The sequence below is a fragment of the Crassostrea angulata genome, chromosome 6 (genome assembly GCF_025612915.1).
Source record: "Crassostrea angulata isolate pt1a10 chromosome 6, ASM2561291v2, whole genome shotgun sequence".
Lineage (NCBI taxonomy): Eukaryota > Metazoa > Mollusca > Bivalvia > Ostreida > Ostreidae > Magallana > Magallana angulata.
In genome coordinates, this window is record NC_069116.1 from 1,645,056 (window position 1) to 1,717,144 (window position 72,089).

The 72,089-nt window shown below is 31.5% G+C and overlaps 6 protein-coding genes, 1 long non-coding RNA gene and 1 pseudogene across 8 annotated transcripts; 1 reads left to right on the forward strand and 7 right to left on the reverse strand.

The window, feature by feature from the left end:
* Positions 1-1,988: 1,988 nt before the first annotated feature.
* On the reverse strand, positions 1,989-2,633 carry LOC128190528 (uncharacterized). The gene is made up of 3 exons (XR_008244362.1): positions 2,507-2,633; positions 2,336-2,409; positions 1,989-2,197 (listed from the first exon to the last, which is right to left on the reverse strand). It is a non-coding gene; the product is annotated as an uncharacterized LOC128190528 (long non-coding RNA).
* A 4,411-nt stretch (positions 2,634-7,044) lies between these two features.
* On the reverse strand, positions 7,045-9,083 carry LOC128190521 (multiple epidermal growth factor-like domains protein 10). 2 transcript variants are annotated; one of them, XM_052862600.1, is made up of 7 exons: positions 8,947-9,083; positions 8,775-8,833; positions 8,199-8,333; positions 8,014-8,125; positions 7,826-7,893; positions 7,558-7,693; positions 7,045-7,310 (listed from the first exon to the last, which is right to left on the reverse strand). In XM_052862600.1, exons 1-7 carry the CDS (start codon positions 9,081-9,083, stop codon positions 7,298-7,300), a joined length of 660 nt encoding a protein of 219 aa, XP_052718560.1. In that variant the 3' UTR covers positions 7,045-7,297. The 2 variants fall into 2 exon arrangements, with proteins under 2 accessions (XP_052718560.1, XP_052718561.1); XM_052862601.1 differs by lacking the exon at positions 8,947-9,083 and having other exon boundaries at positions 7,826-7,887; positions 8,775-8,913.
* A 5,593-nt stretch (positions 9,084-14,676) lies between these two features.
* Positions 14,677-17,020, reverse strand: LOC128190523 (uncharacterized). Its single transcript, XM_052862603.1, has 6 exons — positions 16,920-17,020; positions 16,769-16,827; positions 16,521-16,655; positions 15,130-15,238; positions 14,912-14,973; positions 14,677-14,786 (listed from the first exon to the last, which is right to left on the reverse strand). Exons 1-6 carry the CDS (start codon positions 17,018-17,020, stop codon positions 14,677-14,679), a joined length of 576 nt encoding a protein of 191 aa, XP_052718563.1.
* Positions 17,021-17,968: 948 nt separating this feature from the next.
* LOC128190520 (uncharacterized) lies at positions 17,969-21,146 on the forward strand (annotated as a pseudogene).
* A 91-nt stretch (positions 21,147-21,237) lies between these two features.
* Positions 21,238-23,504, reverse strand: LOC128190522 (uncharacterized). Its single transcript, XM_052862602.1, has 7 exons — positions 23,419-23,504; positions 23,194-23,252; positions 22,910-23,044; positions 22,126-22,161; positions 21,732-21,843; positions 21,495-21,556; positions 21,238-21,370 (listed from the first exon to the last, which is right to left on the reverse strand). The coding sequence occupies exons 1-7, from the start codon at positions 23,502-23,504 to the stop codon at positions 21,258-21,260; spliced, it is 603 nt and encodes a 200-aa protein (XP_052718562.1). The 3' UTR covers positions 21,238-21,257.
* Positions 23,505-25,385: 1,881 nt separating this feature from the next.
* LOC128190527 (uncharacterized) lies at positions 25,386-28,496 on the reverse strand. The gene is made up of 3 exons (XM_052862608.1): positions 28,368-28,496; positions 27,007-27,059; positions 25,386-25,603 (listed from the first exon to the last, which is right to left on the reverse strand). The coding sequence occupies exons 1-3, from the start codon at positions 28,409-28,411 to the stop codon at positions 25,386-25,388; spliced, it is 315 nt and encodes a 104-aa protein (XP_052718568.1). The 5' UTR covers positions 28,412-28,496.
* A 287-nt stretch (positions 28,497-28,783) lies between these two features.
* On the reverse strand, positions 28,784-30,482 carry LOC128190524 (uncharacterized). Its single transcript, XM_052862604.1, has 5 exons — positions 30,382-30,482; positions 30,213-30,283; positions 29,964-30,083; positions 29,397-29,432; positions 28,784-28,893 (listed from the first exon to the last, which is right to left on the reverse strand). The coding sequence occupies exons 1-5, from the start codon at positions 30,474-30,476 to the stop codon at positions 28,784-28,786; spliced, it is 432 nt and encodes a 143-aa protein (XP_052718564.1). The 5' UTR covers positions 30,477-30,482.
* A 34,602-nt stretch (positions 30,483-65,084) lies between these two features.
* On the reverse strand, positions 65,085-65,640 carry LOC128190667 (cell death abnormality protein 1-like). The gene is made up of 3 exons (XM_052862796.1): positions 65,546-65,640; positions 65,374-65,447; positions 65,085-65,245 (listed from the first exon to the last, which is right to left on the reverse strand). Exons 1-3 carry the CDS (start codon positions 65,638-65,640, stop codon positions 65,085-65,087), a joined length of 330 nt encoding a protein of 109 aa, XP_052718756.1.
* Between the last annotated feature and the right edge of the window lie 6,449 nt (positions 65,641-72,089).

Here is a 72,089-nt window from a genome sequence, read left to right on the forward strand (position 1 = left end):
ATGAAAACCCGCTATCCTTCTGTTTTCAATAAAATAGAAGTGAGAAAACTAGATAGATTACACGATCAGTATGTACTGGTCTCTGTGAGACAAGGCATGTAACAACATTGTATTTGTTTGCAAGGCACATTATATTAATTGCGTTTTAAAATAACTGGGTTTCAATTCTACGTATGGTAATTTTACACTCATAACAGGAAATACTTCAAAATCATAAATCAGTTTTGGATATCTTTAATATTCCCATAAATAAAATGAATTTTATTTACTATATTTATACTGGATTCCAAACATGGAAAAGCCTGTGCAAGAAAAGCCATGGCCTACATCTCCACACACACACACACACACACACACACACACACACACACACACACACACACACACAGATATATATATATATATATATATATATATATATATATATATATATATATATATATATATATATATATATACTGATGATATTTTATTCATTACCAACTGTTACTTTCACTCTTATGTCATCTCAATATATACCAGTGAGCTTGAAATAAAAGATACCATAGATCCCAAACACCAGAATTCATGGAAAAGCCGTGGCTTACATCTCCACATACAGATATATCCTGATGATATTTTATTCATTACCAACTGTTACTTTCACTCTTATGTCATCTCAATATATAGCAGTGAGCTTGAAATAAAAAGTACCATAGATCCTAAACATTTGTTTCATATCGGGATGTTTTACTAGAAAAAGACGTTAATGGTAACCGAACAACAAAACTTTATTTATATAAACGTGATGATTTAAATTTTTTCACCGTCAACTTCCCTTACGTATGTAGCAATATACAATCATCACCTGTTTATTCGGTTAATGTCCAACAGTTTATTCGTTATGCAAGAGCATGTTGTGCATACAATCAGTTCATTAAACGAGTCATGCTTCTTACAAACGAGTTGTTGGAACAAGAATATCAAGAACCTCGATTAAAATCATCTTTACGCAAGTTCTATAGTCGATACATTGACCTTGTCAGCAAGTACAATGTTTCATTAGGACACATGCTGACTGCCGTTTTTCATACTTGTTCAACATTATTTATACACCGGACTGACTACGGTTTCTTCCGTTTTTCATTATCTTGACAATGAGAACACGTCGGGTGCGACCGGTCGGCAGAGGATGCTTACTCCTCCTAGGCACCTGATCCAACCTCTATCTTTTTAGAGGTCCGTGTTACTCTGCTTTAAATTCGTATTTCGCTTTCTGTTTTTTAGAAATGGTTAACAGTTCGTCATTTTTCACTTTGGATGCAGTTTAGAAAGTTTTTACAAAAATATGAGGAAAGCAATAACACGTTAAATTTGTTTACATGTAAAATGAATAAATGAACGAAGAAGGCGCTAAAAATATAGTAAAGCAAATGTAAGAGAATGTATTTTTTAAGAAAGATACTTTTGATAAAAATGTACCTGTGTTTTTTTCCTTTACGGATGTTGAAGTGTCCTCTGGAAAAGTGAATAAATTATGCAACATTTTTTTTAAACAAAGTATTCATCAAGAAGTATGATTATGTTGTTTGAACTGTTTCTAACATACTGTTGAAAAATGGGATTTTAAAATCAAAAAGTAATATTTTCAAAACACAAAACATTTGAAAATTAATATCTAGAATGGGCTAGACGTATCAACGTTTTGTGATGATAAAAAGTATTCCTTCACTTAATTCTGCAAGACGCTGTGCAATAATCCCAGTTTGATGTTGGTAAAGCTCAGTAAAACGAAAATGCGAAAATAAATAAACAACCAAACTGCCTCTCAAAAAATGATTTAGAAAAATGTTTGCCAAAATCAAAACCGTTTGTATGATGTTAACCGTACGAATAGAAATTATAAAAGAAATGAAAAATTTGATAAGAAAATACAAAACAAGAAACCTCGGAAAGCAGACCGTATATCAGAAATACATAAAAACAATGACTGTTTGCCAAATGTTCATTAGAATCGTACTTTTTAACCGATTGAAAGATATTGATGTTAATGCATGTCAATAAAATGATCATATCACAAATATTTTATACAATTGTTCACCAGCTGTTACACATCCTAACACATCGTGGCATAGCTCAGTACTACAAGTACATGTTTCATTACACTGATCTCCATAATATCCCCAGGAACACTTTCTACACGGAAGTCCAATACAGGCTACAACAAAAATACAATGAAAGGCACATTTAATTTAGCCAGAGATTTCTTGTTTCTCTAAGTAATACAAATCTGAATATTTGGACAATAAATTAATCAGTACAATATAATATATAGCTGATATGTATTCATACACACCTTTGCATATTTTTCTAATTGTATAATCATTATAATGGATGTTGACGTCATTGCTACAACACGTTGTGAGAAATCTATAAAAAAAAAAAAAGCCATTGATCACTTTTATAGTATGTATTCTTACATTTTAAAACGGTAAAAGAATTATATATCAGCTGGATCTGTACATACGTTCTATAGTTGCAACTTTTATTCCCTTGTTCGTTAGCAGTGACAAAGATCATTCCACAAAGGCATGTAAAAGCATAGATTGAAATTGTCTTCATCATGAAAATAAAAGGAATAGTTTAGTGATCTCTCTTTATATCAGTTTTATTGACTTATGGACTCTTAGAACTATACAATATTTTCAAAGCTGTATAGTTACGTCCTGTTTAATTAATCATTGTTCGATGATTAAATAATATCAAAGAACAAGTGCACTTAAGCTATAGAGAATGGGCCCTTTTTCAGTGCTGTTTTTATGTAGAAAATATCAACAAATTTTTTCGTAATAGTTAAGCCCTGATGAATATTTATGATTTATATGCACGCCTAAATTTACCGGAATTAGCATGCAGTTCACAAAATTCAAGATTTTTAAATGCTTGTAAATAATCTATTCCGAAAAAATCGAACCGAACCTACTTGAATTGTGTCTATTTAAATCAGTAGGAAGAGACATTTAAATCAGCATTATTCTCTTGGTGGATCAATTGGCGCGTTTGCTGAAATATTATAATTCTTTATGCATTATTTTACATCTGAACAAAACTCGAATAAAGTTTGAAGCTGCATATTACCATAGTGATCAAACAAACTTTCCTTACCATACAAAGTTGATTTAAAACGTGTCATTGTTTTACAGTGAGCACCTACCTGGATAGAACCAATGTGATTGTTTGAAATAATTTATTCCATGCGTGAGTTCAAACATTGGTCACACAGGAAATAGCTTTCCCTTGCTATAGGAAAAAACTTAAAATTTTAATACGTTTTCCATTTTTAGGTACCAACCTAATGTAGTACAAACTTCTTGTTTTCACAGTAGTTTTCTAAATGCATAATGCATATTTTGTCTTTTCAACAAGTTTGTACTCGTTTAGGCTGACAGTAAACAAAGGCTTTGAAATGAATGCCCGTCCTTTATTTACTATACAAAACCACGAATGACAGCTTACCCTTACTATGTTGTAAAGCTTCGTGCTTTTTATATACAGTACATTCAGCGCTAAAACTTGCTGATTCTTATGGATTATATATCAATAGGTGATGTTAGCTAAAAAACACTTGTGCTTAATTTGAATCTTTATTTTTTTTTTTTCAATTTTACCGAGGCCCATAACTGCACTCGTCCTTTTACAATATAAACGAATAATTTATCCAATTGTTGTCTTGAAATGTGTTGATACATTTGTTGACGACAATAAATGAGGGAAACCTTTACCTTAACAGATATTTGTTTTTATTTACCAAGCCTACTTAAAAATAAGCGTCCTGCACCTGTTCAGAAAATTTCTCAAGAGGAATAGCCTTAGCGGGTGAGGTAAGGCTGCATAGGGGCAATTTCCTGCAAATGACCTACTTCAAATGCATGAATGAAGTGTTTCATTCATACGGATGTATTTTGTGGAGTTTATCCTATGCACGTGTTCGATGATACATTTAAGTGCATATAGTCACTATGATGTCATATTATGACGTCATTGTTCTTTACAACTCCGAAAATAAAGGGCATACCCCATGACCCATAATATTCCAAACGTTGACGATATAAGTGCAACAATGTAAGCAACTCAATTGGTAAAAGTTTATTTTTAAATTTTGACAAGAAATGCAAGGAAAATGCAGAGGCTAGTATCTGATTGCGTTTTGTTTTTTGTTTTTTGTTGTTGTTTTTTTTTTTATCAAATGGATCCTTGTGTAGAAATTTTGTAGAAGTTATATAATAATCTATTTCGTGTTATATTCTATCCCAAGATATTCCTGCTGCACATTTTCGATAAAATTGACATATTTGAGAAAGTAAAGCAATTGAAATTGATAAAATGGAATTTTTTAAAGATATCTTCATTGACACATTATCATTTTTCACTCGAAAAAATTCATAGGAACGAACACAAATTTCTTATGGAGATTTACAATAGGGAATGTTCACATCTTTTCCCCATTCAAAAGTCATTTCAAATACCCTGCGTAATATTTCAACGTTATTATCCGGGTCTGCTGTATTACAAAATCCCGTTAGAAATCACATTTTTTAGCCATGTATCGAAATCTGACAAGATATACGGGTCGTTTCAACAAAAAATCTTGGAAATCGTTTATACTTTTTAATGTACATCATTAAATTATTGAGGTATACAAAGCTATCACGTAATTACGCAAACGGTAAAAAGAGGATATCATGGGACAGTGTATACATAATATCTAATTTGTTTGCGAATTTTTAATTGCATGACTCTGCGCCAAACCAATCAACTTTTACATTCATTGAATACTATGTCCTTGTGACGTCACCAGGTATGATTTTGTCTACATGGTTTAATAAAATACTTCTCATTAAATCATTTATTCAACTTAAACTCTAAATATCTGGCAGGGAAATTGAGAGAATATTGCTTGGCAATGCTGCACTGTCTACGAAATATTCACATTACAAATTCGTGTATTTTAGGGTTTGTTATGTTTCATATATTGAGACAATGAATCTTTCCGCACTTTTAAGATGCTAAATAGTATAGATATATGGATATGTACCTTCTTTTAATTTTATAATTGTATCATCATAAAGGGTACAACTAAGATTTTAATCAATGCAACCTTTTGAAATAATTCTGTGAAAAGGGCAAAATATAGTGATTACTATAAATGTTTAATTGTATTTGAAAATAATGAGCAGATTAGTTCAACTGTTGAAATTGTACATTCGCTCGATAGTTACAACCCCTCTCCCTCTGTGCGTCAGCGGTAACAAAGATATGATTCAACAAAACCCTTCAACCATATACGGTGCAATGTTCTTTATTTTTTGAAAAGAAGAGTTAAGTGAGCACGCTTTCTCTTATTATTATTGACCTTAATAATCTTCGAATTAGACATTATTTTAAAGGTGTCTTTATTCGTCTTGTTTAAGCACGTAGTAAGCGATGATGAAAAATTGAATATAAGAAAAAAACTAATCCTTATTTAGTTCAAATATTGTCTTAAATGTTTGTTGACGAGAATAACCTGTAAAAACATATACCCAAACACAGAAGACTTGCCTGTATCTACAATATTAAACATCATTAAAACTGACAATCGTTTATTTGTTAACGGTTTCACAAATGTATAACTTATTACATGTATAATACTTGATACAAACAAGTGTTATTATTGCTTATGTAAAATACCATATGCCGGTAATCGAACTTTGTAATTTCAAACATTTTGGATTTTGCTCCATTGTGTATTGCTTGGGTTTCAAGTCAAATCGAAATATTGATGTAAATATCAATCTGACATTCTTGTTGTACTTGCTGTTTATAAAGTTGATTTTGGACCACACGTTAAGTTACAGTTGTTATAGTTAAAAGTTCTTTCTGATGTTTCCAAATACAAAAAATAACGGTTTAAATCTAGTGTATTTCCGCATTATTGGGAGGTGATTTTTAATCAACTCTCCTATGCAGTCACTCGGACAAACCGAAAGTGAAACAGTGTTTGGACCTCAGCACAAATCATTTCTCCTGACAAGACTTAGTTCTTGAAAATAATTGATGAATTCCATGTAATGTATGCTAAAGCATTGTTTTTCAAGGAAACCTATTTACAAATACCTTAAAAATAGTCAGATTTTAAATGGTACGAACAATTTCAATATTTTTTGTAGTCGTATGTATTCCTACGCCAGAGTTCAATATAGTCTCGTTCAACTCGACGCTCGGCTGTCTCCGTAAACCCTTGTCGGAGATTTACGGTGTCAGCCGAGCGTTTGGTTGAACGAGACTATAGTTCAATATTGCTTGGATCCATACAATTTTCGAGAAATATTTCTACCACTGATACATACTTTGATTGAATTAATTTTATCTTTAAATATTATATAACATGATTCATATGGAGGTTTCTCGACATTCTAGTCAAAAAAAGTTCAAAAATTCATATTATAAAAATATGCGTAATTCAAATTAGAAACTACGTATACGTGTACTTGTCATGCAAAAAAACATATCAGTGATTTTCAAATAAATAAACATCGACAAAATCAACTCCCGTCAGTTCTTAAGTACTTTGTATGTTACATGTTAATAAATTGGGTTTAATCATTTAAAATTCCAGGCGTAAACATGTATAATGCTGTCTATTGCTATATACTGCAATATGCAGGACAGTTTAAGTTTGCATTAACGTTGATGTTGACGGCATTTCTCTATCGAATAAACAAACCCCGATAAATCCACTCTTTTCAGGTAATGATTTTAACATACGAAAACATAGAAGTTGAACTTCATATTTATATTATATATTCAATTGAGTACAAATGCACTTCTCCAGGATTACCTTTAATTATCATAATATATTTACAGCAAAACATAGTTGAAAATTTTAGAACCAACAGTGTTTAATTGCGGTTTCATTATATTTTGTTAGTCTTTAATTTCATACTACATGTAGTAGCTAAGTGTGGGAAAACATTTCTCTTTATATTAAACAATATATTTTTAAATAGAAAGTAAGAACATAAATTGGATGTAAATTATATTTCAATTAAATCAGTATAATACGTTTTTCAACATTCTAACTCACAATCATGAAACAAACATAATAATGACATTTTCATAATACCTTATTTCCACCAAAAAAATTATTTCTTTTTACGCACAACAGAACACATGTAATAAATTGAAGGCTAATCAAATTGTATGTTATGTTAAGCTTCATAGGTCCTACGGAACGTATGTTCAGTTTTAGTCATACACACAGGAAAAATCACCAGCTTCAATCCTGTCCTCTGCAAAAATTAACAATACAGCAATACAGGTCATTGTTCACGAACACCCAAATATCACAACTTAATAAATATGAAAGTATGAGAAAGACAAATGTCGTAATATTATTGACGTTAACAAATCTTACAAGATATTATTACAATCTTTATAATTTAGGGGGGGGGGATCTGAAGGTTAAACGTCTAGATTTCTAAAGTCATATAGAATGATTAACATGTTACAAACAGTCTTCAACGTTTTCACACTTACCTTTTGTTATTTAATTTTTGAAGCATCATCGTATTTACGTATATAACGTCATTTTGTTCTACAACTAGTTCCGGTGGCGTCATTGGGTGACCAACATCAGAGTATCTAACCAAGGAACTGGCCATCATGCCCTCATCTAAAATTATGTCAACGGCAAAATGGATAAAGCGTCTGAGTTGGACGTTATAATGAGAAACACACGCACAAACAAACACAGGCAGACAGACATAGAGATAGAAGTAAAAAGAGAAAGTTTGTTTTGTCGTACAATTCATTCCATTTCGTGTACTATTGCCATCACCAAATTTTATCCTGGTGTTTGATTGCAATCTGCAACTGACAATTAAAATATTAATGCAATATTAGAGGGTAAACCCACGGATGTACTTTTTTATTGTTCAGTTTAAATAAAGACATTTAAAATTTCATTTGAACGATTAAAAAGTTCATTCTTACCCGTAAATAACTCTCAAAATTATTATCATCAGCACAAATATGACGATTGCTATACCAGACAACGCAAGCTGTTGAAACAGTCCTAACGATGATCTCCCGTTTTCGTCCAAATCTATAAATTATTCATTTGATATCTTTTAAATACGTGTTGCTTTCAACCCGGCACCTAATTCATACCCACTTACCCGATGCAGCTTCCGAACATCCTAACACATTATCACACAGGGTGATATTACAGGAACAGGTTTGACTACACCGTCTTCCATAGTACCCCTGGGGACAACTTTGACTGCAATTTGTACCAAATCTTCCGACACAAGCTGGAATGAAAAAAATTGAGATTTTGGGTAAAATTTTATATGGCAGAAGAATACTAGTACTGGCCAAATGCAGCCACCTAGAGCAAATTTCCCATCAACATCCGCAGAGTATTAAGACGTCATTTCTTTTATCTATTCTCTATGTGATACTTTTGTAAAAGTTGAATTGCAATAATTTAATTCATTATTCAAGAAAAAAAGTCGGTAAGATGTATTTGTACATGGTTTTTAGTAAGGCTTATAGGGTTAATACGTGGTCAGTACTTCGATCTTCGATTTTGTCACATATCAAATTTAATAACCAAGTAAAAGCTATATATATGATATTTGCAAACCACTAACAAAATCTACACTGTTTGAACAGTAAAGATAGCACTGCGTTTATTTCTCACATTGACACTTTAAGGAAATTAAGAAAACAATGTATATGCATGTACTTACCAATGCACTGCATTAAAGTATCGTTGTAAACAAAACCTGTACAGCACTGTGGAATAATTCTAAAAAACATCATTGCTCATTTCACACGCAATCTAAATTTTTAGGAAATTCTAACAAAAGGAATGTGACCAATCTATTGTACAAAAAATGCAACAATTTTATTTTAACGCACGTGCTCCGATTGCAAATTCCTTCATCTACATATTCAGCTAAACTACAAATGTTTGTGAATAGGCCTGCAATCAGGAGCAGCCCAACATACATCAAAACCATTCTGGATAAAAGGAAGAACTTTCGAGGTCTAATCATTTTATATCATTATCTCGTTGAACTTTGTTTTATTTAACAAATTTCTACTTACCTTAATTGTCCGTTCCTTTTCTAGTAAGCCGGTACATGTCAGCTAACTAGATAATATTTTGCCGAATTTAAAACAGTCTGAGAAAATTTGAATTTTGCTGCTGCAAAAAAGAGGATTTTTTTAGAATTCTAAATGTAACTTATTTTTAAGCAAAAAAATGACGAAAACAAATGTGTTACATTTCTTTTATCAGAAAAATTACTTCCCCGTTGATAACAGATCAAGGCCGACAATTATGTAAATATCCTAATTTTGGATTTCCGTGAATACACGTTTCTCTTTAAAAATTTTAGTTTGTACACGAAACTCAAGAAAAATTTCAAAAAAGTATCTGTTTTACTCTTGTAATAAATATGTATGATAGAAGTCAAGTTTGTATAGTTTTTTGGAGAAAAATATGTTCTTGGGTGCTTTTTTTCCAGCCCATATGCGAATGTTACTATGAAAACACATTTTATTTCATACAGGATTTAGAAATCCATACAATGAAAAAATGACAATAACAAACCGTGAACCATCTCAAAATCGATAAAACGAAATACAAATTCAAACACAGGTAGGATCAGGTGCCTACGAGGAGTGAGCATCCTCTGCTGACCGATCACATCCGCCGTGTGCATTTTGTCATATGAGGTCAATGATCCAAATTTTTAGATATATTATCTTGCATCGTTTTAAGCGTTTTTCAACATTTTTGTACCGTGTGCAATACGAATATGTAAATAAAAAATGATATAAAACCAACAGAAAATATGCAAACTTATGTTGAATAACTTTACTATTTATCAGACGTTTGTTTTTATATTGAAAATAATTTACAAGTAGACAGATGCAGTATGAGCATTTACAAAACGGAATCGCAAGATGTTTTAAACAAATAAGATATAGTCCAATCTCATTTTCTGTATTAGCCGAACTTTGAATCACCTACTCAATACAAATCATTTTTAATTTCACTTTAAAAAGTATAGTTTCTAAATGCTTTAAAGTGTTACCAGAATGTTCATACAAACAAACTATCTTCCTGATAGTCATTCCAAGAGTTCACTAAATCAATGTGTTTGAAGAATATATATTACAAAACACTTTTCATACTGAAATTTGTTTTGCAAATTAAACAGATTTTCAAATATTTGAGTCTAAAACTCAATAGGATTATCAATTTTTTTTCATGAATCGGGACTGGTAATTAACTGAAATTTGCTGTATAATCTTGGTGGTATTTGATTTCAAGATATTTTTGCGTCATATTACACATTTTGGATTATAATTTTTTATTTTTTACGTAAAGTTATTTATCAAAACTTCATTTTATAAACATGCCTAACCGTTTATATTTATATCAGTTCCTGTGATTTATGTATACATTAACGTTCTATGACTTAAAGCTAGAACACCAAATAGGATATTAATGAAGCTATTGTAGATACTAGAAAAGAGAGAGAGAGAGAGAGAGAGAGAGAGAGAGAGAGAGAGAGAGAGCAAATGTTACTTGAAAAGACGTTGAACAAATAATCACCACCAACATGTGTCAGGGACATTCCGTTATACCTTCTATGAGGCTTATTTATAAATCATATGCATGTGTTTGCATGGTTCGCCATTCATTATTCATTCATGTCCAATACATATTTCTTTTTCGATATCGTCAACACCGCGATGTAAACACTATTGATACGATATCGATTTAACATTGTCAACATTGCCGATATATCTTTGCCGTTAACATCGTCGACATTGTCGACATCGCAACATCGACAAAGTTGAACAGATATCGAATTTACATCGTTAACATTGCTGATATTTCTTTGCCGTTTACATCGTCGACATCGCAACGTTGACGATGTTGAACCAATATCGAGTTTACATCGTTAACATTGCCAATATTTCTTTGCTGTTAACATCGTCGACATTATCGACATCGCAATGTCGACAATGATGAACCAATATTGAATTTACATTGTCTATATCGCAAGTAGAAATATACATTGTAAGACATATAGAATATCACCATGTTGGTTATCATTGCGATATTGACAATGTCGACGAGGTAAACAGGATATAAGAGGTACGATGTAAACACGATGTTGACTAGATGTCGATCAACATTGCGATGTTGTCGACGATGTAACAGGAAAGAAGACATACGATGTAGACGTCGATCAATATTGCTATGTCGACTCGATGTTGGTCATTATTGCGATATCGACAATGTCGACGATGTAAACAGGATATAAGAGGTACGATGTAGACACGATGTAAACTCAAAGTCGATCAACATTGCGATGTCGACTCGATGTTGGTTAACACTGCGATATCGACAATGTCGACAATGTAAACATAATGCAAACATAATATACATGTGTTAGAGGTATGATGTAGACACGATGTTGACTCGATGTCGATCAACATTGCGATGTCGACGATGTTAACTGGAAAGAAGGAACATGATGTAGACATGATGTCGACTCGATGTTGGTCAACTTTGCGATATCGACAATGTCGACGATGTTAACAGAATAAAGGAGGTACGATGTAGACACGTTGTCTACACGATGTCGATAAACATTGCGATGTCGACGATGTAAACAAGTAATAGGACGTATGATGTAGACACGAAGTCTACACGATGTTGATCAACACTGCAATGTCAACTGTGTAAACAGAATAGAAGGCACACGATGTATACACAATATCGACTCGATGTCGATCAACATTGCGATATTGACAAAGTAAACAGGATAGAAGAGGTACGATGTACCCACGATGTCGACCTGATATCGATCAACATTGCGATGTCAACGATGTAAACAGGAAACAAGACACACGATGTGGACACAAGGTCGACTCAATGTTGGTCAACATTACGATATCGAAAATGTACACAGGATATAAATGGTACGTTGCAAATGCAAATTTAATAGTTATGTTAATATGATATTAACACAATGTCTACTCGGTATTGGCCAACATTGCGATGTCGACAATATTGATAAAACATCGTGCATTGGACATACCTCTCATTATTTTATAATATGATATAAAAAATAAACCAATTTACACTAAAAACCATATTCAGAACTACGAATAACTTATATTGTTTTCAATAGAACACTCTCTTAAAAATTCATGTTCAAATATTAGTGAAACATTGAAACCTTTAAGAATAATTTTATGATCAATTTTACTCCAAATGACATGGGCTATATCTGTTGACAGGTGTTTATGAATATCACTGCTAACGATAATGACCTCCTGGTTGCTATTGTAAATTAAAACGTAATAGATCTATTTTAGATCAAGAAACATAAACACTTTTTATATTCGTTTACAAGTGTTTATAAATTTTCACTTTAGTTATAATTGCATCCTGATTTTTTTAAAAAAAAATATATATATATAATTAATAAATTAATTCATTAAAAAAAATGATGACACTGTAAGAAATGATAAAATCCAAGCATACCATGTTTTATCATAAAATTAATTTCTCTTAACAAAACGATTGTGCTTTTGCAGCGAACAAAAAAGTGTCCACGGTCTCGTATGAGTAAAATGAAAGTTGCATGTTTGAAGCATCAATTGTGTCATTTTGTTTCAGATTAACAAAAAACAGTGGGCACTGTCTTGAAATATAAGCGAGATTAAGGCTAATGTCGGTGACGTGAAAGGACAGGGCATCTTTCAAATTCTCCTATCTTGCTTTTAGTTTAAAACAGTTAACGTGTACATTCAATGCTAAAATTGAACCAAAAAGACCTTTTACAACAATTTGACTATCTTTATTAACGTTTATACAATATTTTATTTTATTTTTTGTGTATGGTCTATGAATACACTTCCAATCGTTTACTTGCTTCAACACTTTTCCAGTTCACATGGAATGGCTGCAATTTTGGAGTTATTTCTCTTGATAGTGCTGAACCAAATTTCAGAATGAATACATGTTTTAAGCCAGCTGGACTTTGAAATACTTCTTCTTCCCTGACTGTTCATGAATATGTTGAAGTGCAAATTTTGGTCTTGATTATAAGATATAGAATTATGGTTTTTCTTAAATTATATATTATTTACCAATTCATAAATATTGGTAATTTGGTTACAGATGGTCTGGGTTTTCTTAAAATCTATCAAGGCACACTTTTCATCAAATAAATAGCATATATAACTGTATTAGAATTAAAATTCACAGAATATCCTTTTCATCGTCTTTTCATCAAAGCTATTATCAATTTTAAGATGGATTAAAAACAAAGACATTGCATAGCTATATATTTTAATTATTACAGTCATCAACAGCATAAACATATTTTTAGAATATAGTGTACTTATTGGTTATTAGAATACTATTTCAAAATTTGGAAACTGATACACATGTAATTGTAATGCAATGCAGTTTTCAGCAACTTTTTCACAAAACATGCGGTAAAACACAAGAACCAAGTTTATATTTCATGCCAGGCATATGAAAAGTGTCTATTAAATGTAACAAATGATTGCATATTGAAACTCTTTCAATATAATGATTTATAGTTAGCTCATAATATCTTGAAATTTTGCAAAATATGGCATTAACTAATAATAAATAAAAAAAACCCGTTTTACTTACTGTTCATTATCTTTTTAGCTATAGAAGGCAAATTTGAAACATTTGATTATTTGACATTTTTAAGTACAAAATTGACTACTTATGTGTTTTACCATAGAATCACAGTTGTCACAGTTGTTGTGATAAAAGCTCAAGCAAAGTTTATGTAAAGAATTTTGTTCTAGTATAAATCAATGTTAATAAGTGGACTCTCCCATGTGAATAAAAGTGAGAGAAGCTGAGAGTCGGTGTCATTCCTGTTTGAGCAGTGGAAGGAAAAGGTAACGGAAATTTTATATTAAACTTCTGGACCCACACAATTTGATCAGTGGCCCGAATAGAGCCGAAGCTGTTCTATTGTGTGGTATTGTATATTAGGGGTGTTTGTAAACCACATTACTGACAGTTTGTCAGGGAAGGTAGCAAGTGCCAGGGTTAGGGGCCCGAATAGAGCCGACCTGTCCTTGGAACTTGTCAATCTATTATTTAAGCAGAAGTTAGGATTTCCTCCTTCATTGCCAATCATTTGTTATTCTTGATTCATCCTTGATTATACCCAAAGTAGGGACATTTTGATATTGAATATAAATCTAATCAGTGATTGAGAAAAATTGTATGCCTTTTAATTTTACATTGACAAGCAAAGAAGCGAGTGAACTCATTTACACATTACATTTACAAGATATATTATGAAAAATATCTGACTTGCGTTTTGTCTTAAATCAAACTTAAATGAAGATATTTATGAACATAATACCAATCTTCTATTATACGTTCAGTATGATGGCATAGATCGTGCTTCTCCTTTCTTTCTGTAACAGATATATGTACTTGTTGAATATACTGAGTATAATGGTACGAAGGCCACTTTCAATATTACCAAGTACTGTGCTTTAAACACACCAGCTGTTCTCTCTTTGGGCTATTTAATGTAATTCTTTTTCATTTTGTTCTTACGGTATTACGATATCTCCATACATTTGATCGTTTTGTTTTACACCTTGTACAGGTGATCTGTTTGGACACAGTACACTAGTGTATGCTGCTGTTGTCATGTTTCCAACTGAAAATAAATCCAAAGTATCAATGTTATATCGTGCATTGCAATCAAACAGCCAAATAAACATAGAGATGGACAGACGTACATACAGACAAACAAGCAAGAGATAGACCAAAAAAGTGTTATACCATTTGTTATATCGCTTCTATTTTGTATGGCATCGTGATTTGTCCTCGCTCCTCTATTCAATCTGAAATGTTATATCCAAAATATTTAGTTATGTTAAACGACCTGTACAATTATTGTCAACCGAAATACAGATGTACTGATTACGTTTTCTTTAAAGATGAACTTAAACAACCACAGTAAATTATTGTGTATGCATTGCGATCAGAATCAATCGTACCTGTAGGCCATTCTTAAAAGTACGACAACCAAACCAACAATGATGAATGCTGATAAAGACAATGTAAGATGTACAAACAATCCCAAATTCCCTCTTTCTAGCTCTTTACCTGAAAAATATATCTTCATCGTCACATTATTCAAAGTTCGCTCGTGGGTTTGTTTGTTTGTTTTTGGGGTGTTTTTTTTATTGTTCTTTTTTTAGTATTTCCCTTTTAATAACAAAATAAAGATTATTAACAGTACGTAATAAATGCGATAGTTTAATTTTAAGGATTTGTAGATGAACGGGAGTCAAGACTCAACACAAAGTAGATTAGAGAATACATTGGTATACAAAAAAGAGTAAATTATTCATTGAAAAGATTTTGAGCTTAAAACCTGAAGCTCGACATATAGAAGATATCTATATTGTATGAGTTTATATTTGCTTTATCCAACGCGTTGTAATGGTGTATATATTTGCGAGGCTTGCCAAGCGAATATAACCATTTAAACGAGTTGGATAAAGCAAATATAAAATCACACAATTATACATTTTCTATTTATCTCATACTATTTGATTTATATTATGAAGCTTTTGAGTCAGCCCCTTATATGACCCGAATTGATTTTTTTTTCAAAGATTTAATGATGCAATGTTGTGTTATGCAGTTATTGTGACCTTGCGCAATACACTTAAGTACGTCATTTCGGAGATAAATCAAACTGAAATAACCTTGAAATAATTTTTTATCTCTGAATAATTTTTCTTCGAGCTTACTCTTTTTTAATTAAATGGAAATACTGATCAGAAGACTTGAATTATCAAGTTTTTGACGTACAAAAAGTTGCGAATGCTCGTTGGTTTGAATTTACTCGAATGAGGAACAGTTGTTGATGTTTTATAAAACAAGCACTAGCCTAATGATTTTAAGTTGAAAATATAGACTAAGGATGTTTACTGAACAGTGGTTGTTAAATAAAAGTGTTGGGAGACATTATTCCGGTAAGTTCTTTTATAAAAACACAACCAAAGTGTCCTGTTTTCATCAAGTCGTCAGGAGTGAACTCATTGATAGCTAACGTGATTTTCAGTTTTGTGTTTTGCTTCATGTTTGTTACAAGTATTTGAATCCATCTTTAATCCATTTTTTGTAGTAGATATAGTTATGTGGAAAATATTTCAAAATTGGGCACTGAGCGTCATAGCCAGGGTCTATGTCATAAATAGTTCGAACCGGAAGTATTCGATAAAGCATTACCCGTTTGATAAAACAACTTTTAGGTTTTATCACAGGGGTATTATACACCACACGTCTGAGATAAATAAAATATGATATCAAATTTTATATACAAGGATTATCAATGCATTCACATTGACGTTTAATTGATAAGTAAGTGGTTTTGTACCTGTTGTAGTTGTTGGACATCCTAAAACTACGTCACACAGGTTGCTATCGCAAGCACATTTTTTGATACATTTCCTCCCATAGTGTCCAGTAGGACAGGTTTGGTTGCAATCGGTACCAAATCGTCCGACACAGACTAGAATAGAAAACAAGACCTTTGGTAAACCTTAAAGTGAGATTTGCTTTTAACTCAGACACAAACGATTTTCTGAAATAAAAGGTTAAATGAATACACGCAACGACACTTGCTTTTACATTGCTTCATATCATCATCGTATGTATAGTCCGTGCAGCATGTCGGAACGGTTCTGAAAGAAATGATGATTCATGCTCGTTATGATGACATTCATGATGTTACCTTTTGTAACACAATTAAATGAAAAAAATGAAGTGAACGTACCCGTTGTTGTCACAAACGCCATCATCCTGTATTTCAGAGAAACAAAAACTAATTCCAGAAAACACTGCAATCAAATGCAGTACCGCATATTTTGGATTCATTTTAGAAAGAAGGAAGAAACGTTTAAGCTGGTTCGTTTGTAATATGTTCTTTTGAACTTTGAGAGCTAATAGCTTAAAATGGAATGAAGTGCCAGCTGTTTTCAACAACTGAAGTTATTTATTGATGTTGAAATTTTGTCAATTTTGTTCAGATTTGTGGTAACGTTTTGTCGAAAGATATGTTAAAAGCTGGTCATCACATTTGGTTTTGTCTCGTGGATTATTTTTTAAAGATCTTTGGATATTCTAACCTTTTATTTATTGAGATATCTGCGCGTTTTAATTTGAAACAGAAGTTATGAAAAGAAAGCTAATAAAAAATGATAAATGCATAAATTATAAAGTTACTTTCTTATACATGTACTATATATTGGAAACTACTTATTCAAAATACGTATCTATCAACTATAGGGAAGAATAAACAACACTTTAGCCTCAAAATTGTAAATTACAGTCATACTTGGGATTTATGACCTAATGATTGTTAACACGATTATAAGAATTAAAACTAATAACTCAATGTTTGACATTTAAATGATTTAGCAATAAAAATACACATATTAACCATTTATCATTCTAATCACATTAAAACTTGAAAAAGAAACTTGAAATACTAAAATCGATTATAGGTCCCTTTGATAATGTTTTCAATTTTTGAATGCATGTCAATATATATGTACACGTTCCCATGCAGATTAATTTATTTCTGTTGTCGACATCACTGCTGAACAGAAACCGTTTGTTCCAGTAAGAGCATTTCGATTAGTGGGAAACGTGCAAAGGTTTGTAAGGACTTTAAACTAGGACAAACTACCATATTGACACACAAACATCGATGATATTTATTTCTTCTATGACCAATAATATTTATCGTTTCGTTGTCTGAACCAGAACTATTTGACATACTTGTCTGTGGCCCATATCACTGTGTCCTCTGAGTATTATGTCATGGGTGATGACGTGAATAAATCCCCGGGGGTCGCTTTCGTCGGTGCCTCGCTGGTGGGCGGGGCTCTACTGGCTGTGGCAGCTTTGACAATATGTATCACGTGTGATCGAAAAAGACGTCAAAGGTAATTTATAATTCTAAATTTGATATAAAGTCTTTATAATGTGTAATATTAGTATTAAAGAAATGTTATGGTGTAAGTCATACGCATGTCAAATTACAAAAATTTCAAATCGTCTTTTGAAATATTATGGTAACGCATCCCTCTAACATTCTAGAAGGAAAACTGTTATATTTGACCCCAAATTGTCCTTTTTTAAGCGTCTGATCTCTGTGTTTATTGGGTTCAAGGCTACACTGTAATAATCAATTATAACTTCCTCATTTTGTTTCTGTTGGCTAATAAACAAGTTATTAATAACTTGTGTTTAGAAAGTGTTTAAAAACAGAAACCGTAAGCCTTAAGATTTATTTTGTTAAAAGATAAAATAAAATTCAACTTCGCTTTGACTTACAGTCCAACTGTGTTATCAATGTCTGATGTAGATGTACCGATTGAAAAAGCAGCGACTTTGGTCCTACTGGACATTTCCTCGCATGTTATTGCCACAGATCGTATTTAATCTAAATAGAATGAATCTAAAATGGTTTTAATTTTTTTTTCTCACGACGTTTTAATATTCAAAATAAATGTCTTCAAATTATTTGATATTAACCGTATTTTATAGATTAAATGATAAAAGTCATGACAACATACCGCATACATTGGAGCACGTTCGTCACACCGCCGAGGGATTCAATACAGAAATTGTGTGTATTAAATTGTGTTACTGGTCTATATATTATATTCCTTTATTTTGTCAACAAAAAATGTTTGTATAATGATCCATTTACTTCCTGTAACATTGGAGGAGTATATATTATGCTGTCATTTCTTATAGGAGAATGTCTACTCTTATGTCGGAAATGGCCCAAAAGTTCTTCCCCAGCAACCAGTGGCGCCCCTATTTTAAGTGAGTACGAATATGCTATCGACAAGAGTCTCGGTATGAACCTAGACAAACCTAGCGGTCATAGGGATGACGGCCTTATTCTACAGGAAAATCGCTATAAAAATTATTTTGCTGTAGGACAAGATGGCTTCCTTCCTGATAAAGAATATTACCAAAATCTGCGTTATATTGCCTATGCATCAGACAAACCCAGCAAAGAGAACGAATATGATGCCAATTCAAACCTATGTTCATCTAATTACACTTATGGACCGATAAACAAAGGCAACGAAATGAACATTTACAATCAGCTGAACCACGGGAATCAGCAGGCTGTTGTGACGGAGACACGAAAACCTCCTACAGCCACCTATTACCACTGGGTACCTACCAGAGTACGGCTCCAAGACCCCTGTCCGTACCCCAGGCAGAATACATATACCAAAACCAGTCTGAGCTGTACGAGGATAGGATGAAAATGGTCTGGATTTAAGTGTATCTCTCTGTTCTCGTCATGTATAAGACATATTGTTTGCTTATTTAGCTATCATGTGTGTAGTAATAGCGACTTGTTAGGCTATTATATGCAGAGTAGTAGAATACGTAGATATGTAGATAACAAACGAAGTTTCCATGTTATCAGTTTTACATTCTGAATTATACATGCATATATACCTCACAGAGTGACCAATCTCAGCGGTCAGTTTTAATTGTCATTAACGCCTCAGCTAAATAGTTTCTTTGCACGATTTATTTTCCATTCAAAGAATGGTGATCCTGAAATGAATTCACTGCTATAAATTACACTAAGAGGGTGAGGATGAAGGGGATTGCTTAATTAGATGCATGGTATTCAGAAGGGGGCACTGGTACAGTGTAGACTAACTACCAGATTTAAGAAGGCTAGATGGTCATGGCCATTTTTAGACTTTATCAACCTCCTGTAGAGAAAGATCTCGAAATGTAGATGATAGAAAAAAAAATTAATTGTAAAGTTAAAAATTTGAATTCTTCACAACTGAATAAATGTTTATGACGAAAGAAATACTATCTAAATCTTTTAACTAGATCTAATGAGTAGTTAGTTGACCACCCAACCTTCCTTATCATTGAATGTTTTATAAACATTAATATCAAGAACGGATATACATTTACTATTTGTCCATTCTGAAGAAATCTCGGTAATTTATCAGTATATGCGCTTGTTTGAATGTGCCATCAAAATTATTGCATTATAATTCTATAATATTTATCAAGTAACTTATAACTTGAAATGATAGACATTCCCTTTAATTCAGGATGGAAACAAAACGCTAATAATCGGAAGGACACATTTAATTTGAATAAAATAGTTTCAGTTTAAAGACAAAAACTTTGTAAACAGTTATTCAAGACAGCGTACCAACAACAATTATAGAAAAACTTTTTATTTTAAACCTTGATTAAATATTATACACAAGCTCGAGTATATTTGAAAAGTTTCAAGAAAATTTACCGTCTAGGTTTTGTTGGGGAGCCATATCAAAATACATATCTATACAATTTACAATAATGATTCATAGGATATGTCAATTTTCGCACTTCGAAGCAGATTTAAAAAATGCTTTGATAGAGATTTTCTCAAATTGTAATATTTCATTAGTAATATCGTTTTTTACCTTATATGTAAAAAAAATATCAAATTCTACCATATGATTTATAACGTTCTTTTTTATAATGGTTTTCTCAAAATATCAAAGTGCACCATATTTTTTTATGAAACACTTGGCGTATTACAAATATAAATTGGTATGGTTGATTTATTAAAAAATACAGAACAATAACTCTGATATTTGCAATAGGTAACCTTTTTACTTTTATTATTTTTTCTAATATTGTACATTTACTAATCCTCATATTACCATAACGTCATGAAAGCACAATATCACTGTCACCTACCAAACAACGGAATATTTGAAAAAGTTTGAAAAATAATATTTTCGCTAAAAAATCTTAATATTTTTAGCTATATTTTGATTATTGTGTTCAATTTCATAAATGGTAGCGAAACATTATTTTAAAAGGTATAAGTACCATGTATTATACTAGATTGCGCAAAAACATGCGCAATGAAAACAAAAGTCAGCCACCTTAACATCAATATCTATAATGTTGCAGTGACAGCTATTGCGAAGCACAACTAGAAATTTTTTGTGGTAAACATATTCTTTGTTAAATCTAATAGAGACTTTAGTTGTGTCAACCGGTTTATAACTGTTCAGACTCTTTCTTTGGTAGTTTATGGGAACAGTTTGCCTCAGTTTATTTCCGAGTAATCTGTTTGGTCTATTAGTTCCACGACCCGAACTGGTGTAGTTCTGGGGTGTATCACATCGATATAGATCGATGAGGAGGCGCAAGTATTGCGATCTACAACACAAAAAATTGATCTCTGAAATTGTAATGCTTAAAATCTGTTGTACACTGTCAGTCAGAGAGAGAGAGAGAGAGAGAGAGAGAGAGAGAGAGAGAGAGAGAGAGAGAGAGACTGTACCGAGAAATAAGCTGTCTTTTGTGCTGACAACGGGGATTCTGGTCTCGGTTTTTCTTTTCAGTCTATATTGAATAAATGACAATAATAGATTCTGTCAGTATAAAGTACTTGTATTATAAACCGTGTATCTATAAGTAAAACTGCATATACTTTACCCCTTCTTAAATTGCAAATATGTATCAAGATAGACGACTTGGCAATTGATTACGTCTGTTTTGTGGTGAATACAAAGCTAACCTGTAGGCGATGGTTACAGTTATGCCAATCAGTAAGGAAAGGAAGAATACCGATACGGTCAAAGTATGACGTATAATCAATCCTGAATCTATTGGTTTGCACAAATCCAATTCTATACCAAAATAAAAAAAAATATTGTTTTAACAACTTTGACTATTTACAAGTAACGGATCTAGAAAGTATAAATTAATCCTTGGAACTGGTTTGCGATGTAAAAGAAACCCGAAAGATTATCTTTTGACAACAGTCCCAAAAATTTGATGTTTATCATTCTTTTCAATACTGAATGATAAAAATGTTAAGTTTATGCATTACGTTTAACTGTATTAAAAAGTCATTGAGAGAGAGAGAGAGAGAGAGAGAGAGAGAGAGAGAGAGAGAGAGAGAGGCATACCCCTGAATGTTATATTCTCATATGATTCAGTTTGATCTGGAATGCAAATTTCAAATCATGTTATCAAAGAAAAAAGATCATGTATTTGATTAAATAAAACAGTGTTTTACAAACAGGAAAAAATAAAAACAGAGAAATATTCTTAAAAAACCGATTTGTAAATACAGTATCTGCGTAAAAAAAGCACAGTCATATGTTTTAAAGTTTAAATGTAAGAAATGCCATACTGACCCTATCTTGTGCAGAAGAGAAACATTCAATATTCAAAGGAACACAATGCATTTTAAATTATCAGCGTAAATAATGAAACAGTTATGCTAAAATTTGACATTTTTATTTTCTGGGTTTTTTTTCTTTCGACATAAAATTAATCAATCGTTGTGATCTGACCTAGAGACCATGAATTGGCGTAGTTCTTAGCTACTGCTACACTTTTACTCTTGAATAATAATCAGGTATTGATATGTTCAACAAGCCTCACAGAGAAAGCAATCCTATTAGAATTGAGGATCACCACTTATTTCCAGGCCTAGGGTTTTCAATTATTCAAACAATATTAGAATACACTGCTTGAAATCACGTAGTATATTTATGTTTTATGTGTTGGTTGGTGAAGACATTAACAGTTTTCCGATTCTATTCACAAGATTTCTTTACTCCATGTGCACACTCGTCTGATTAATATTCTAAACGCGACAAAAACTCATGCAATTGCCCTCGACAAAAGGAAAAAATAAAATAATTTTTTGAAAAAAGCTAAGTATTAAACAAAAACATTGCTTGCCTGATGTAGCTTTTAAACATCCTGTCACTTCGTCGCACACAGTAGAATTACAAGTACAAGTTTCATTAAACTGTCGTTCATAGTATCCGAGAGGACAACTTTGGCTACAGTTGTCACCGAACCTTCCAATACAAGCTGCATCACGGCAGGTAACAATAAACACATCAAAGTTATTGTTACAGTTCATAGAGGTATCAAATGTAATGCTTCGTTACAAATAATTCTCAGCTAAGCTCTACATTCAAATACTTCATTTTACCAAAACAAGAGTTCCCCATACTGACCTACACATTGCTGCAATGTGTCATCGTACATATAGCTCGTGCAACATTTTTGAATAACTCTGAAATTTCAAAGTGAATCAATGATTACAATAATTTATAATGATAAATATAACTTTTTTTACATATAGTAATAGAAAATTATAATTTAAAATGGTGGCCCATCTGGTAATAGTAGGACTTCCAGGTAGTGGGCTTAAAAGGAAACATCAGTATATCAGTGCATACGTGTTATTGCCACAGATCCCATCGTTAGCATAGTTACTCCCCAAAAGGACGGAAATCAAAAAGAGTTTCATGTATTCTGAACTCATTTCTGTAGAAATGAAAAGTACGTTTTTCTTGTATCATTTTATAGTATTAAAATTGACTTTTAAACTTTTTTGTATTAGATAGTCTAAAAGCTAAAATCGAAGTTTAATAATCCCGTATTACTTTCCTGAGATCGAAACTAAGCATGAAGTCTACGAAGTACTTTTTTGATGAGATTATCTATGCAAAATGAGTAAAGTTGACTATTTCATATTCTTCTGAAGACTTGAAATACTACACGAACTATGGGGAACCATTAACGATTTTGCAATAACATCCTGTTGTATAATGTGAATATTCAAACTTTGCACATCATAACTCTTGATTACAATTATACTTTAGAGAAGTGTCACTCACAACTCGCAAATTTCAATGTGTTGACTTATGACTTATATAGCTTTAAAACATCTTCCTTTTAAAATTGAATTATAGTGTATGATTAGAGTTTCTAAGTAGACAGAAGTGGGTATTTTGATTAAATATTTGATTATAAATTCCAAAAATGATATATTGGCACTCCAATTTCATTGTGCATGTTTGCGTATGTCAATTTAACTTTGTACATTTATTCTGTAATTAAGCTTGAATAGATGAGATGTTAAACATATAAAGAAGATTAATTGTGAATTGCATATTGAATCTTATCATACATTTTTCCGAATGCAGTTGAAAATTCATTGGATGATACTATCAAATCTTTGTCGTCAAGTAATTAGTTCTGAGAATAATTAGCAAAATATTATATTGTCTGTTTTGTTTCAATGTTCAGTAAAAACAATAATTTAGAAATAGCAACAATAAACACTTCCTCGAGATGATCGCATTAACTGGTCGGTGACGCCATCAAATCATGCGAAGCATATTAATCGAATCACGCTCTAAGAAGTTTTTGATGCATTTGGCAGCTTGAATAAATAGTAAATGTTTATCTATACACCTCACCTATAAGCGGACACATTTTATAACATTGTAAAACAATACCTAATGGTATCTGCAAGGATGTAAATTTATTGATGAACATTTTATGAGCGTCTATAATAGATGAAATGTAGCCAAAGTTAAATTTCCACGAAAATGGAAACCCGCTTTACGTTATAAGAACGATTAATTTAGTTGATCGAACCTCCGTCACATTTTTCTATGTTGAATAAATATTAAAATTTCCTTGATATGTTATATTTAATTCTTCGAAATTACAAACTTAAAGTCAAAACCATCTGTAATATTCACCAATATATAATAAAAAATAACAAGTTTTTGTGAATAACTTACGTAACACATTTTCTCATCAGTTAAAATGGTTCATATTAATTTATTAAATAATTTATTTAAATGATAAATAAATATATCATCAATGATGTTTTCTAAATTAGCAATTAATAGGAGAAATTATCAATATATACATAATATGAGGGTACAAAACCAATTCCTGATAAGTAAATTTGCATTTTTGAAATTGGCATTTAATATCAAAGGAAAAGCACGAGTCGAATTACACAAATGTTTGCATTACGATTAAATCCTTCTGTTGTCAATATACCATATTTAGCTCATACATGCAAAAACAAACCATATAAGTTGTATGCAGTATTTAGAAATTAACTTTCACCAAATTTTTGTTTGTGAGTTTTAAAAGCAAAAAATGTATAATCATTAATAACGTATCTTCACATTATGTTTCTTAGATTTAATCAGAATGACATTGATACTTCATTATATTTCTAACTAAATCTATTTTTACAAACATATTTGTGATTCAAAAATTGAATTCATGAAAGTCGAAACGGTTCGTTATGAAATCTAACACATCACGCAGGACCTTGAGTGTAAAGTACATCTTTAGTGTTGCTATCTTTAAACGAATATTCTCTTTGGTTCTCCTACTAACACATTGTCATGTTTCCATACTCCTGATCGTACTGTCCTTCATCAAATGATAAAGTCCTACCATGATGTCTTACATCCAGTGATGAGGTCCTGTCAGGATGTCCTTTATCTAGTGATAAAGTCCTATCAGGATTTCGTACATCCAGGGGTGAAATTTTGTTAGGAGGTTCCACGAAGGAGTAGGTTGCCGGGGTACCATTTTTTACAGCTTCCTCTTCAATTTATATATTCATTTGTAAGAATAGCAATAATAATTTTACATATAATTTAAGTTATGAACTAAAAAAATGCATATTGATTGCATATAGGAAAGCTGATACGAGGGGTGTTCAATAAATAATGTCACTAATCAGATTTTATGAAATGCAAGGTTCAGTCGATCTTTAAATTTCTTTTTATGCATGATTTGGTTCATATTCTAGTCATGGCCGTTTATCTGACTACGTTTCTTCATCAAATACTCCTTTGACACTGTATAAAGATATGACTGGTAAGTCATCAAATAAGGCTGATATAAAAGGCTACATAAAGCAAGTGTCAGGCTAGGTAAAGACTCAAAGAAATTTTCAAAGAACTGTGTAATGTGTATGGAAACAAGTGAATGTCATTGAGACAAATTTATAGGTTGGTCAGCAATCTTAAAAATAGCCAAACGGACCTTAAGGATAAGCAACGTCTTGGAGCAACACGTACGGCTTCAACGAATGTAATACAATGGTCGATTAAGTACTCAACAGATAGCAAATTCAGTATTTAGGACAGTATTTACAATTTAAAAGACCACCATGGCCTCCGAAAGGTTAGTGCAAGTGGATATTTCATATTATAACAGAAAAACAAAAACGATTGCAGGTTAAAATGTGTAAAACAAAAAAAATACTTAAAATCTACAAAAATTGCAATGGACAGCTTTTATCGGAAATTTTAAAAGGTGATGAAACACGGATACATTATATTGAACCTCAGAGGAAAATTGATGACAAGATGTAGTTGACTAAAAAGGCAAAACGCTCTGTTATAGCAAAACGATGCCAAAGTAAAAAGAAAGTATTATACGCAATTTTCTGTAATAGTGAAGGTCCTGTAGTTCAAGTTGCTATTCCAAAAGGCCGATCAATCACAGGGCATGTATACAAAAGTTGTTTACTGAAGAATGTTAAGAAAAATTACCTAAGGAAGAGACTAAAGTCTGGAAATCGCAACATTTGACTTCTTCATGACAATTCCCAAGCATTTAAATCCCAGATTGTGAGATTATTTTTGCAAAAAAAGAAACAATTCATGTTTTGTCCAATCCTCATCCTCCCTATTTATCTGACTTGTTTCCCTGCATATTTTTTCCCTAAATTAAAAAGGCACTTGTCAGGACGAAGATATGATTCGAGCAATGCCTTGGGCTGTCATTTATCAGTACCATTCCCAATAATCATTATATAAATGCATTTAAAGCTTGGACAAAATTCGATGAAATTATGTGTGTCTGCTAAAACACAGTATCTTGAACTTACCATTAAAAACAACTAAAAGTATCTTATTGTGTTATTTTGTACTAATGACATTATATTTTGAATGCCCCTCGTAGACACGTAAAAGATTAAGCTAGTAAAAATTCCTTACCATTCATTGCATTGATACTCTTGTTGAATTTAGAGGTCCTTGCTTTCTTTTTCCTGTTGATTATGCATTAAAATGTGAAAAACAGTAAAGACAAGTGTTTTCAGATGGCCGTTATTTAAACTTAAGTCACACTTAACGAGGCTGGGGGGTGGCTGCCATATTAAAGCGTTTTTATCTCTACACAAAAAAGATTTTCACTTAAATGTTTTATAACTCTTACTTCGAACTGAAATTGTCTTTTGAAAGAAATGTATATGATGATACTGAAGCATTATTTAAAGATTAGATTGATGGTAAACCAAGGGTTACAAGATGCAAAAAATCACTTCAGCTGTTTTTCAGCATTTCTAACTTGTCAAAGGGAGGTACTTGTAAAACTCCTAATATTTCGTTCTAATATTTACCTTTTATTTCTTTTCTTTTTTTATAATTTCACAATTTTTTTTTAAATGCTCAATCTTTACTACACATGTATTGATTATTATTATTTTAAAATTTGGAGAAAAAAAACTTGTGGCTACTTTTTTTTGTTGTACATATTTGCATTTGTATGACATATATATTTTTGGTAAAATTGTGATATTTTTTATATAACAAATAATGTTAAGTTTTTGTTATTGTGTTAATGTTTTGTGATGTTATTGGTATGTTTTTTGCCTTTACTAATATTTCATATATTTTTCATAATTTTTTTTTACTTAATTTGCAATTTTTTCAGATGCAATAAATGATAAAATTAACGATGATTGTGATGTGGTCTTTCACACTAAAATGTAAATTTAGATTATATGAAACATTTCTGCAAATTTGGTGAATTTTGGAGACAATTTGTTTGGACCCCCCAGCCTCCTTAAAAGAAATAATATAATGACTTCTTTGAAAACTCACAAAATCAATGTTTTCATTATGCCAAAAGACTTTCAATGGGATTTTGTGTGATTCTCTTCAGTTCATCCGGCATATAGCTCAAATAAGATTTCTTAACAAACGTTTGTTTTCGTATGTCCACAAAATAAACTTTTTTAAACTTTTTATTTTTCTGTTTTAAATCGTTAAACAGACATCCTTGGCATCGTCTTGGCAATACGTATACAGCAAATGAATTTAAAGTTTGTTCAAATTCTATGAACAAAAGGTTACCCAATTCAAGACAAATGCTAAAGATATATAAAAATACATGTACGATAGTGTTATCAAAAACATTTATGGCCAATAATTTGAGAGTTCCCCCATAGGCCTAATCATAGTTTGTTAAAATGTGTAGGCAATAACAGCAAAGTTGTATTGATATATGGCCAAGATAATCTTTGCAATCTGTTAACTGCTAAGTTAAACCGGAACATGATTTAAAAATAGTATACCTCCCTCGAGTCGGTTTTTGGAGCTTTAGCATATTTCCGTACATTTGGTCGCTCTGTTCTATACTCCTAGCCGGTTTCTTGTTAGGACGCACAACTGCAGCATAGATTACTGGTGAATCTCTAGTTATGTCTTCTGATGATGAAACTGCTGAAATTAGATTGCAAAATATACCAACGGCTTTAAAAAAAAACTCACTGTTTTGAGAAAAACCGGAAGATTGGGAAAAAACGATTCAAAACAAACCGTTTGATGCATTTCTTTCAGTGGAAACTGTAGGGTATCCTGTGTTATTTTTTCTTGCTCTGTGATGAAGTATTCAAATCATCATATTTATGTATTAATTATGTAAAGAAGAAGTAATACACATAATTTTTTCTATAGATTTCCGACTACTGAGGTTAAAATAAAACGTGTCTTACCTGTAAACTACACTTAGTAGTACCACCAGCAACACGATTATGATGAATAATGACGCAGACAACGAAATTTTTAAAACCATTCCTGACGGTTTTCCTTGTTGTTCGTCTATAATTTGATTATAGTTACCGTCATTTATAAAGCACTAAACGCATGTAGCTTAAAGATTTCCTTGATTTCACATCAACAACAACAACAAAAATGAAATATTATAAAAATTAACTTGTTTCCAAATGCACAACTTAAAATGGTCCTTCGTTTGGTGTTTTGTTTTTGAATAATGGGTTAAATATTTTATGAACCCTGAATTTCCTAAATAAATTCATCTTGAAGCTTATATATATTTTAACATATTTAACTAAACATATTCGAAACATATTCTATTAAAATGTAATATCTTGCAGTACATTAATAAAGATGTTTACTTTTTGTGAGGTTTAACAGAGTTTTTACATGTACGTTTATATGAGGAAAGTTAGAAGCAACTTACATTTAATTCAAAATTAGATGAACTAACGAATGAAGACGGCGCTAAAAGTTGGGTATAGCAAATATGACAGATGATCATTTTTTAAGGAATGTTCAACAGGATACTTTTAATAAACATTTACCTGTGCTCTTTTCATCTACCGATGTTGAAGTTTTTTCTGGAGAATAATGAAGAAATTAATTATTAAACAACTTATCTGAATGAAGTGTTTCTTTTCAAGATTGACGTTTTTTTTTAAATTTTCAATTCCCAAAATACCGTTGAATAAATGAAATTAAAAAGTAAAAATATACCAGTTTAAAAAAAAAACTAGAGAGTCTTTCAGAAATATGATTAAATTTTGAAACCATCTCAAATATTTACAGTAAATTTAGATAAAGAAAACGTTACCAAAAAAGAATTGAGACAAAAAAGAAACCAGCAACCCCTCTGAAGCAAACCGTATATTACAATTGTAAAGAAAAAAATGAATGATTTTTACCAATATGATAATAATAATCAAGTTCTATACAGAATAATCTTTTATTCAAACAAATATTTAATTTTTTAAATAAGTACATAATAGGATTGATAATCAGGCTGTATCTATGTAAGTCCTCTCCCCAAAGATCAAAGTTACAACTGATACATATACTTAAACAAGCTTTTTAGAAAGTACATGATGAACATAGAGTATGCATCCTTTTACCAGTAGTTATACATCCAAACACATCGTCACATACGTCAGCACCACAAGTACAGATTTCATCACACTGTTCTCCATAATATCCCCGGGGACACTCTGATCTACATAAACGTCCAATGCAAGCTAGAACAAAACAAATGGTTAAATAGCCACAGATTTCGGGTTTCTATATATAAAACATTGTATAAAATATTGCATTATACTGAATTTATTTATCTTGGCATGATCTATCCTTATAGGAGGTATACATACCGCTGCATTTTTTAGTACTTGTACCATTGTGGATACTGTCAAAATCATCACTACAACACGTTGATAGAAATCTTAAAAGGAAAAATACAAGTGAACCTTTTATTAGCCTCTGTAATTGTACATGAAAAGTGATAAAACAACAACATATGTAGATAAATATGGTACATACGCTCTATAGTCACACCCCAAATCTCCCTGTCTGTCAGCAGTAACAAAGATGATTCCACTAAAACCCACAACCACGTACAGTGCAATGGTCTTCATTTCTGAAAAGAAGGAAAAGTTGAGTAGTTTCCCTTTATATCATTCTTGTTGACTTTTGGACTGCTTTAACCAGACAACACTTGAAAGCTGTGTAGTTCCATCATGTTTATTCACACAATGTTCCATTATTAATTACTAAAAAATAAAAATTATACAGATTGTTTTTATAATGTTGTAATACATTTATCGACGACAGCAAGTCTGGTTAAACAATCAGTTTATACGCCTTCTTGCACAGTCAACTACATTAAATGTTACTGAATAATAAATTCTGATTGAGTTTCAGTTCTAAAATATTTTACAACATTAAATCTATCATTTTTTTATTGAACTAAATTATTTTTTTTAATTGAAAAACAAAAATTGAATTTGAATAAATAACAAATTAATATATTCTCTAAAATTTGGCACTTTAAAGATTAATTTGAATAGAATTACGAGTGGTCATATGATTGAACCTATTTTATATATTTAAAAAGATTATCTCTGTATTTTAAAGAAAGTTAAGATTTACATTTTTTCATAACTTTTTTTTAATTTAGGTCAACAATGATCATTCTATTTCAAAATACTGAGTTCTAGTAAGCAAAGTAAAGCATTTTAAGGGGAGGGGTATCTTGTACATTTGAGGATTTATATCTTTTCGCAACATTTTTGGCCAGTTTCGGGTAGAAACAATTCAATCTGAGAAACGTTTACATTCTTATCCTCAAATATACAAGTGGCCGCAGATCCATTAATAATTACGTATAACCTATCACATATTAACATCGCAACGTGTTACGGGGTTCAGCTCTCTATATTACTAAGCATGCGTATTTACTGTAAACAAAACACATGCAGGGCTCGCGAAGATTCTCCTGGACATGTTTGTTGATAAAAGTATGTCTTTTCTACTACTCCCAGGTAATAATTGTTCAAATGTTTAAAATAACCACAATTATTATTTTGTAAGCATGTATTTTTCGTGTTTATCATAGGAATTGCTTCAACATAAATCCATTTTTGCAAATGAGGCCCCTTGAGGGGATATTTGACATACTAGTATTTATGTCTGTTCATTTTAAAATGAACCGAAATTGGTAAACCATTTATAAATTATCGAGTAAGTGGGGATGTGTTCCGTTAAGAGAGTCCCTTTAACCTCGTATACCATGATGACCGTAGTCGAAGGAAGGTCTTGTAGTTTTCAGCACGTGTCAATAACTGTCAATCAAAGACCACGTGGTACAAATAAACGATATAAGATTATTTAAGAAATGAACTCAATGTCTACCCAAGTTATACTCGTATAACCTGGGTTGGGGCAATTTACGCTTTATAATCCGCGAAGCGGATTATAAAAAAGCGTAAATTGCTCCAACCCAGGTTATACGAGTATAACTTGGGTAGATATTGAGTTCATTCCTTATAATTTAATTTTCTGGAATTTGCTGTACAAATTGAGTCCGTTTTACTTTTAAAAATGATATAAATCTGTTCAAAATTCAAACGTAACGTCAAGTGAATTATTACGTCGGTGCATTGTGACGTGTCTTGTGACGTGCAAACCAGGTTATACAAATTTAACTAAATTTTTCTATCCAATCAAATGCCGCGTTACAACCAGAATTAAATTATTCCGGTTTGTACGACCCTTACATTTCGAAGCTCATAATTACGTTGATTAAGTATATAAAAGGGATTTTTAAGTATTTCAACTAGTACAATCAACGTTATTTCTTATTTTCTAACGATATAATAGGTAAATCTGAAGTTATTCACACATGTTTTCAGCTGTACTGTCTCTTTAAGCACTGTTTACAAAAACTGATTTGAAAGATATGACTTTACACTTAACTCCCGTGCTGCATTTATACTGTAGTATTTGTAAGAAATGATGTCCATTATTTTCCTTCAAACCAATTGTCTGTTTACAATAAACATTTGTACTAAATATATTTTCTTTAGGTACTTCTATCTATATTACTATATTAAAATAATATATAGACTCGAATTTTTTGGGCTTTTGTACCGAGAAATTGGAATAGTACTGTCATTTGTTTCATATATTTTAAACATTATTGGCACGTGAAGATTACCAATTTGTTTTTATTTTTTCTCAAACAAGCTTCGCTAATTAAAAATCAAAGAAAATTTATTTTGAAAATCCGGAAATCAAATGGATTTTTCGGATTTTACAATCTTGCGCATGCGCATTACATTCACGCTTAATCACGGGAGGCTCTTTAGTTTTTGTTTCCCCAATATCACATTTGCATGGATAAACTCGATATTACAAAAAGGTGTTAATTTACATTGCCCATTTGTCATATATATATATATATATATATATATATATATATATATATATATATATATATATATATATATATATATATATATATATATTCTGTTTGTCATAGGAAATACGGGAGATAACTCTAACTCAGTGCAATTAATATGAAAAATTCCGATAGTTCCGAATGTCAACTCGAAGCGAGTGAAAAACGTTGCTGGGGTAAGTGTTGAAGTCTTCATTAATATGAATTAAATTTTAGATGAAAGGTATTTACAGCATCAAAATGATTTATTATGAATAATTATACTGTTATTTTTAATGTAGCTTCATTAATTTTCTCCAAAATTGTTTCTGAGCGATTCTGCAATTTTTTGCTACATTTCGAGTATATGGGAGGCAATTTAACTTTGGTATAGGCCTGTCCCGAGACACAGTTAGATTATTCTAACTAAGCAGAGTGTAGTGAAATTACTATGTCCGATATCATATACAGTGTCAACCCGTGTACGCACGGGTCAAAGTCTTGTCATTCATTAAGTTAACAGTATAGTTTATTTTAACTGTTGTGTCTTGTGATGTTTGTACTCATATTTGTATTTGTTGGTTTTCATTTTAATGATTTGAAAGTGACAAATATGTCATATAATTCTTAAAAATGATCAATAAACCCTTTTTTTGTTAAATCCACATATTGATATTGAAATCAACGATTCCGACTTGGTATATTAATGATCATAACAATCTGACTTTCAAGAAAGAATAAATCATGTCATTTGATTTCATACCTGGCTTTCCTATTTCTGTAGATGTAGCAAGTTAGAACTCTTCATTTATTTCAATAAATTAAAGAGTATATAGTTTTATCTTAAACCGGTTTTAATGGTAGTAAGTATTTTGACATAGAAAGAAGAAACAAATAAGTGGAAGCTACTTTTTCCAACAAACAAATAATAATCATAAGTTCTAGCACAGACAACACTTAATTTTTGGTTAAAAAATGTTTATTAAATTGGTATTATGTTCGATGCATTGTCAATCTTTTAAAGAAAAAATTAGCTGGAACAATTTTCTGTTTATTATAGAGTACGTTTATTTAAATAGATTGAGAGAACATTACTTGCACTTTAATTATATTTCAATAAAAGCATTAAACATTTAATTTAAAGATCATCGGTCATTTAGTACAGTTGTTCTTCACATCCTATTAGAGTCAAGTTTGGGTCACAGACTTAAAACAGATCACAGTGTTCTCTGCAATAAAATAATGTCATTGTTAAGAATATTTCGAATTGTACACTAAAGAAATATAACTTTCTGAGAATAAGAGAGGTACATTTTACATGTTATGTTTGTGACTGTCTTATTATTGTTATCAACAATTAATATATGATATAATTACAGAGTTAATACTATTTAAAATTACTTCCCGCTGGTAAAATCTTAATTTTTCAAAATATAAAAATGGAATGATAACATTGAATTGCCCGAATTGTGTGTCCTTTTTTTCAACACCATGTTCTAGTCCACTAATTGGGTGTCCTACATCAGGGAAGTTTGCTAGAGATCTGACCTTTGTGTCCTCATCTTAAAATGTCAAAAACAAATGGATTAAACGTCTTAATTGTAAATGACATGATTTGAGAGAGAGAGAGAGAGAGAGAGAGAGAGAGAGAGAGAGAGAGAGAGAGAGAGAGAGAGAGAGAGAGAGAGAGAGAATGAATTATACTCGGTCTTGTTCTATTTACATTATCAAAAATTGTCCATTTTTTCAGTCTGCAAATTAAAATATAAATGTATTATTTCATTGCTAAAAACGAAATAAATAAAATGTTTTTGGTTGTTAAAAAGATTGTGTTAGTTAAATTAAGTGAAAACATAGTTAAAAAGATTTTGTTTTGATAAAATATTTAGCCTGTACATACCTTTAAGCATTTCTTAAAAACATTTATCCTCAGCACTTGGTTACTGATACAGACAACGCAAACAGTCTTAGAGGTGTGCTCTCATTTGTATCAAAATATATGCAGAATTATTTTCAAAAATCGTATTTGCTGAAAATTACTCATTTAAGCATATGTTTCATGTATTTGTCATGGTTGACACTGAACTAGATTCTTTTTCAATGTAGTTGTGAGAATACATACAATATGTAAAATAAAGTGGTCAGAATGAAAAAAACAATGTGATAAAATCAAATTTGAAACCGTGTGTGTGTGTGTGTGCGTGTGTGTGTGTGTGTGTGTGTGTGTGTGCGTTTGCATAATCCCGAAACTCACTACATGTACTAGGTTACACACGTGCGACTTACTACATTTTCAAAACTCACTACTTGCACCCGTGTAGTGAGTTTGAAAACGCCGTAAATCGGGATTTTTCGACCTGCTTTACCCAGAAAATATAAAACATAGCTTAGTGTGACTTTCCGGTTTACACATGATTTTTGTTACACACTTACCGTGTCAAAATGGGGTAGTTACACACTTTCCCCTGGATCTTATTCGCGCATGCGCGAATTCAACTTCCTCTCAAAACAAGGTCGGGTTGAAGGAAATGAAAATGTAAGTGTTTTTTGTTAAAAATGATGTGTTTTATTATTCTGTTGACACTTTTGATAGGTTTTCAAACGTATTATTACTTGTGTTTATTATGAATATCTGTTAAAGCAATATATCCCTTTGGTATGTAAAGAAAAAATGTTTTTGCTCAATCTGATCTTGAAATCTGTTGGTTGAGATGTATTTGTTTTAGATTTTTACAAGGCTAAGCTTCGAGTAATCATACAGTGAGCGTTTTTATTAACGTTTGTGTTTTAATTAAACACTCATTTTGTTATAGTTTTGGTAGATCATTAAAATTTTAATAAAATCGCGAACAGTTAGAATTTCCTCTAAACTTTTCAACAAATTGCATGCAGCTCAATTAAAAAATACGTCTCCTTTAGAGTTTCTTGAACAATTTAAAGGATTTAATTGTACAATTTTTGTGTTGTATTCTTTAAATACTTGTATTTAAAGAAGAAATTAAACGAAATTAACATTAACTTTGATCAATACAAATCTAGACCATATGAATTAATCGAAAGCAAAAGAAAACGGGCATACACAATATTTCTAAAGTAGGGCTTTAACTGCAAATTCTTTTAATTATACTCTCTTAATGCTTTACAAAGAACACCCCATCATTAAAAAATAAACACTTATTTGCTTATTTTCAAATTTACACCCTGCACAGTATGCGCTTTCATTTCATTTAAAATTGAGTATATATTTTTCGCGGTTTTCATTGTAGAGTAACTTTGTAATATTCAAAAAGAAATCAGCAAATTGTTTATCATATTGTTTATATAGTATGTACCTTTTCTTTATATTTCCCTAATTCTTTTATCAAAAGCTTAAATCCTTATTAGAAAATCCATAATTTTCAACTTATCAATAAAGCATTAGTATAGTAAATCACTTAGTATAAACCCCATACATGTTTTTGATTAATATTTACACCCTCGTTTATTTATTCATTGCACAAAAAACAAAGAAAATATCAACATTCATTCCGGGGGAAAATCCTAAAATTATGAAGTTTGACTCTCCTGAGTACACCCATAACTTTCATTTAATGTTATAAAATCAGTGTATAAACACTTGTGAAACTCCTAAATCTGTTAGGATCAATGTTTGCATCCTTATTCATCCTTAATGACAGTATTACAATGATATAACAATCATTAGTTATAGGAAATCTTCATTAATAAAAAAATTACACCCCCACATGGAAACCCATAATTTTCATTTTAACGTTAAAAAGTCAGTATAGTAAATCACTCAAATAAATCTAAAATCTTTTTTGATTAATATTTGCACTCTAATTTATTCTTTCTTACATTATTGCAAAGAAAATGTCACCATTATTTAAAGAAAAAATCCTATAATTATGAAGTTTGACCCCCATGAGGAAACCCATAATTTTCATTTCAAAGTTACAAAATCAGTATAGTTAATCAGTTATGAAACTCCTAAATCTTCTAGGATCAATGTTTGCATCCTAATTCCTCCTTAATGACAGTATTACAATAATATAACAAACAATAGTTATAGGAAATCTTCTTTAATAAAAAATTTACACCCCAATGAGGAAACCCATAGTTTTCATTTTAACGTTTAAAAGTCAGTATAATAACTCACTCAAATAAACCTTTACTTTTTTTTTGAATAATATTTGCACTCTAATTTATTCTTTCTTACATTGTTGCAAAGGAAATGTCACCATTTATTAAAGCAAAAATCCTTTAATTATGAAGTTTGACCCCGATGAGGAAACCCATAATTTTCATTTCAAAGTTACAAAATCAATATAGTTAAACATTTATGAAACTCCTAAATCTTTTAAGATCAATGTTTGCATCCTAATTTCTCCTTAATGACAGTATAACAATGATATAACAAACATTAGTTATAGGAAATCTTCATTAATAAAAAATTTAAACCCCCACGTAGAAACCCATCATTTTCATTTTAACGTTAAAAAGTCAGTATAGTAAATCACTCAAATAAATCTAAAATCTTTTTTGATTAATATTTGCACTCTAACTTATTCTTTCTAACATTATTGCAAAAAAAAAATGTCACCATTATTTAAAGAAAAATCCCATAATTATTAAGTTTGACTCCATTGAGGAAACCCATAATTTTCATTTCTAAGTTACAAAATCAGTATAGTTAAACACTTATGAAACTCCTAAATCTTTTAGGATCAATGTTTGCAAACTTATTCCTCCATAATGACAGTATTACAATGATATAACAATCATTAGTTCTAGGAAATCTTCTTTAATAAAACATTTACCCCCCAACGAGGAAACCCATCATTTTCATTTTAACGTTAAAAAGTCAGTATAGTAAATCACTCAAATAAATCTAAAATCTTGTTTGATTAATATTTGCTCTCTAATTTATTCTTTCTTACATTATTGCAAAGAAAATGTCACCATTATTTAAAGAAAAAATCCTATAATTATGAAGTTTGACCCCCATGAGGAAACCCATAATTTTCATTTCAAAGTTACAAAATCAGTATAGTTAAACACTTATGAAACTCCTAAATCTTTTAGGATCAATGTTTGCATCCTAATTCCTCCTTAATGACAGTATTACAATGATATAACAAACATAAGTTATAGGAAATCTTCTTTAATAAAAAAATTTACACCCCAATGAGGAAACCCATAGTTTTCATTTTAACGTTTAAAAGTCAGTATAATAACTCACTCAAATAAACCTTTACTTTTTTTTTTAATAATATTTGCACTCTAATTTATTCTTTCTTACATTATTGCAAAGAAAATGTCACCATTATTTAAAGAAAAAATCCTATAATTATGAAGTTTGACCCCGATGAGGAAACCCATAATTTTCATTTCTAAGTTACAAAATCAGTATAGTTAAACACTTATGAAACTTCTAAATCTTTTAGGATCAATGTTTGCATCCTAATTCCTCCTTAATGACAGTATTACAATGATATAACAATAATTAGATATAAGAAATCTTCATTAATAAAAAATTTACACCCCCACGTGGAAACCCATAATTTTCATTTTAACGTTAAAAAGTCAGTATAGTAGTTCCCTAAAATAAATCTAAAATCTTTTTTGATTAATATTTGCACTCTAATTTATTCTTTCTTACATTATTGCAAAGAAAATGTCACCATTATTTAAAGAAAAAGTCCTATAATTATGAAGTTTGACCCCCATGAGGAAACCCATAATTTTCTTTTTAAAGTTACAAAATCAGTATAGTTAAACACTTATAAAACTCCTAAATCTTTTAGGATCAATGTTTGCAAACTTATTCCTCCATAATGACAGTATTACAATGATATAACAATCATTAGTTATAGGAAATCTTCTTTAATAAAACATTTACCCCCCAACGAGGAAACCCATCATTTTCATTTTAACGTTAAAAAGTCAGTATAGTAAATCACTCAAATAAATCTAAAATCTTTTTTGATTAATATTTGCTCTCTAATTTATTCTTTCTTACATTATTGCAAAGAAAATGTCACCATTATTTAAAGAAAAAATCCTATAATTATGAAGTTTGACCCCCATGAGGAAACCCATAATTTTCATTTCAAAGTTACAAAATCAGTATAGTTAAACACTTATGAAACTCCTAAATCTTTTAGGATCAATGTTTGCATCCTAATTCCTCCTTAATGACAGTATTACAATGATATAACAAACATAAGTTATAGGAAATCTTCTTTAATAAAAAATTTACACCCCAATGAGGAAACCCATAGTTTTCATTTTAACGTTTAAAAGTCAGTATAATAACTCACTCAAATAAACCTTTACTTTTTTAAAAAAAATATTTGCACTCTAATTTATTCTTGCTTACATTATTGCAAAGAAAATGTCACCATTATTTAAAGAAAAAATCCTATAATTATGAAGTTTGACCCCGATGAGGAAACCCATAATTTTCATTTCTAAGTTACAAAATCAGTATAGTTAAACACTTATGAAACTCCTAAATCTTTTAGGATCAATGTTTGCATCCTAATTCCTCCTTAATGACAGTATTACAATGATATAACAATCATAAGATATAAGAAATCTTCATTAATAAAAAATTTACACCCCCACGTGGAAACCCATAATTTTCATTTTAACGTTTAAAAGTCAGTATAATAACTCACTCAAATAAACCTTTAATCTTTTTTTTTATAATATTTGCACTCTAATTTATTCTTTCTTACATTATTGAACATTATCACATTGCTTGTTTATAATGAATCCTTGACTATGTATGTGGGTTCGATTCCCACCCTAGGCATAATGGAACAGAAAGCTGGTGCAAAGAGGGCAGATAGCCTAGTGGCCCCGCATAGTCAGAAGGATAGAATAATTTTTTTTCTAAAACATTCAAAGTGCTTCTTGGAAAAATAAAATATCAATCACTGTTTTTTTTAGATTAAGTCCTACGTATTTAATGATATTTACATGTACGTTAAATTGGAAATAATAGATTAATATTATTATAATATATCTATGATAATTTTTAATATAGAAAACATGCATACGTGAAGAAATGTTCAAAATTCTGTCCCGCCTTGCTAATCTGGAATTTACTTACTATCATGCATATATAGTTCTCAACAATTTTGACAATAAATGCATATTGAGTATAACTTGAAAAATTGATATACATAAGATTGGCCCAAAACAGGACTGAGGTGTATCAAGAGTATGCTCATGTATGGGAATATTTGCTGACGTGATTAGAGCTCTCAGTACATTAATTACACTTTTGCTATTTTAAGAAGTAGGACAAGTTGGTAGTCTATTAAGTTTATATCAGCTGCGTGTAGCATTTAACACACACAACAAAGGCAGTTAAAGTAAATACTTTTTCTTTATAATATGTATCAACAGTGTTGTGACTTGATGTCGGTATCAACAATGTAGTGACTTTGCTGTGTGCATCAACAATGTAGTGACTATAGTGTGTGTCAACAACGTAGTGACTTTTTTGTGTGTATCAACAATGTAGTGACTATGATGTGTGTACATAAACAATGTAGTGACATTGCTGTGTGTATCAGTAATGTAGTGATATGCTGTGTGTATCAACAATGTAGTGACTATGATGTGTGTACATAAACAATGTAGTGACATTGCTGTGTGTATCAGTAATGTAGTGACTATGCTGTGTGTATCAGTAATGTAGTGACTATGATGTGTGTACATGAACAATGTTGTGACATTGATGTGTGTATCAGTAATGTAGTGACTATGCTGTGTGTATCAACAATGTAGTGACATTGCTGTGTGTACATAAACAATGTAGTGACATTGCTGTGTGTATCAGCAATGTAGTGACTATGCTGTGTGTGTCAACAATGTAGTATCAAAAGTGTATTGACTTGTTGTGGTGTGTGTCTAATAATGATACATATCTTTCTTTGTCTTGTTGCCTGTCTGTCTGTTTTAACTCTCTCTCTCTCTCTCTCTCTCTCTCTCTCTCTCTCTCTCTCTCCTTTGTTTAATGATGTTGTTTGTATATATTGAAAAATAGCAAACATATACAACATTCCTATTTTGTTCAAGCAAAATTATAGTATTTTGATGAGCAGGACGTGATGAATGTCCAGGTCTGATCTGAATATGTTAATTTTAATTGACAGGTGTATTAATAGGACTTTTTTGTCACCGTCAATTTTAAATAACGTTGATTTATTTATCTATGTAAAGAAAAAAAATATTTGAAATGTATAAAATGAAATTATGCGTCTCTCTCTCTCTCTCTCTCTCTCTCTCTCTCTCTCTCTCTCTCTCTCTCTCTCTCTCTCTGTTCAGTAATGAATGACTATTGTTTTAAAGGACAAGAGCGTACAATGCCCGACAAATCCCCCGCACCAAGAATGTTGAAATACATACAGTCATATAAAAAGAAATTTACATTTGAAAATGTACATGTATAGTATAAAACATCATTCTCTGACAAATTAACAAATATATATTTATACTTTGTACTTATCTCATTTGTTTTATTAGTTTATTTTCTGAACATGAACATCATGGTCTCATATCTGTGCTAGCGCTATTTTATGCGACATTGTGTGTACAGAACATGAGCATTACGCATTTTTTATCGTTATCTAGAGTGTATTAAATAGTTTTTCAAAAAATCTAATATAAAGAAAAATGTTTTATGTGAAACAACAGAAATTAAAAAAAATGTCGGCTAAGATTCGAACACTATCCTCCGATAAGGATAGTCTACAAGCCTCCGCCTATCTCACTGAGCTACGTTGATACACTACAGGAACGGTGAATAACTTTGATTGTTAGACAGTTATTAATGATTTAACAAACGCAGAATGTTTTGGGTGAAAATCACGAATTTTAACCCATTATGGGTCTAGACTCCATTTTAATACTGAGTATATCATTAATAAAAAAAAAAATATATCCTTTAAATAAAAATTCTTTTAGGATGGAGTCAAAACCCATCCATACCTAAAATTTGCAATTTAGAACAGTAAATGATCAAGATTTTTGCATAAAATGCCGTGCAGCTTAATTTGGAAACCCATATTTGTCGTGTTTACAGTATGAGAACATATTTTTGACTCACACAATGATCGACATTTATTGTATAAACAATGCTTATAAGCCAAAAAATTATATTTTTACTAGAATCGTTCGTCTTTAATGCTCCACGTGGGATGGAGGGGGTGGGGGGTATACAACACCTTGTACGCCCCTGTCCTTTCTTTTTTGCATCCACAATCGGCCACACTATTAAAAGTAAACGGCAAACAAAGTCAATTGTTTAAAAAAAATTCTTCCTTATTGTCAGATTGATTCAATTTTAACTCAAAAATGTCCAGTATTACCATCGCTACTCAACTTTGAATCATTTTTTTAAATAAACTAAGACATTGGGGAAATAATAATAATAAAAAAAACAACAATACCAAAATTAAAAAAAAAAACCCAAAACCAGTGAGTTGTTGTTAACAATAAGCTGCACAAGAAAAACAAAACAATACAAAACAACAAGACTAAAACACACAAACTAACACACAAAAAAAAACCACAAAGAAGACGGGAGGGCAGGTAATATAAAGAAAAAATTGAAATTTTGTGTGGAGGATGCTGCCTTGGCCAGAAAAAGTGCGGTTGAAGCGTGTGTAGTGTAGTCATTTTTTTTTTTAAACTGGTGAAGCTGATTCTAACCCTTATTTAAACTTTAGTTAAATCAAGGAAAGACCGCGTGTTTTCACAACATACCGAGGTCATCGGTTTTTTTTAAGTGTTAAGTGTAAATCGTACAATAGAAAACCAAATTTTTACGGTTTGCGTTTCCGTCTGTAATACTCGGTTGAGCGTCCCATTAGAAAAAAATAAATGAAAGGGCTATCAACATTACTGAATCTAAATCAGTGGCGTCGGAAGCAAATTGAAAGGGGGGGGGGGGGGCTAGACTTTAGACTTTTAATCAGAAATCTTCACAAGCCCCTAAAAATGGGCAGCTTCCTAAAATCATGAAATACCTAATCCGGTGTTGGGGGGGGGGGGGGGTGTAGGCGTAGTATACCTATAACTCCTAAAAATTCTTAACAGGTTAAATAAAAAGTAAAAAAAAAATCATGGAATTCCTATTCTGTGGAAGGGGGAGGGAGGGTAGGCTAAGTATATCCCTATAATTTACAGTATCACTCTTAATAATTTCATTTCAATTCCCTACATGCTACAAAAAAATGTGGGGCGGTGGGCAGCTTCGTGATACTTCAATTTTTTTATTTGTAAAAATTGAAGAAATAATGTTTGCTGCGAGACAAAAAAAAACGGGGGGGGGGGGGGGAGTCCCTTCCTGATGCTACGTGCCTTATAGTTATGTCCAACTTCGAAAAAAAAAAAGGGTTGGGGGGGGGGGGGGGGGGCTAAACCCCCGCCTGGTGCCGACGCCTATGCAATTAGATTCTGTATAATTTTAATGATCACTTACTGTATATAATTGTTTTTAGGGGAAGGGGGATTTGGGGACTAATATTGGTAATTCTACGATGAGGTTTTAACTTCCAATTTTCCGGGGTTCATTAGATGAAAAGCGTTGTTCCCAAGATCTTGCGATGTGTTAATGATAATGTACGAATTGTCTTTTTATTTCCGGATCGAAACATTTAGAGAACGATCTGACCTTCTCAGGACACGTCCTTGGACTTAACCTACAAAGCCGCCACATCTGAGAAACAGCGTAAGTTTCTTCCTTTTTTTGCTGGTAAATTTAAGTCATTATGAAAGCCATGTTAGATACGAAGCAGTCTCGTTCGGAAATTTTTAAATCATTTCGAGATTGAAGTATACCCTCAGATTTGTTTTGACTCGCAATTGGTACCGAATTGGAACAGGTCCAGTACAATCACTAGATTTAGCTACGTAGCTTGATTTACCTACATAGCTTAATTTACCTACCTAAAGTAGGTTTATTTAGCTACCTTTCTGCAATTTTGCATTTTATGTAAAACAGACAAAAAGTCGCAAGTAACTGTCAATCTATATTTGTTCTGTGTAGGTTTATAAAAGCAACTCACAGGAAAAATAGTAAAAACATCGCTGCGTTTGAGCAGATTTAAGGAAAACATGCATTTCTATTGTTTGATTAACTGTATGACACCTTGTGTGCGATGAGGCATGGATAAGTGTGATTGCTTCATATTGTGCTGAATTATTACCAATTAATCATCATGTTAACCAGAACTGTTTTTCTTTGTTGTCCCATTTAGAAAATAGCTGTTTGGTAACACATAAACAGTTATACATAGCCCCAAAACTTTTAAAACTTTGACTGCATTTGCGCAAAAAGAGCAACAGTTTTAAGACTGATTTTTTTATGAATTGTTTTCAGATCAGTTCAAAGTTGAAAATGACTGCTGCACCTTTGTGCGACTGTTAGTACAAATGCTAGTTTAAGACAAAAGTATGATTGAGTAGCTAAATAAACCTACTTCAGGAAGGTAAATAAAGCTATGTAGGTAAATCAAGCTACGTAGCTAAATCTAGTGATTGTACTGGACCTGTGGAAGGGCCGAAAAAATGCTATATTAAATGTGTCTCTGATATACGCAGGTTTTATTTTGAAATCCAACTTGTTTTGCCACAGTAGACCAGATACTTGATGTTGAAAGTATTGTATTGCCCAGTTCATAACAGACAGAACATGCTGACTATATTCTTAATGTTTACATACCAACCAAGTTGTTAATATTTTTATCAGTTACAGTGAGTTTTCATGCACAGAAGGACAGACAAAATCATGCGCAGATTTTTTTGATTTGGAACAGACAGAATTTAAGGATTGGCATGCCTACTCAAATTATAGGCAAAAGTTAAACTAAACGTTGCATTCTCTGTCTTAATTATGAGGTCATGTTTCATATGTAAAATCAGGGACGTATATACGGGTCAATCGTCCCGCATATACATGTGTATATGTGTTACATGTACCATTAAACTATATGCTTGATGCGCAGGTAGGATGTTTCATCAAGGTACGGTCAAGGTGTGTTTCTGTTTTTCTTGTATTTGTTTAACAAATATTTCAAATTCTGTCTAAGTTTTTCGTAAATTGGAAGTCAGACTGGTTCTCATGGTTGACAAGAGCCATGTTGTTTATGAAGTTCGGTCACACTAATTGACAAAACATAACAAAATGACATAAATTTAGCAATAAAATATATTAGGGTCTAAATTTGTTGTCAATTTTTATTATTAAAATTTAAACATAGTTTGTCAATCGTGACTGTAAAATAAATTGGAAATTATAGCTTTCAGTTCCATATATTAAGAATCTCATATAATATTATTTCATTAATTAGCCTTACCCTTACAATACATGTAAAATTTGATCTGGTCAATTGAAAGTGTTTGCAAACATTTGAATCCTGCTTGTAAAGACATTAAAGTCTTAAAGTAGTATTTTATATTACTGGACATTCTGACCTCATTAAATAAGAAAAATTAGCGGACATTTGAAATATTTACCAGTTTTGCCGGTGGGAGCGGCTGATTTAAAAAACTCTGCAGCACAAGCTTTTATTTCCCACTTAAGATACTAAAGACTACTTTAATTGCTCTTCAATTATATAATAGTGTTGTGTTGTGCATGTACTATGCCTAAATAGTAGTCAGGGTTTGATACATAGTACTATGATACTATGTATCAAATCCTGACTACTATTTAGGCATAGTACATGCACAACACTGCACTATTGTTATTATTATGCCGACTGTTGAATATACTGACGTGCTTTGCTATAAGAAGCTGTGACGTTTGAGTGTTGACTAACCGTAGTCCCTAAAAATAATCAACGGAAAAGCAAGCGTTTGGTTTTTTTCTTCAAATTAATCAATTGATTTGATTGTCTATTTATTCAACAAGTTTCAACAAGTTGTTGTACAATAAAAAGTCAACAAAGGTTTATGTTCTTTTCAAGAAATGAGAGACGTTTGACCTTACCGAGAAAACTCGAAATGTTTAGCAGATGAAATCTCATTGAATTTTTTTCTTGTACATTCTTTATCAAGCATCATTTAGAAAAAACGTTTTTGTGATTCTCGTGTAGAATTTCTTTGAAAAATGTTCAATCAACTTGTTCAAGAGTTTATCAGAGACTTTAAAATTACCATCAATAATGAAGTGTTTTTGGAAAGATTACTTATTTTAATTGCTTGAGTCCTTTGTATACTATGCGGAAATTGATGAGAATTGAATATATAGCGAAAAACTGACAGGAGACATAATAATATGTATTGTTATATTCAGTAGTATATTCTCACTATATAACTCTATATAGACAAATAGTCAATAACTGTAATATTAGCTCGTCCGAAAAATATTGACCGGTCAATATTTTTTTGATATTGACCGGCTAGGAATAATATCTAGAGAACATTCCCTCTATTTCAAATAATTGCCTCTGATTTGTTGATTCGTAAACGATGACGTAAATAACTCTTCGCGACTCAAAAACAAGGTGACGTCATAATAGACAGTCAGTCAAGGCAAGTAAACAACGGACGCGCAATGCGACGGTTTGTTATCATAACGGATATAAGGATTTGCGAATTACTGTTAAGTAAAATCAGGTAGAATATCTGTATGTTTATTCTTACGGTCGGCGGAATATCACCAGTGACCGTTTGATGCTGAGGATATTTTGGAAATGAACTTTGCACAAAATTGAATTCGTGAATTCTTTGTTAAGCTGAGAAAATTACGGCGATCTGTTTTCAATTACTTTCTTTAATTTTAGTTTGTTTCTTCATATAACAAAACAAATGTTGACTGTGTTTTCGGGCAACATTGATTATATTTGCCCCCTTGGTACGAAAATATTGCCCTCCGCTTCGCGTCGGGCAATATTTCGTCCCTCGGGGGCTAATATAACCAATGTTGCCCTCAACCCCAGTCAATATTTGTATAATATTCTACTGTGACAGTGTGTTTCAATTCTTATTCATGCACACATACTGGTATCAGAATTTGGGGATTCAGTTTTTTTTCTGCATTAATGTTTTATTCAGAATTTATCATATACCTCATGGTGTTTATAACATATGAAGTAATTAAATTTCAGAAATGGTCAGTCCAACTCATAATGCTCTGTAATATGTAGGTTTGACTCTTCCTTGATTCTTTTCTCTGCAGCTCATGTAACTAAATCACATACATGTGTGGAACGAATTTGAAAAAAGATGGCAGCATACTCAAGGGGGAAAATAGCTGTAAGTGAAAGTTGAATTTTGCCTAAGTAAATGTTGAATTTTGCCCAAGTGAGGTTGACTTTTGCCCACATTCTATCAGAGTTAGCAGTCAATTTAACTTCAAATTGTTTAATACTTTATCATGTTCACGAAATATAAAAGTTAATAATTTTGTTTCTCCTTTCTTCAAAATTCTCTAAAAGCAAACTGCACTAGTGATCATAGGGTAGATAAATAAAGAAGTTAATACTTGTGACGTTGAAGGGCAAAAACAATCGAAAACAATTAGTTTCAGTGCTAAATAGCAATTAGCGGTATTTTCAGTGCTTTATTGTGATAGGAAAAAAATGTTCAGGTAATTAAAGATAAATTTGGATATAGAGAGAATTGTTTTAAAAAGATTCATTAACGACCATAAAATCAAGTATGACACTTAATGTAATTTGTAAATCAAGATACATTTTTTTCTATTTACATCTATCAGTTGAAAAGAAGCTTGGATGCAAGAATTCAGAGTCTAAAGGTAATTCAGCTTAAACAAATAAGACTTTTTTTAAAAAACATTTTCAGAAATCTTTTATTTGTAACTTGAAATTGATCTCGCATGTACTAGAAACAACGGATGAGCCCAAAAGCCGAGGCAGAAACCATGTGCCGTGCTGGACTAGATAAGGATGACTTAGAAGTAAAATTTATCAACAGCAGAATTGGTAAGTTACATATGATAAAAAATTATACAATCTTCATGGAAAGTGACCAAGTTTTATTTTTTGATGCTTTTATGATTTTATTACTAAATACTTTTGTAGATCTATACTTGGGTGATGTGGGGTTAGTCTGTTTCTTCATTTTCTCAGCAAATCTTGTCCTTAACAATGTGTTTGATGTGTCAAGTAGCATCACTGCATTTGATCATATCTGCACAGTTTTCAAGAAAAGAAAAAAAATCTTGGCCTCGCCAAGTCTCTTTATTTTATGTTCAAGCTCGTTTGCTTTGTAACTCTCTCTCTCTCTCTCTCTCTCTCTCTCTCTCTCTCAGTTTGAATATTGATAGGTTGCTAACTTAATGGTCATCCACACCCTGTGACTGATACTTTTTATTAGAGCTAGAACATCACAGCATTGAAATTTACTGTAGATTCTTTATTTTACATGAGTACTTAATTCCGCAATTCAACTGGTTTCCATAAAATCGCGAATGAAATTTTTTTTATCTTTGTTTCATATGGTTTACAGATGTCCGAAAAGTGAAAGCGAGATTTTAAAATTTGCGAGATGTGCTTCTTGTTAATTTACATGGATATTAATTCCTCGCATTTAATTAGAAATCTACAGTTGTACTTGCTGTAAGAAATTGTTCATATAACATGCTTGAAGAGATTTGTTTGTTAATCTTATTAGCACAGACTCCTAATTCTCAGATGCTTATTTTGTCGTTTACATTAATTGGCTAAAAAAGAGCAGAAATTCTACCAGGAAATCATGAAATTGGTATGATCAAGGGCGATGAATGCATTATACATTTTATCTATATATTGGACTAATTGATATAAAATAAAGAAGCATTTGTTTTTATGGGTACTTGATAAGTATACATAAAATACCCCACTATAAGTTTTGGATACATGTATTACCTTGTTTTTTTTTATGTGATTAATTTATCTGCTTTTTTTTTGTGTTAAGGATATGGTGTTTTTGCAAAAGAAAGCTTCGCGAAGGGCAGCTTTTTGACAGAGTATGTTGGTGAAAGAATTTCTCCGAAAGAAGCTGATAAGAGAGACAAAAATCGCAAAATAAAACAAGGCTACATCTTCTACTTTAAGTGGAATGGTCTTAAATGGTGAGTTATATCGAATTACTTTAATATTTTGCTTAACTTAATTTTAATGATCTTTATTTAGGATGCATTGTCATTAGTTAATTATTAATATCTAATGTCATGAAAGAATGTTTCCTTGACTTCTTTGTTTTTAAATTTAAATTTATTTTTTTCTTCAAAGTATTGATGCAACAGATACAGACAGAATAGGCAAATATATAAATGATGCTGAAATTGGTGACATTTTAAACAACTGTGTAATGAAGCTTGTAATGGTGGAAAATCAGCCAAGACTCTGCTTATTTGCCAATAGAGACATACTAAAAGGGGAAGAGCTGAGATATGACTATGGGGAAAGTAACTTACCTTGGCGGCAAGTATGTGGCAAATTAACCATATTATTTGTTAGATAAATGTTTTGTTGTGTTATAAAATAATGGGAAAAGGAATAATTTTATGTGCAGTATATAGTTTGATATGCAAGAACTCTTTTTTAAAAAATTTTTTCTACAATGATAATAAGCATGCATGAACTTTCATTTAATTTAACACTGAGTGTATAATATTTTACAGGGTATGCTGCATGAAATAATTTTAATCATCTACATAGTAATATTTTCGAGCATTGACTGTTAATTGTAACAATTTACATTTAGAATTGTAAAATTCCAATACTGTGGAATCATCATTGTTTGTGGGGGACCAATGTTTGTGGCTTTTATGAGTAAACCTTGCCCATGAATTTACCTCCTCATGAACATATTTCCAAGCATTTGATTAATATTTATTAAAATTATCCCAAACTTGCTACCAACCAAAGTACGTCCCCCGCCTACCAGGAAAATTTTGGCTTCCCATGAACATTTACCCCCAGGAATTAAAATGAAGTCACAGTACGTTCCATTTTTTGAGAAACGTTCTATGATCCTCAGCTTATAGCATTCTCATCATCCTAATTATGATATGTTCTACATACGCAATATACACAGTGTATACTATACATATAAAATTGTGTATGGTATCAGTTATTTAAAAAATTTATGGCAAATTTTCCATCTGCATTATAATTGAAAAATATATGAAAATATCTGAAAAATAAAGTTCTGAGCAAAATAAATCAGTGGGTCAGCAGCAGTTTGTACCCATAAACCGCAAATACATCATCACAACATCATTAAGCCAAAGACTTTTAATTTTGGGTTATGTGATATAAAATCTTACTTCAAATTTGACACGTAAATCTGAGTCTTTGATACAAACAATTAGTTTCCAAAAAGTTTTAAAAGTTAATAAAAATTGCAGAGGATCAGTTGTTAATATTTCTTTATTCAAGTTAATTTAATGAATATTATGTTTGCATTTCTCTTCAATTATAAACTTACATGTTGCAATGTAATTTCGAATGTTTTAATTCTTAGTTCAGAAAGAATTACTTTTCTATTTTAACAAGTTGCATATTACCGGTAATATTTTAAAGTGTGTTAAACCCTATCTCTTAAGTAACAGGTATCTTCTAAAAAAGAGAGATTGTAATTGACCTAACTATCTATGTAGACTTATTTTCCAAGTGCAAACTGTGCTAATGTAGTGAGAAATTGTGTTTCACTTGATTTTTGTTTTCAGCAGAACAATGTGACAGGATTGGTTCTTGTGTAAATGAAACAAAAAGTGGGGAAAAAAACAGCAATGAGGAGAATGGTGAGTTTGTACCTATGGTTTACACATAGAAATTCAAATACATATTATGCATGTACAGTGTGTATGTAGTGAGTTTCCCAATTTCTCTCTTCAAACTCATGATAAAGTTTTGTTTGTAACAGAAGCAAGTGATCTAACACAGATACAAATACATCATGGAGATGAACATAATGCAGATGTCAAAAGGATTTCCAACAGAAAGAGGGCAGATAACGGTGGGAATTTAATGCTTAAACAGAATTTGCTCTGATAGTACACATGTAGTGAGTATCCATGCTTCATGTGGGGATACCTTCATTTTGTTGAAGACATGCAGAGTCTTCCTGTTCCATGCAGAAGCATACTTGTTTCATTTGTGTGTGTGTAAATGTCATGAGAATATTAATTTTTATATAAATGATTTTAAAATATAGATATAATTGTAGCTTTTGGAAGTGACCATGACCTTGTGGACAGAGATTTTGTTGAATGTAACAAAGGAGCTGCAGTGGAGAAAGATTCAAATGCAAAAAAGAAAAAAGGTAATGTTTATAAATGTAATTGTGTTTTATAGATGTTGAATAGAACATGTGCCTAATATTTAATGCATGTACTTGGTGAATTAGTAGTATTGTATACATATGTTTTTTTTTCTATTTCCAGAGAGAGAGCTGAAGGCTTCAATTTCAAGAGCAATTAGTAAGTTATGACAAAAGGAAAAAGAAAAAGGATTTTCAGCCTTGTTAATAGTATTTGATATCAGAGTATAGAATTATAAATTTTTGTAAATTTTCTAACTCAGATACTTTGACAAGTGAGCAGGAGGAGGAATCGCAAAAGTCAACAGGAAAGGAGATCAGTACACATGATGTTGCCAACACTAAAAATGATGATCCACATGCTGGTACATATAATTTACAATACTTACTTATAAGATATGAACAGTGTGTATGTAGTGAGTTTCCCAATTTCTCTCTTCAAACTCATGATAAAGTTTTGTTTGTAACAGAAGCAAGTGATCTAATACAGATACAAATACATCATGGAGATGAACATAATGCAGATGTCAAAAGGATTTCCAACAGAAAGAGGGCAGATAACGGTGGGAATTTAATGCTTAAACAGAATTTGCTCTGATAGTACACATGTAGTGAGTATCCATGCTTCATGTGGGGATATCTTCATTTTGTTGAAGACATGCAGAGTCTTCCTGTTCCATGCAGAAGCATACTTGTTTCATTTGTGTGTGTGTAAATGTCATGAGAATATTAATTTTTATATAAATGATTTTAAAATATAGATATAATTGTAGCTTTTGGAAGTGACCATGACCTTGTGGACAGAGATTTTGTTGAATGTAACAAAGGAGCTGCAGTGAAGAAAGATTCAAATGCAAAAAAGAAAAAAGGTAATGTTTTTAAATGTAATTGTGTTTTATAAATATGCATGTAAAGTTGTTGAATAGAACATGTGCCTAATATTTAATGCATGTACTCGGTGAATTAGTAGTATTGTATACATAGGTGGTTTTTTTTTCTATTTCCAGAGAGAGAGCTGAAGGCTTCAATTTCAAGAGCAATTAGTGAGTTATGACAAAAGAAATAAAAAAAATAGAAAGATTTTCAGCCTTGTTAATAGTATTTGATATCAGAGTATAGAATTATAAATTTTTGTAAATTTTCTAACTCAGATACTTTGACAAGTGAGCAGGAGGAGGAATCGCAAAAGTCAACAGGAAAGGAGATCAGTACACATGATGTTGCCAACACTAAAAATGATGATCCACATGCTGGTACATATAATTTACAATACTTACTTATAAGATATGAACAGTGTGTATGTAGTGAGTTTCCCAATTTCTCTCTTCAAACTCATGATAAAGTTTTGTTTGTAACAGAAGCAAGTGATCTAACACAGATACAAATACATCATGGAGATGAACATAATGCAGATGTCAAAAGGATTTCCAACAGAAAGAGGGCAGATAACGGTGGGAATTTAATGCTTAAACAGAATTTGCTCTGATAGTACACATGTAGTGAGTATCCATGCTTCATGTGGGGATATCTTCATTTTGTTGAAGACATGCAGAGTCTTCCTGTTCCATGCAGAAGCATACTTGTTTCATTTGTGTGTGTGTAAATGTCATGAGAATATTAATTTTTATATAAATGATTTTAAAATATAGATATAATTGTAGCTTTTGGAAGTGACCATGACCTTGTGGACAGAGATTTTGTTGAATGTAACAAAGGAGCTGCAGTGAAGAAAGATTCAAATGCAAAAAAGAAAAAAGGTAATGTTTTTAAATGTAATTGTGTTTTATAAATATGCATGTAAATTTGTTGAATAGAACATGTGCCTAATATTTAATGCATGTACTCGGTGAATTAGTAGTATTGTATACATAGGTGGTTTTTTTTTCTATTTCCAGAGAGAGAGCTGAAGGCTTCAATTTCAAGAGCAATTAGTAAGTTATGACAAAAGGAAAAAGAAAAAGGATTTTCAGCCTTGTTAATAGTATTTGATATCAGAGTATAGAATTATAAATTTTTGTAAATTTTCTAACTCAGATACTTTGACAAGTGAGCAGGAGGAGGAATCGCAAAAGTCAACAGGAAAGGAGATCAGTACACATGATGTTGCCAACACTAAAAATGATGATCCACATGCTGGTACATATAATTTACAATACTTACTTATAAGATATGAACAGTGTGTATGTAGTGAGTTTCCCAATTTCTCTCTTCAAACTCATGATAAAGTTTTGTTTGTAACAGAAGCAAGTGATCTAACACAGATACAAATACATCATGGAGATGAACATAATGCAGATGTCAAAAGGATTTCCAACAGAAAGAGGGCAGATAACGGTGGGAATTTAATGCTTAAACAGAATTTGCTCTGATAGTACACATGTAGTGAGTATCCATGCTTCATGTGGGGATACCTTCATTTTGTTGAAGACATGCAGAGTCTTCCTGTTCCATGCAGAAGCATACTTGTTTCATTTGTGTGTGTGTAAATGTCATGAGAATATTAATTTTTATATAAATGATTTTAAAATATAGATATAATTGTAGCTTTTGGAAGTGACCATGACCTTGTGGACAGAGATTTTGTTGAATGTAACAAAGGAGCTGCAGTGAAGAAAGATTCAAATGCAAAAAAGAAAAAAGGTAATGTTTTTAAATGTAATTGTGTTTTATAAGAGTATGTTGGTGAAAGAATTTCTCCGAAAGAAGCTGATAAGAGAGACAAAAATCGCAAAATAAAACAAGGCTACATCTTCTACTTTAAGTGGAATGGTCTTAAATGGTGAGTTATATCGAATTACTTTAATATTTTGCTTAACTTAATTTTAATGATCTTTATTTAGGATGCATTGTCATTAGTTAATTATTAATATCTAATGTCATGAAAGAATGTTTCCTTGACTTCTTTGTTTTTAAATTTAAATTTATTTTTTTCTTCAAAGTATTGATGCAACAGATACAGACAGAATAGGCAAATATATAAATGATGCTGAAATTGGTGACATTTTAAACAACTGTGTAATGAAGCTTGTAATGGTGGAAAATCAGCCAAGACTCTGCTTATTTGCCAATAGAGACATACTAAAAGGGGAAGAGCTGAGATATGACTATGGGGAAAGTAACTTACCTTGGCGGCAAGTATGTGGCAAATTAACCATATTATTTGTTAGATAAATGTTTTGTTGTGTTATAAAATAATGGGAAAAGGAATAATTTTATGTGCAGTATATAGTTTGATATGCAAGAACTCTTTTTTAAAAAATTTTTTCTACAATGATAATAAGCATGCATGAACTTTCATTTAATTTAACACTGAGTGTATAATATTTTACAGGGTATGCTGCATGAAATAATTTTAATCATCTACATAGTAATATTTTCGAGCATTGACTGTTAATTGTAACAATTTACATTTAGAATTGTAAAATTCCAATACTGTGGAATCATCATTGTTTGTGGGGGACCAATGTTTGTGGCTTTTATGAGTAAACCTTGCCCATGAATTTACCTCCTCATGAACATATTTCCAAGCATTTGATTAATATTTATTAAAATTATCCCAAACTTGCTACCAACCAAAGTACGTCCCCCGCCTACCAGGAAAATTTTGGCTTCCCATGAACATTTACCCCCAGGAATTAAAATGAAGTCACAGTACGTTCCATTTTTTGAGAAACGTTCTATGATCCTCAGCTTATAGCATTCTCATCATCCTAATTATGATATGTTCTACATACGCAATATACACAGTGTATACTATACATATAAAATTGTGTATGGTATCAGTTATTTAAAAAATTTATGGCAAATTTTCCATCTGCATTATAATTGAAAAATATATGAAAATATCTGAAAAATAAAGTTCTGAGCAAAATAAATCAGTGGGTCAGCAGCAGTTTGTACCCATAAACCGCAAATACATCATCACAACATCATTAAGCCAAAGACTTTTAATTTTGGGTTATGTGATATAAAATCTTACTTCAAATTTGACACGTAAATCTGAGTCTTTGATACAAACAATTAGTTTCCAAAAAGTTTTAAAAGTTAATAAAAATTGCAGAGGATCAGTTGTTAATATTTCTTTATTCAAGTTAATTTAATGAATATTATGTTTGCATTTCTCTTCAATTATAAACTTACATGTTGCAATGTAATTTCGAATGTTTTAATTCTTAGTTCAGAAAGAATTACTTTTCTATTTTAACAAGTTGCATATTACCGGTAATATTTTAAAGTGTGTTAAACCCTATCTCTTAAGTAACAGGTATCTTCTAAAAAAGAGAGATTGTAATTGACCTAACTATCTATGTAGACTTATTTTCCAAGTGCAAACTGTGCTAATGTAGTGAGAAATTGTGTTTCACTTGATTTTTGTTTTCAGCAGAACAATGTGACAGGATTGGTTCTTGTGTAAATGAAACAAAAAGTGGGGAAAAAAACAGCAATGAGGAGAATGGTGAGTTTGTACCTATGGTTTACACATAGAAATTCAAATACATATTATGCATGTACAGTGTGTATGTAGTGAGTTTCCCAATTTCTCTCTTCAAACTCATGATAAAGTTTTGTTTGTAACAGAAGCAAGTGATCTAACACAGATACAAATACATCATGGAGATGAACATAATGCAGATGTCAAAAGGATTTCCAACAGAAAGAGGGCAGATAACGGTGGGAATTTAATGCTTAAACAGAATTTGCTCTGATAGTACACATGTAGTGAGTATCCATGCTTCATGTGGGGATACCTTCATTTTGTTGAAGACATGCAGAGTCTTCCTGTTCCATGCAGAAGCATACTTGTTTCATTTGTGTGTGTGTAAATGTCATGAGAATATTAATTTTTATATAAATGATTTTAAAATATAGATATAATTGTAGCTTTTGGAAGTGACCATGACCTTGTGGACAGAGATTTTGTTGAATGTAACAAAGGAGCTGCAGTGAAGAAAGATTCAAATGCAAAAAAGAAAAAAGGTAATGTTTTTAAATGTAATTGTGTTTTATAAATATGCATGTAAATTTGTTGAATAGAACATGTGCCTAATATTTAATGCATGTACTCGGTGAATTAGTAGTATTGTATACATAGGTGGTTTTTTTTTCTATTTCCAGAGAGAGAGCTGAAGGCTTCAATTTCAAGAGCAATTAGTAAGTTATGACAAAAGGAAAAAGAAAAAGGATTTTCAGCCTTGTTAATAGTATTTGATATCAGAGTATAGAATTATAAATTTTTGTAAATTTTCTAACTCAGATACTTTGACAAGTGAGCAGGAGGAGGAATCGCAAAAGTCAACAGGAAAGGAGATCAGTACACATGATGTTGCCAACACTAAAAATGATGATCCACATGCTGGTACATATAATTTACAATACTTACTTATAAGATATGAACAGTGTGTATGTAGTGAGTTTCCCAATTTCTCTCTTCAAACTCATGATAAAGTTTTGTTTGTAACAGAAGCAAGTGATCTAACACAGATACAAATACATCATGGAGATGAACATAATGCAGATGTCAAAAGGATTTCCAACAGAAAGAGGGCAGATAACGGTGGGAATTTAATGCTTAAACAGAATTTGCTCTGATAGTACACATGTAGTGAGTATCCATGCTTCATGTGGGGATACCTTCATTTTGTTGAAGACATGCAGAGTCTTCCTGTTCCATGCAGAAGCATACTTGTTTCATTTGTGTGTGTGTAAATGTCATGAGAATATTAATTTTTATATAAATGATTTTAAAATATAGATATAATTGTAGCTTTTGGAAGTGACCATGACCTTGTGGACAGAGATTTTGTTGAATGTAACAAAGGAGCTGCAGTGAAGAAAGATTCAAATGCAAAAAAGAAAAAAGGTAATGTTTTTAAATGTAATTGTGTTTTATAAATATGCATGTAAATTTGTTGAATAGAACATGTGCCTAATATTTAATGCATGTACTCGGTGAATTAGTAGTATTGTATACATAGGTGGTTTTTTTTTCTATTTCCAGAGAGAGAGCTGAAGGCTTCAATTTCAAGAGCAATTAGTAAGTTATGACAAAAGGAAAAAGAAAAAGGATTTTCAGCCTTGTTAATAGTATTTGATATCAGAGTATAGAATTATAAATTTTTGTAAATTTTCTAACTCAGATACTTTGACAAGTGAGCAGGAGGAGGAATCGCAAAAGTCAACAGGAAAGGAGATCAGTACACATGATGTTGCCAACACTAAAAATGATGATCCACATGCTGGTACATATAATTTACAATACTTACTTATAAGATATGAATTTAAGATCATTTTTATATAGTAAGAAAGTTTATTCTTATTTGGTAAAAAAAAAAATTCAATTTTGTATAGGTACCAGTTTTTGCACGAAGTCATTTTCAAGTGAAGAAGAAGTTGAGGATGTTGATGATATGTTCGATGATGATGATGATACTTTCGATGATGATGATGATGAATCATACCATCCCTCTGGTGATGAGAGTAGTCTTGATGAAAACTCAGTTGATGATCTTGGTAAGTTAGAAATTAATGTTAAGCATGTCACCAGATTTTTATCTGTTTTATAACTAAGCAAGATTACTCTTTTTGTAAACCAACTTTTATTTGCAATGACTTTATTTGGAAATCAACCTGAGATAAACTGGTTCACAGCAGCTAATTTTCGCAAGCCTTATCCACATATGTTTTGTCACTACGATCAGATGCCAAGAACTTGTCTGCTGCCAGAAATGTTAACAGCAATGTGGTTCCAGCTAACGTTGCAAATATTTCTCGAATGCAAAGAAAAGTTGGTTTACAGGTTTTTTTTTGACTTTTTCTCTCTCAAAACCCTTGATCCTGTTAAGTCAAATTGCAGTCACATTTTATATAAATCTATTATCATTTACCCTCAATACCCCAGAGCTGGCTGTGTGTATACAAGCATTACCAATTGAATGCCTTTAATGCACTAGACCTGTGAATGCTGTGATCCATGTAATAGTAATTAGAGTATATGTAGGTGGCACATGTACTTCTGATCATTCTATTAACATTTGCTATCTTATGATAATTTGGAGACACTATGAAATTGTTATAATTATTTTAAGACGAGACATGAATTTTGGGTCATTTTCAAGTTATATGAAAATTGTCAATTTTGTTGTATTCCCTTCTAAAAATGTCAAGTTTAGTATATTCATCTTCAAAATACAATTTAGAATTGTGTTTAATAAGCATTGAAATTGGCGGCCGAATCATAATACATGTACTTAGACTAAATTCAAAACCTGTAAGCAGTCTGGTAAAATCCGAACTCTTGAATAATTCAAGTTCGTTCTCTCAAAGTGTTTCTGTGGTCCCGCTGACATCAAAGTTTTGAGTAGTTTTTAAATATTGTTTCAATCCTTCTTGGGAAAGTCAAGTATTTGATGCATATTTATTTACTATAAGCACTGATGTTCAGTTGCTCATAGTAATACAGGATATTTAGGTTATAAAACATTTAAACTTTGTATATGTTACAACCAATCAGTTATATAAATACCAGTAAGTTTAGTAGTATCAGAAAAGTAATACAGCTTTGATTAATCATTTATTCACAGTCAAAACTTACAGTCCTATTCTTGAATTTTATCAATGCTTACTTATAGTCATAGTTTTGAATGAACTGATGCTTTCTTGTCAAATAAATGTTTTACATTGCTTATCTTTCATAATTTCAGATATGTCTACCGAAAATATCGATTCTATGACTCCTTATATCAGTGATAGCGAAAAGGACAGTGAATGTGAAAATGATCACGATGATGAAATAAGTAAGATATTTCCACTGCTAAATCAAGAACAAAAAAAGATTACAGTTTTAGAAGCAAGGAAGACATCTGCAGGAAATTATGACAATAAAAAACATGCATGTCTTTATTGTGAAAAGATTTTAGCAAATATGTCAAGGCACCTCACATTAGTCCACGCCAATGAGTTGGAAGTAGCAAAAATTTTAATACTTCCAAAAAAATCCAAACAACGACGACAACTCTGGGAGGAACTTGTGAACAAAGGCGATTATCAGCATAATTTTGCTGTACTTGAAAAGGGCCATGGTATTGTTATACCGAAGTATAGAAAGTCTTCTCAGAGTGTAGAAGTCAAGGATTACATTCCGTGTTACAATTGCAAAGGGATGTACAAAAGAAGCGAGCTGTGGAAGCACAGCTCACAATGCACTGCACGATCTAAAGCACCTAATTCTGAAAAACAAAAACATGTAAAACTTGGACGTTTGCTTCTGCCACACGTATCCTCCAACAAATTTTTTGAAGAAAAGGTTTTAAATGTAATGAGGGATGATGACATCAGACTTGTTGTTATATCGGATAAACGAATCATCGACTTTGGTTGCAGAATGTTTGAAAAGCATGGAAAAGATGAACACAAGAATATCTACATATCGCAGAAATTAAGAGAGCTTGGACGATTGATTAAGTGCTCCAGGAAGTACTCGGTAAACTCAGTTGACGAACTGTTAATTACGAAAAACTGGACCATTTTGGTGAAATGTATACGAGAAGTTGCCGGCTATTCAGAGCAGACTCATTCCTTCAGCACTCCTTCTCTTGCTCTCAAACTCGGACACAGCCTGCAGAAGTGTGCAAATTTTCTGAAGTCTGAAGGATTGAAAGAAAATAATGATGACAAAATTAAAATTGCAGATACTTTTGTTTCCCTCTATGAGAATGACTGGACTGATATTATTTCATCTCAGGCCTTGTCATCGCTTCATGAGAAGAAAATTAATATAACAAACCAATGCTTATACCACTTGTTGAGGATGTCAAAAAACTGAACATTTATTTGGACACAGAAGCAAAAAGGGTGTGCTTGGAAGTCAAAGACAATCCCCATCTCTATGCAGAGTTAGCCCAAATTTGCCTTGCTCAAGTAATACTGTTTAACAGAAGAAGAAGTGGGGAAGCAGAGCGTATGACATTGTCAGCATTCTCAGAAGCTATCAAAACTGGCAGTGGGAAACCGGATAATGTTGTGTTAAGTACACTCAATGCATTTGAAAAGACTCTATGCCATTCACACCTCAGAGTGGAAATAAAGGGTAAGCGAGGGAGGAAAGTGCCTGTTTTGTTCACAGAAACTATGAAAGAATCAATTAATATCCTCATCAGTATGAGAGAAAAGGCTAATGTCACACAGCCGTATCTCTTCTCAAGGCCAGGATCCCATACAAAACCTTTTAGAGGTACCGATGCTATACGGAGATATTCTAAAGAAGCAGGATTGAAAAATCCAAGTTCTGTCAACTCAACAAAGTTAAGGAAACAGTTAGCTACTTTAGCGCAGGTTTTAAATCTGAGTGAAACATCACAAGACATTTTAGCAACTTTTCAGGGCCACAACATTAGGGTTCACAGAGAATTTTATAGACTTCCTGAAAGTGCTCTGCAAGTAGCTAAAGTTTCAAAACTTCTCCACAGTATAAACAATGGTACCATAGAAAAGTATCGAGGAATGGACTTCGATGCGATTGAGTTTCCTGACCAAGGTATTTTGATTTTGATTTTTTTTTTAGATTTTTCCCTATTCCTCAGTTTTCCTTTTCAAATTATTTAATTTTGTGACGCTAAAGAAAATTGTATATGTATTGTAGAAAAAGTTGACTCGGAGAGTGAATCAGAGAGTGAAGGAACTGTAGAGGAGGAGGAGGAAGAGGAGGAGGAGGAGATTTCTAATAATACCTTATCTAGTACTAGAAAGAGTAAGTTACATATTCTAATGAGTAACAAATCTTATAAATGTATATGTGCGGACATCTCAGCTATCAAGGAAAGGCAATAATCTTGCTTTCAATGACAAACCTACAGTTTAAAGTGCAGATCATCAGATTAAACGTTTGATCTGATAATTTGTACCTGACGATGAAACATGATTCTATCCTTTTGAATAAATAACTGTTTTTATATATATTTGTATCTATAAATATATATATAATATGTTAATTGTTATGTCTGTTTTGTTATGACTTGTCCCAATGAAAATAACTAAATGCTTTAACTTTCACAGTAAGGTTCGGTGTGAATTTAGGAAAAGGTCAATTTTTTTTACAAAGGGTGTTAAATAGATAGGATAAGTTCTTCAAATTTTGTTAATGACCACTTTCAGACTAAAAGAACATTGAAGATCAGGCATGTATGAGACTTTTTCAGTTTTGGGGGCAATGTTTGACAAAGTGCTCATGCTCTGTAGCATTTTAGATAGTTAAATCCTTCTCGGTGCCATTAAGGCACATAGAGCCGGTGCTTATCCCGGTTTCAGTAGTGCTAAGCGGATGAGAGTCATTGACTCCCCCTGGTTGGGACACGGGTCCATCTCAGATTAACCCCCAGCGTAAGGCGGTACCCTATTTCAGCTGGATGGACTGAGACAATGTAGATAAAATGCCTTTTCTAAGTGCACAACATCAAGTGACCACAGCAAGGTTTGAACCAGAGACCTTGCGCTTACTGGCCTAATGCCATGTGCTCTGTAGCATTAGCATATGTTTTTGATGATAAAAACATTAAATCCATACCATCAAATATCTTTAACATATATTTCATATCTGTAACACTTTTACATTTGATTATTAAGCTAGTTTTGTCAAAAGATAGTTATTTGTGTGTATTTTGTAGTAAGCTTTCTTGGTTTTAGGTAGTTTATAATTTTGTTGTAGGTTGTAGTTCCTTTGTATGTCAACCAAAGCCTTTAAAGAACACAATGAAGCCAACCCCTAAAGGTATTTGAGTTAACTGTTAACAGTGTAAAGTCCAGTCTCATTCTTATAAGAGGAACAATATTTTAGTTAGGCTCTCATGTACAGTAACTGCTAAGTGTAGGAGTTGCAGAATGACATTTGAAATGATATGCATTTTCTTCTTATAGAATATAAATCTAAGATTAAAAGTCATGAAATTTGTGTAAAGGATTCTTCACTACCCAATTTCTTTTTGTTTATTTTCTATTTCAAATGTCAATAAAGTACATGTATCTGAAATTTTTAAGTTCTTTTACTTTTGAAACACATTCTGCAATATATATTTTCAATTGACAAGTGCTTGTGTTTTTTTGGTTTCAGCACCAACTCCCAGGCACCACTGGACACCTACTGAGAAAGGTGCCCTGAAGAAGCTATTCAGAAGGAACATTATTCAAGGGAAGACTCCTTGTCAGTTGGAGTGTCTTAATGCAATGAAAAAGGAGTCATGCTTGGCAAAATTTCCATGGAAGCAGATCAAATTTGCAGTAAAAAATTTAATTACAACTCAAAAACGTGAAAACAAAAAACTAGTTGATAAAATGTAATTTGTCAGTCATGTAATTTTGAAAAACTTAATGGTAAATTTAGTTTGTGAGGATCGAAGGTCAAGATCTAGTAAATTAAAGATGACTACAGGTTTATGAATTTCAGGATATAATTTTTTTTCAATGATGCTTTATAACAATAACATTGAGAGGGTGAACTAGAGCTTAATCTTGTAATAAACACAATGAAAAATCATGTTTTTAAGTGTCAATTTGAATATAATGTGAAGGAAGGAAGTAAAAAATCTTGTAGTTTTGTCCTTTTTATGACTAATGAAATATGTATAGTATGCTTGCAGGCACTCCTAAAACGGCATCAAATAAACTCTTGTCCTCCCCTTCAGAATAATGTCAATTTGAATATAAGTATCAGGGTTTTTTTCCCCGTAATTCAATTAGAAACTTTGATTTTCTACAGAACTTCTTTAAAGTCGTAAAGTACAAAAAAAAAGATTCATCAAATCAATTATGACGTCATGATTGTTCTAGTTCTAGGCCTTAAAATTTTCTGTTTTAATACAAACTGTTATTGCTTGTTCATGTTTCATTTCATTTGTTCTTTGAAAAAATGTGTACATGTATTTGGTATTTCTTAAATGCCTATTAGAGATGCCCTCTTTCATATAAAATGTTATTTCTTGTAATCACTTGCAAAACCAGTTTTGGTTACGCATACATTTTTTCAATCCACTGCATATGTATTCTATCACTGATTGCATTTAACTTAGTAACATTAAAAGAATTTTGCATATGTTTTGTATTTTTTACTGTACTGAAGTAATGACTGCCTTGATCATACCGTAAGTGAATCATGATTGTATAAGTTTGTACTTCACTTCTGTTATTGGTTATCAATTGTTTACTGATATGAAAAAACTTTGATCAAGAGTTTGATATCAAATGAAATGCATGCACATGTATTTTCTTATGTACTGGTTATTGAGGATGTTTGCCAATCTTGTCTGTCTTTTTGGAAATACATATTCCTTGATTATTAATTTTTATGAAAAGACGTTACAGTTTTAAAATGAAATTAGATTCAATAATTGGTAAATGTACTTGTTATGTCATTTATTGAAAATATTAACAAGGGTTTCTTATAACTTTTCATACCGTATGTGCTTCAAATACAGTATATTATTTCTTGAATCACTTTCAAAAACAATGTTTGTGTATGCAAGTGTTTTTATGCACTGCATTTTTTAAACAAATGTATATATTAACATTGAAAGAATTCTTGCACATGTTTTGTATCTTTTACTGTTCCAAACTAGGGATTGCCTTGGTCAAACTGTACTAAGTGAATCATAAATGCTTTTATGGAAAAGTTTGGATTGAATTTTTGCTTCACTGCAATTTTAGATCATTAAAATCACAGTAATTATTAACATGTGCTTGATATGAAATGAAATACATGTATGTTTTTTTGTATACCGGTAATGCATATTATGATAATTCAGTATTGAGTAATGAGATTTCCCAATCATGTCTCTTTCTTTGCAAAGAAATATTTTTTTCATTCTTATTTTTTTAAATGCATCTGTTCTGAACCTTTTGAAAATAAAATTTAATTAATGTAGTTGTCATGTCATTAATTTTCAAAATAAAGCTTTGCCTAAAAGGATCAATTGTGTCTATGCATGCTTCCCCTGGCCAATTGATATAGCACATAAATTTCTTGGTCCCAAGTGTCCATAATATGTTTTAAAAACAATTCCATTTGATGCAAGAAAAGATTAGCTGCTGGCTGCATGCACTTTCAACTACACATTTTGGACAGGTGTTTCAATAGTCATGTACTCAAAGTACATATAGTAATATGTGCATTAAGTCCTCATTGAGGTGAAATAAATGAAATGAGTATGTAGTAGTCGGTTTCATGTGTGTATCTCAACACTGAAAACGTAGTGAGAATCGCGTGTGTCATTGAAGAGTCACGTGGTCAAATGTAGTGGAATTCAGGTGAAAATTCAAACTTTAAATATAAAGATTTAAAGGGTAATTGACCCCGCTGAATCATAAGAGAAGTCCCTCTTCTACAAATTTGTTCCAAAATTTTCATTAGGATGCTTAGAAAGCAGTGTAGTGACTTACTGGTGTAAAGTCTTGTGTAGTGAGTTTCATGTGTTTACAAGTATGTGTGTGTGTGTGTGTGTGTGTGTGTGTGTGTGTGTGTGTGTGTGTGTGTGTGAATCTGCATCAAAATTGTAAATTAAAATCAATTAAAATTGTAAATTAAAATCAAAATTTCATCTTAATTGTAAAGTTACGTTTATGTTGAATTTTTTAATCATAAATTGTTCTTCTGTTTAGAATTGTAAATATCAAAAATGATCAAAAACACCAATAACAATTTCATTCAGTTAAACAAGACTCAATGCATTACAGAAAATATGACAACAGTGTAGATAATAAAAAATGTCTAAACTGGTCGCTGGCTGTAAAACTGTGTGTAGTTCCTTAGAAAAACAGATAAAATATTGTTTGCAAATATTAAAACTTTCTGCATGATATTCACAGTAAAGGTCGTATGGACAAAGAAATTGAAAGGGAAATATTGCAAATAAATAGATACTAATAATCTAATGACGAGGAATCCTAATCAAAAACACATAAAACAATGATTGTTTGCGATTCACTAGACCCTTCCCCAATAAATAGATATTTTGTCAATGCAAAAGAAATGTCATTTTTTTAAAGTAGAACACATATCACATGAATTTTTACCAGTTGTTACGCATCCTGACACATCGTCACATGCAGCAGCATCACAAGTACAGATTTCATCACACTGTTCTCCATAATATCCCCGGGGACACTTTGGAATACAGGAACGTCCAATACAGGCTAGAACAAAACAAATTGTATATTACCAAAGATATCAGGTCTCTATATGTAAAACATTATATGAAATATTGTATTATACTGGATTTTTATCTCTCGGCATATTATATCTATATAGGGGGCATACATACCTTTGCATATTCTATTAATTGTAACACTACTGTGAATACTGTAAGTATCAATACTACAACACGTTGATAGAAATCTAAAAAAGAAAAAGCCACGTGAACTTTTTATTAACATTCGTAATTGTGAATGACAAGTGAAAAATCAACAACATATATAGGTAGATATTATACATACGTTCTATAATCACAACCCGCATCTCCTTGTTCGTCAGCAGTAAGAAAGATGATTCCACTAAAACCCACAACCACGTACAGTGCGATAGTCTTCATTTCTGAGAAGAAGTACAAGTTGAGTAGTCTCCCTTTATACCATCCTGGTTGACCTTTGGACTCTTAGAACTAGAAAACACTTCAAAGCTCTCTAGTTCCGTCCTGTGTGATCACGTTGTTTTTCATTAATAAATATAAGATAATACCAAAAACCCGATTCATTGAACAGTTATTGTTGAAGAATATCATAACACATTTATCGACGAAAAAATGACTCTTAATCGTGTAAACATTTAATTTTTTTAACACGCATACTTAAGAAAAATCTTGCACCATTACACTTAAATATGTTTGGATTATTAAGAATATCAGTATCTGAAATATTAAACATTATTATAACTGACAGTCTTTATTGTACTAAACGATTTATTCAAGTAAGAAAAAAAAAATTCCTGCAAGTCAGTGCAAGACCTTAAAGCTGAACACCGCTCGTAAATAGGCACTGTCCGCCATATTTCTCTTTCAGCACCGCTCTTCCTACACCCCTATATAAGCCAAAGACCTCTTAACAGTTCAAAGTATATCGCTGTAGAGGTCTCATCTGTGTGGACGTACATCTTGCCTCGCCATGTTACTCAGTCGCGATGAAATTGTCAAGTTTTACGCACTTTTTTCAAACCAGGAGAGTACTAACATCAAATGAACTGGTCATTGCATTATTTACAGACATAATGTGCACATAAATAACAATTAAATGCATAAAAATCCAAAGACAACGAAAGGAACACTACACGTCGGCCACGAGTTTCAGATGTGCAATCGGGTGTAACGAAATCGAAGGGTTTATATACCAGGTACCTGTGTGACGGTTCCTATTTACGAGCGGTGTTCAGCTTTAAAGAGTGTTCACGCTTTACCCCTAGACAAAATTCCGTAAATACATTGCTCTATACGTTGAGCTCGAGTTTTCTATATAGACAGCAAAGAATAAAAAAAAAAACAGTGGGCAGGTTTATAACAAGGACAAAGTAACATGACCATATTACCCTTGTGCTTATGTCTCTTCATTGGCTGTCGGTGGAATTTCGAATCCAGTATAAGTTTCTTGTGACTGTTTTTAAGTCGCTTCACAGGATGTTAATATTATACAAACAAGACCTTACAAAACTAATATGGAGATATTAGTGGTTTAATGTTAATTGTGCTGCTGCACTGTAAAACAATTTGCACTGTAAATCCAAGGCACGAACAACATCTGTGCGGGGTTTTTTTTAAGTCACTTTAGACTCATATGTTTAAATTAGCTTTCTATAATCGCCACTGTTACCATTTTATTGATATCTGTGAAAAAAATTAAAGAAAGGTAATTGTTTTCACTGTTTTGATCTTATATCATGTCTGTTTATTACCACTTATATTAATCATGTATTTTGATTGTACATCATACGCATATTTAGAGTAATTTTTATAATAATGATAAATAATAAATAAATATATTTTTGCAGAAATTGATACTTTTAAGGTGCTTTCGAACAGTATACATCAGCAAACTTTGAAATTCATGATTGCATGTAATTCCAAGCTGTTAGACTTTGCTCAAAAGTGTAGTATATGTATGAGTAGTATCGACATGTGTATATTGGTACAAGTAATTTCCTAGTTGACATTGCAACTTGTATACATTCAAAAATACCAAAGAACATTGCAAGTGGTTTTTCTATTAAACATTTCTATCACAATAGTACGAAGCAAAAAGAGGAATGTTGAACGATGTGATAAAACATTACTCGCAACTGGTCACGGGTTTGTGTTTATATTCTCGATATTTGATGAAAAACATTTGAATCGCAAAATCAATTACTCGTGTAATGTAAGGAACCTATAGTATGCAATACCTATTTTATTATTGTCATTTTTTCATGTTTGAGAATATTAATCATAGCTTAACTCTAATAGCCTGAATTTAATAAGACCCTAACACACCAGGGCTGCGTTTTACAAAATAACTTACGACTCACGACCAGATTAATGAATGCTAATTAATCACCAGCTAATCAATGATTTATTCTTATGACTCAAACATATAATTATAGGAATTGAAATATTTGTAAACAAATGGTTTTATGTCAATTTTGTTCATTAAAGATCATTTATGAAGCTGTAAATATTTACGATTTTGTCGTAAGTACTTTTGTAAAATGCAGCCCAGGATCTGTTTCCACAGCGGTGAAAAGTTCTAGAATAGCCGTGAAATTGCAGTGAAATAAACAAAATTTTATATAGTTAATTTTCAAAGTGAAGATAGCATGGGGTCCTCACTGTGAACGAGACTTTTTTACGAGTTTTTTGCCACTTCATTAAAAATAGAGAGATACGCAATATAGCTTACGTATTTTTAAATCTTACAAGACATAATAAATGTTCTAAAGATGCAAACAATAAAAATGCTAATTCACTTGTATACTGTAATGTTTACGAAAATATAATTAGACAAGACGTTTTTCACATACATATCTTATTCCCAGTGGTTAATTGATTAATATTTATTTAATATGTTTTGTTCAAAGAAAAAAAAAAGAGAAGAAAAGAAAGGAAAATCGATTTATGAAAAGCGTAATATCATATTAATTCAAACCAGTAGTTAACAATATTTGGACAATATAAGCATTTAGAACTAGTCCAAGATAAGTAATTTAGCAAAAGGTAATGTTATGTTCTATCGATTTCGAAAGTAGTAAATGGTCCTAAAATATTATTTCTTCGAATATATCACATCCAGCTGGAAAAAAGAAAAAAAAATATAGGACGAATCCAGACATAATGTTCTACAGAATAATTCATTTGTTAGTTTTATAAGCAGCACATAGATTGTTATTCTTAATACACCTTTATATTGCGTTTCTTAGATTCTATCAGAATGTTCTCAAAATACCTCATTACACTTCTGACATTATCAATATGTACAAACAGATGTGATAAAAAATTACATTCATGAAAGTCTAAACAGTAAGTTATTAAATATAACATATCGTTCAGGAGTTGTGTAACGTACATCTATATCTATATTTATATAAATAAAGTGTTTGTCTCTTTAAATGATGTACGCCTCAATGTGCCTACATACGCGTTGTCATGTTCCCATACGCCTGGTCGCTCTGTCCTAAATCCTGTGATAATGTCCTGTCGGGATTTCTCACTAAGGAGTAGATTGTGGAAGAACCAATTTTCAGACCCTCTATTACAAAATCATATATGCATTCGTAAGAATAGCAGCTAGAGTTTCTCATAAACTTTTACTTATAAAATAAATAATTGAATTGTTTAGTTTTTTCTGATTAGGATAATAAATACTTTACCACCTTCTGGATTATTACTGATATTGATATCAAAGCATTTCGCATTGGTGTCCCTGTCAAATATGCATTAAAAAGTGAAAACAGTAAAACAATGGTTTTCAGATTCTTATTTAAACATATTTCACACTTTAAAGGAATATATCATGGCGTCTTTTACATGGTACAAGCAATACATTGAGCTTGTTCAATGCTTCTTAAACTTTAAAACTTTACTGAAAACAAATGCCTTTTAACCGTTTGAAATTGCTCATCCAAGTACATAAATCCACACTTTGGCATATCCGATAGTAAATGATTTAAAACCGTTTTTGTTCAATATATTGACATTATTTAATTCCTAACAAAAGTGCACATGAAACTTAATAGAATGATGTGTTTCAAAGGTGTCGATAACATGACCTATTCTGTGTAATCACCCCCCTTGGCTTATTCCTACATAGTTATTTTAGGTAAGTTATGATAGCAATTGCCAATTTCATCTTTGCAAAAGGTAAATAATCAAATGAAACAAGGCACGTCTCTGTATTTTGTTACCTCTCTTGATCTGACGTTTGCGGATTTAGCGTATTTCCGTACATTCGGTCGCTTTGCTCCACACTCCTGACCGGTTTCCTGTTAGGACGCACGACGGCAACATATATTACTGGTGAATCTCTAGTAATGTCTTCTACTGAAATTAAATGGCAAAATATACAAAACCTTTGAAAATTTATTATAACGATAAAAACAGGAATATGATGAAAGAAAAGAAACATAACAAACCATTTGATGCACTTCTTTCAGTGGAGACTTCTTCTGGGTATCGTGTGCTATTTTTTCTCGCTCTGTAATTTATCATTCATATTGTTTTTATGTAATAATACTTAATGAAAAGATGAGTTTAATCATACAATCATTACTATTGAGCAAGTATTGTAATTTAAGTAAAATTTAGCTTACCTGTAAACTACTCTTAGAAGGACGGCCAACAGCAAAATTATGATGAATATTGATGCAAACAAAGAAATTTTCAAAATTATTCCTAAACGTTTTCGACTGTATTTTTGCAAATCTACAACTTGATTATAAATGAAAACGTTATTTATAAAGTACAAAAACCTGCAGCCGAAATGTTTCCTTAATTACATAAAAACAGAAAGGAGCAAAACCTAAAAACAAATACTCGGTTTCCGAATACACATCTTATGTCGTTCTTCTTTTGATTGATAAGTAAATCATATTTCACGGGCGTTATTTCCTTTATTTATTTAGCTTAACAATTTCATATAGTCCTCAAAGTTCTTTTTTCAGTTAATGGCCACATGAAAACCCTCTACCCTCTGTTTTCAATAAAATAGAAGTGAGAAAACTAGATAGATTACACGATCAGTATGTACTGGTCTCTGTGAGACAAGGCATGTAACAACATTGTATTTGTTTGCAAGGCACATTATATTAATTGCGTTTTAAAATAACTGGGTTTCAATTCTACGTATGGTAATTTTACACTCATAACAGGAAATACTTCAAAATCATAAATCAGTTTTGGATATCTTTAATATTCCCATAAATAAAATGAATTTTATTTACTATATTTATACTGGATTCCAAACATGGAAAAGCCTGTGCAAGAAAAGCCGTGGCCTACATCTCCACACACACACACACACACACACACACACACACACACACACATATACATATATATATATATATATATATATATATATATATATATATATATATATATATATACTGATGATATTTTATTCATTACCAACTGTTACTTTCACTCTTATGTCATCTCAATATATACCAGTGAGCTTGAAATAAAAGATACCATAGATCCCAAACACCTGTTTCATATCGGGATGTTTTACTAGAAAAAGACGTTAATGATAACCTAACAACAAAACTTTATGATAAACGTGATAATTTTATTTTTTTTACCGTCAACTTCCCTTACGTATGTAGCAATATACAATCATCACCTGTTTATTGGGTTAGTGTTCAACAGTTTATTCGTTATGCAAGAGCATGTTGTGCATACAATCAGTTCATTAAACGAGTCATGCTTCTTACAAACGGGTTGTTGGAACAAGAATATCAAGAACCTCGATTAAAATCATCTTTACGCAAGTTCTATCGAGTCGATACATTGACCTTGTCAGCAAGTACAATGTTTCATTAGGACACATGCTGACTGCCGTTTTTCATACTTGTTCAACATTATTTATATACCGGACTGACTACGGTTTTTCCGTTTTTCATTATCGTGACCATGAGAACACGGCGAGTGCGACCGGTCGGCAGGGGATGCTTACTCCTCCTAGGCACCTGATCCAACCTCTCTCTTTTTAGAGGTCCCTGTTGCTCTGCTTTAAATTCGTATTTCGCTTTCTGTTTTTTTAGAGATGGTTAACAGTTCGTCATTTTTCACTTTGGATGCAGTTTAGAAAGTTTTTACAAAAATATGAGGAAAGCAATAACACGTTAAATTTGTTTACATGTAAAATGAATAAATGAACGAAGAAGGCGCTAAAAATAGAGTAAAGCAAATGTAAGAGAATGTATTTTTTAAGAAAGATACTTTTGATAAAAATGTACCTGTGTTTTTTTCATTTACAGATGTTGAAGTGTCCTCTGGAAAAATGAATAAATTATGCAACATTTTTTTTAACAAAGTATTCTTCAAGAAGTATGATTATGTTGTATGAACTGTTTCTAACATACTGCTGAAAAGCGGGATCTTAAAATCAAAAAGTAATATTTTCAAAACTCAAAACATTTGAAAATTAATATCTATAATGGATTAGACGTATCAACGTTTTGTGATGATACAAAGTATTCCTTCACTTAATTATTCAAGACGCTGTGCAATAATCCCAGTTCGATGTAAGTAAGTCTCAGTAAAACGAAAATGCTGAAATAAATAAACAACCAAACTGCCTCTCAAAAAATGATTTAGAAAAATGTTTGCAAAAATCAAAACCGTTTGTATTATGTTAACTGTACGAATACAAATTATAAAAGAAACGAAATCTTTGATAAGAAAATAAAATTTTAACCAATTGAAAGATATTGATTTCTATGTAGGTTAATAAAATGATCATATCTAAAATATTTCATGCAATTGTTCACCAGCTGTTACGCATCCTAACACATCGTGGCATA

What these genes read in the sequence shown, in the direction of transcription:
- LOC128190521 (XM_052862600.1), bottom strand. Translation starts at nt 9,083, where the DNA reads ATGATTAGACCTCGAAAGTTCTTCCTTTTATCCAGAATGGTTTTGATG. An exon ending in TACTTTAATGCAGTGCATTG is followed by an intron (nt 8,334 to 8,774) that starts GTAAGTACATGC and finishes TTTTCATTCCAG; the next exon opens with CTTGTGTCGGAAGATTTGGT. An exon ending in TACACGAAATGGAATGAATT is followed by an intron (nt 7,694 to 7,825) that starts GTACGACAAAAC and finishes ACATAATTTTAG; the next exon opens with ATGAGGGCATGATGGCCAGT.
- LOC128190524 (XM_052862604.1), bottom strand. Translation starts at nt 30,476, where the DNA reads ATGAAGACCATTGCACTGTACGTGGTTGTGGGTTTTAGTGGAATCATC. An exon ending in AAGTACTAAAAAATGCAGCG is followed by an intron (nt 30,084 to 30,212) that starts GTATGTATACCT and finishes GTTTTGTTCTAG; the next exon opens with CTTGCATTGGACGTTTATGT. An exon ending in GTTTGGATGTATAACTACTG is followed by an intron (nt 29,433 to 29,963) that starts GTAAAAGGATGC and finishes ATTATTCTCCAG; the next exon opens with AAAAAACTTCAACATCGGTA.
- LOC128190523 (XM_052862603.1), bottom strand. Translation starts at nt 17,020, where the DNA reads ATGAATCCAAAATATGCGGTACTGCATTTGATTGCAGTGTTTTCTGGA. An exon ending in ATGTCCAACAACTACAACAG is followed by an intron (nt 15,239 to 16,520) that starts GTACAAAACCAC and finishes TATATTTTTCAG; the next exon opens with GTAAAGAGCTAGAAAGAGGG. An exon ending in TAGAAGCGATATAACAAATG is followed by an intron (nt 14,787 to 14,911) that starts GTATAACACTTT and finishes ATTTATTTTCAG; the next exon opens with TTGGAAACATGACAACAGCA.
- LOC128190522 (XM_052862602.1), bottom strand. Translation starts at nt 23,504, where the DNA reads ATGAGTTCAGAATACATGAAACTCTTTTTGATTTCCGTCCTTTTGGGG. An exon ending in CACATTGCAGCAATGTGTAG is followed by an intron (nt 23,045 to 23,193) that starts GTCAGTATGGGG and finishes GCCGTGATGCAG; the next exon opens with CTTGTATTGGAAGGTTCGGT. An exon ending in AAAAGACAGCTTATTTCTCG is followed by an intron (nt 21,371 to 21,494) that starts GTACAGTCTCTC and finishes TTTGTGTTGTAG; the next exon opens with ATCGCAATACTTGCGCCTCC.
- LOC128190527 (XM_052862608.1), bottom strand. Translation starts at nt 28,411, where the DNA reads ATGTACGGAAATATGCTAAAGCTCCAAAAACCGACTCGAGGGAG. An exon ending in CAAAAACCGACTCGAGGGAG is followed by an intron (nt 27,060 to 28,367) that starts GTATACTATTTT and finishes CATAATCAACAG; the next exon opens with GAAAAAGAAAGCAAGGACCT. An exon ending in GAGTATCAATGCAATGAATG is followed by an intron (nt 25,604 to 27,006) that starts GTAAGGAATTTT and finishes TATAAATTGAAG; the next exon opens with AGGAAGCTGTAAAAAATGGT.
- LOC128190667 (XM_052862796.1), bottom strand. Translation starts at nt 65,640, where the DNA reads ATGAAGACTATCGCACTGTACGTGGTTGTGGGTTTTAGTGGAATCATC. An exon ending in GCGGGTTGTGATTATAGAAC is followed by an intron (nt 65,448 to 65,545) that starts GTATGTATAATA and finishes TTTCTTTTTTAG; the next exon opens with ATTTCTATCAACGTGTTGTA. An exon ending in AATTAATAGAATATGCAAAG is followed by an intron (nt 65,246 to 65,373) that starts GTATGTATGCCC and finishes GTTTTGTTCTAG; the next exon opens with CCTGTATTGGACGTTCCTGT.